The following is a 72,089-nucleotide window of genomic DNA, read 5'->3' as shown; positions in this document are numbered from 1 at the left end:
GTCGGGTCCGCTCTACTGCGCAGGCGCCGGAAACTTGCGCCTGCGCAGTAGAGCAGACCCGACAGCGATCAGGTATTTCCGCCTACTTCGGAGCCGTCAGCCGTCAGAGCGCCTGCGCAGGAGCCAGGAAGGTAAATATTACGTCACCGCTGCACGGAGGGCTGCAGCGAGACCCCTGACGGATGGAGGACGGCGTGGGAAGCCTCATTAGGATCCGGAGGCTTCCCCCACCCGAGGTGAGTACCCCCCAGGGGCCGTTTTGTCATTACAGTTCCTCTTTAAAGGACCTCTGTCGCGAAAATCTTAAAATTTAAAATACATGTAAACATATACAAATAAGAAGTATGTTTCTTCCAGAGTAAAATGAGCCATAAATTACTGTATATTCCAGCGTATAAGACAACTGGGCGTATAAGACGACCCCCCAACTTTTCCAGTTAAAATATAGACTTTGGGATATACTCGCCGTATAAGACTACCCCTCTTCCAACACACACCACATTAAAATAAAAAAAAAATCATGTACTGGTGCTGTGTATGAACAGATACTGGTGCTGTACTGTATGTGTTACCCAGTATATAACAGTATATAGTCAATTGACTTGTTGGATTGGTCAACTCTCCTTAAGTAGACTGGTCAGCTTTCCTGTTTATCAGAGCGGTATGGAAGAATAGATTGCGCTCCCTCAGCAGGGAGATCTGAGAGGCGGTAACAGGATAGGGCGTATCACCCGGCATCAATGACACCCGGCGTATAAGACGACCCCCAACTTTTCAGAAGATTTTCAAGGGTTAAAAAGTAGTCTTATACGCAGGAATATACAGTACTTTTCTCCTATGTTGCTGCCACTTACAGTAAGTAGTAGAAATCTGACAGATTTTGGATAACCCATTTTCTCATGAGGGGGTTTCTCAGGGTTTTCTTTATTTTTAAAAGCACTTAGTGAATGGCAGTTGCTCCGTCCAACTGCCAAAACAGTGTGCAGCGGGCAGGGAGGCTGGCCAGCATCTTTGTATAAATCTTTTTCAGGGAGTGCCTTTATAAAGAATAAAGGCCATGCTGAGAATCCCCCATGAAGAGATGGACTAACCCAAAACGTGTCGATAATGTCAGATTTCTACTACCTACTTTAAGTGACAGCAACATAGGAGAAAAGTAATTTATGACTCATTTTACTCTGGAAGAAATGTATGTAATGATTGGTGTCAGCAACACAGATTTCTCTGATTATTGGTGATCTGCAGTATCACCAATAATACAGATGCTATACCTGATTATGTAGTGATCTGCAGAATCACCAATAATACTAGTATAGCTTGACACAGGACACCTAGTGTGGTAGAGTGTTTGGTGCAACAGCAAAGAAAAGGTTATCTCCCGAGGAGTGGGAGATACAGACACCACTGCAGCCAAGGATTCCCTGAAGAGCAGGGAATCGGACTGCACTGCAGCCAGTGGACCCCTGAGGGGCAGGTGGCCACTGACTGTGCTGAAGCTGACCTCCTTAAGAGGAGGAGATACAGACTGTACTGCAGCCAAGGATTCCCTGATGGATTGGGAATCAGACTGTACTGCAGCCAAGGATTCCCTGATGGACTGGGAATCAGACTGTACTGCAGCCAGTGGACTCCTATGGGGTAGAGACCACTGACTGAACTGCAAGATGGTCTTCCTGAGGAGCAGGTGGCCCTTGCAGCTAATGGACACCTGGAGAGTTAGTGTCACGAGTAGTACAGTAAGGCTGATCACCCAAGGAATGAGTGACAGCCAGAAGGGTCAGACAGGCCAGGTCGGCAACATACGGGCAGACAAGGTACAGAGACAGAAGACTGATTCGATATCCGGGTACAGGCAAAGTCGGCAACAGGTAGACAGATAGGTAACGGTACCGAATCAGTAAGCAGGAGAGTGGTCAGGAAAGCCAGAGATCATAACAGGTAACAGTATCTCTCAATCCTAGTCTTAGGTGTGAGGTACTTGGTCTCAACACCTGGGAACTAGTCTAGTAGATGACAGTAGCAATACAGCAATCTCCTAGTCTTAGGTGTGAGGTCCTTGGTCTCAACACCTGGGAACTAGTCTATTACATACACAATACAATAATACAATAGAGGCTATCAACGGAATCTGACTAAGTGTGAATTCCCAGCTCCGACTGGTTCTAACACACTGTAAGATCTGACTGAGGTCTGAGTGCTCACACGTAAGTTTTCACAACAGCAGACAACTTGCAACTTACAGGCAAGTCCTATATATGCCTACAGCGCTCCGCAGCGCCGCCCCAGCCACTCAGCTAATCCGGAGCCTAGCTGGGATCAGCTGATCGGCCAGATCAGCTGATTCCCCTTCTGCTAGCATAAAGGTCCTGTTGCCTGGCGCGTAGCTCTCCATCTGTGTGCACTAGAAGGACCAGGCGAACCAGTGACATGCTGCTGCGTGGCAGAGGCCACCGGCTGGGACGCGGAGATAGCCGCCCTGCCGCTTGCCCGCGCGGCGGTATTTCCGCTATTCATTACAATGTACTTCTTATGTGTATGTGTTTTAAATGTTAAGATTTTTGTGACAGTTTCTCTTTAATTTCAAATGGTATAGGCCCAAGCCAGATCCAGGCATAAACTGTGTTCCATCAGGGAGACTAGGCCTTGATCTGCTCCAAATGTATCCCAAGTCATCTTGACCTACTTGGTCTTGCAAGCTGTGACAAACATGACAGCTTTATAATCAAACAGTTTGCTCTCATTTCTCCTCCTCTGCACTGCACAATAATCAATAACCAGGGCCGGATTTACAGCTCAGGAGCCTATAGGCACTGAAGTATTGGCGCCCTAAGCCCCACCCCTCACTACAGGCCACACCCCCAAGTCACATCATCTTTTCTTATAAAATAAAACCATGCAAGGTAATACAGATTTTACCAAAGACAAGTAGAGAATGCCAACATTATGCAGATATTGCCAATGACATGCTAAATTAACCAAATATAGACTGCAGTGTTCTCCCCAGAAATGTTTTCCAGCCGGGTGGCATGAAATAGTAGCCGGGTGGCATGAGAAAGTAGCCGGGTGGGGTGAGATGAGAATGCAGGGCCTGAGCTTCTGTGCCCAACTCTGCTTAGAGCATAGGAAGAGGAGAGCCGATGACAGCCGGGTGGTCACCAAAAGTAGCCGGGTGGAGCACCCGGCTAAAATAGCCTGGGGACAACACTGGACTGATAGTACCAACAAGTAGATAATACAAATCACACAAAAAATGATACTAATAACACAAAAATTGTGATAGTTTCTAATCACAGGGAGGCAATAATAGGTAGATTTTAGTGATCGGTAGATTCTAGTAAAAGGAAGATGGTGATAGGGAATATGGATGATTAGTGATTTGATGTAAATACGATTAGTCTGTAGATTGAAAGTGAACCCAATCAAAATCAGCTGCAATGGCATTTGATTGGTCCAATTTCAATCTGTTGTTGAAGGAGAGGTCTTAGCATTGGGCTACACCTGCACACACTAGTTTTTCACCTAACATCATCAACCAATGATCATTTCAACTAAGAAAAATCAAAACCACACAGTTTTAGCAGGGGCTGTACCACTACTTTGCACATGGCAAATCAGATTCAGTCAGCTTATACCTACTAACCTGACTTGAGTACCTTGGTTAATCAGCTATTCTAATGGCCAGCTGGTAGTGATCTGTTGAGTCTAGTGGCAAACAGGCAGACTCTAGTGGCAGGCAGGCAGGCAGGCAGTGATCAGTCAATTCTAGTGGAAGTTAAACAGTGATCAGTAGATTTTAATGCTAAGCAGGCAACAATCTCACCCCTGCCTCTATAAACTTTAGGGTAGTGTACAAAAGACCGGCCCAGCTGTCTGTCCTGAATGCAAGTATACAGGTAAACGCTGGCCTGCGCCCATTCTGGCCTGTCGCCCATGTTATTGAGTTCTCAGTAGAAATAGTTGGAAAGTGGGGAGAGGCAGAAGATCAGTAGGACTGGCATTGCTTAAAAAGATAGAAATATGGCAGCCTTCATATCACTCTCGCTTCAATTGTCTTTTAAGCTAAAAATAAAAATGATTTAAACTTACCTGGGACTTCTTTCAGCCCCTGGACTCATCCTGTGCACGCAACATCCTCCAGGTCCCCTCTGGCCAGCTGTGGTGAACTGTGCAAAGTTGGCTGGTTGCTAAGAGTCAGCGGCTACTGCGCAAGAGCAGGCACGAGCCGCGTACACCCTGACTGCGCTCCTGTGGCCGGGAGTATTCTGTGCATGTGCAGTACACCGAAACCACTACATGTGCAGAATGCTCCCGGGAGTATGATCAGGGTGCGTGCGGCTCGGGGCCACACATGTGCAGTAGCCACCGACTGTTGGCGACCAGCCAGCTTTGCGGTGTTTGCCGCAGCTAGCTGGAGGGGAGCAGGAGAACATTGTGGGCACAGGACGAGTCTAGGGGGTTGGAAGAAACCCCAGATAAGTTAAAATCATTTTTAATTTTTGCCTAGATATTCCTTTAACCACAGACCCCCCCCTCCCCCCCAATTAAAAAAAGCAATGAATACAACCACAGAGCACCTTCAAAACACACACTCACTGTACACACATACACACTCACTGTACACACACTCACTGTACACACACACTCTACACACATACACTCACTGTACACACATACACTCACTGTACACACACTCTACACACATACACTCACTGTACACACACTCACTGTACACACACACTCTACACACATACACTCACTGTACACACACACTCTACACACATACACTCACTGTACACACATACACTCACTGTACACACACTCTACACACATACACTCACTGTACACACACTCACTGTACACACACACTCTACACACATACACTCACTGTACACACATACACTCACTGTACACACATACACTCACTGTACACACATACACTCACTGTACACACACACACACACTCACTGTACACACATACACTCACTGTACACACACTCTACACACATACACTCACTGTACACACACACTCACTGTACACACACTCTACACACATACACTCATTGTACACACACTCACTGTACACACATACACTCACTGTACATACACTGTGCACATACACACTCATTCACTGTACACACACTCACTGTACACACACTCTACACACATACACTCACTGTACACACACACTCTACACACATACACTCACTGTACACACACTCACTGTACACACATACACTCACTGTACATACACTGTGCACATACACACTCATTCACTGTACACACACTCTACACACATACACTCACTGTACACACACACTCACTGTACATACACTCTACACACATACACTCACTGTACACACTCTACACACATACACTCACTGTACACACACACTCACTGTACACACGCTACACACATACACTCACTGTACACACACACTCACTGTACACACACTCTACACACATACACTCACTGTACACACACACTCACTGTACATACACTCTACACACATACACTCACTGTACACACACACTCTACACACATACACTCACTGTACACACACTCACTGTACACACACACACTCACTGTACACACACTTTACACACATACACTCACTGTACACACACTCACTGTACACACATACACTCACTGTACACACACACACACGTACACTCACTGTACACACACTCTACACATGTACACTTACTGTACACACACACTACACACATACACACACTGTACACACACACTCTACACACATACACTCACTGTACACACACACTCTACACACATACACTCACTGTACACACACTCTACACACATACACTCACTGTACACACACACACTGTAAACACACACACACTCACTGTACACACACACACTCACTGTACACACACACACACTCACTGTACACACACACTCACTGTACACACACACTCACTGTACATACACTCTACACACATACACTCACTGTACACACTCTACACACATACACTCACTGTACACACACACACTCACTGTACACACTCTACACACATAGGGCTTGATTCACAAAGCGGTGATAACCCAGTTATCACGCCTAAAAGACTTTAGGCGTGATAACCTTTGCACCACTGAGTTATCACCGATTTGTGCTGCTCTTCGCGCGAAGCTCCCGCGCGCAAAGTTTTGCGCGCGCAAACGCGCACGCGCAAATTCCCATAGGGCTCAATGGGCGCTGTGCGCGAAGCACGGTGCGCTGCGCGTGCAAAACTTTGCGCGCGGGAGATCGCGCGAGTTTCTTCTTATCACGCCTAAACTGAGTTTAGGCGTGATAAAGGGCTTTTCACAGGCGTGCAAACACTTTGCACCGCTTTGTGAATCAGGCCCATACACTCACTGTACACACACACTCACTGTACACACACACTCACTGTACACACACTCTACACACATACACTCACTGTACACACACACTCACTGTACATACACTCTACACACATACACTCACTGTACACACACACTCTACACACATACACTCACTGTACACACACTCACTGTACACACACACACTCACTGTACCCACACTCTACACACATACACTTACTGTACACACACTCACTGTACACACATACACTCACTGTACACACACACTTGTACACTCACTGTACACACACTCTACACATGTACACTCACTGTACACACACACTACACACATACACTCACTGTACACACACACTCTACACACATACACTCACTGTACACACACTCTACACACATACACTCACTGTACACACACACACTGTACACACACACACTCACTGTACACACACACTCACTGTACACACACACTCTACACACACACACTCACTGTACACACACTCACTGTACACACATACACTCACTGTACACACACACACTCACTGTTCACACACTCACTGTACACACATACACTCACTGTACACACACACACACTCACTGTACACACACACACTCACTGTACACACACACTCACTTTACACACACACTCACTGTACACACACACTCACTGTACACGCACTCTACACACACACACTCACTGTACACACACACTCACTGTACACACACACTCACTGTACACACACTCACTGTACACACACTCTCTCCCCCTCCCCCTAGCAGAGTGGCAAAATTAAATGCAAACTTTCTGCTCAGCCATCTAACGACCCCAACCCCCCCAAGGAGCAGGAAACTAAATCATGAAAGCACACAAGGCAGCCAAATCCTCCCCCCTCCTCCTTCCCACAGTAGCTATATTTACACACAATACAGTACTTAACAAAGCTCAGCCCGGTACAGCCAGTACATCGCGGTTCGCGGGTGGTGTGACTAAACATGCTGTCTCTGTGTGAGGACTGAGGAGTGGTCGCAGCATGAATGAAGCCCCCCTGTAGAGAAGCCAGCAACAGCAGCACATGTCTCAAGCCAGCAACACACAGGGGGCAGAGCTGTAGCATATACAGAGAGCAGGACTATCTCCCCAACAGGGCTGTTTCGTCCGCCCCCCTCCCCACCTGTCACTTCAATATACATCTTGTCTGGCTGATTTTCTGTATTGTACAGCAGGGGGGGGGGGGGACTTTTTGCCTACCTCTGCTCACTAGTTGTCTCTCTAGCACCCTCGTTTAGGGCTCTGAGCAGTGAGCACAGGCAGACAAGATGCTAAATTCACTGCCCACCTCCCCCTGGCCGCCCACGTGTTTTTTTTTTTTGAGTCCCGAGCCGGCAGCAGAAGCTGGCAAGCGCGCCGCCCCCTGCCTCCTATGCACGCAGCTCCTGCTCACTTGCAAGTTTCAGTGCTGTGTGCAGGCATAATTACGGCGGCCAGTGAGTGGGGAAAGCAGGATGGACCGACTGTGACTATGTGACTAGCCGCCCGCCCCCTCACTGTACTTGCGGCCGCTGCATCATGACGCTAGTGGGCGGGGCGAGCGGCGCTGTTATGGACGCTTGCCTTCTAAAGGTTTTTAATTGTGACGGGGACATTATTAAACCCCACCTTTGCCCAATCAGGCGCCTGTAGGCACGTGCCTAGTGTGCCTTATGGTAAATCCGGCCCTGTCAATAACAAAGCCCAACTTGTGAAGGGCGTTTCTCACAAAGCGGTCATCAAATTCAAAGCTATGAAACTTCACTCCTCCAACTATATAATAAGAGTTATTTAATACCACTATTAGTATCAGGTGGCCTCCGGGTCTCAGCAGCTTTGAGATTTTTTCCAGGTTCCTCATATAATCATCTTCATCTTTACAGATACCCTCCATTAGACACATACTGGTGATGCAGTCGGCGAGGGGAAGCACAACAGGATAAGTTATATTTTCATTGTCAAAGTCACAGGATATGATGCGACTGATGGCTGTCTTTAGTTGTTCGTCCTTGTCCTGAACTTCGTCGCTAAGGGGAAAAAAAGTATATAACAGGTTTTAAAATGATATTGCAAAACTGAAACTGTTCTGAAGTAAAATTGGCACTGTACCACATGCGGCTTGGACCTCACTTACTTAACCACTTCACATCCAGATCTTGTTTTCCCCTTATAGACCAGAGCAATTTTGACTAGGGATGCTCATTCGGATTCCGCGGAAATGCAATTTCCGAAATTCTGATCGGAAATTGCATTTCCGCATCGGAATGCGGAAATCGGTAATGCAAGTGCTGTAGGCGGATTTCCGCCGGATATCGCGAAAATTCCACCCGACTTTAACATCGATTTTCTCTTCTTTTTGAAAACTTTTTTTTGCATCTTGTTCACAAGATTTGGTTTAATAGACCCTGAAAAATTGGTGTTTCTAGGTCTTACGGGGGCTTTGCTATTAACCACTAATATAATGTAAAATGCAGAAAATCTGCATCTGCCTATTTTCTGCATTTACATTACAGTAAAAATCCGCCGACTTTAGCAGTTAATAGCAAAGCCTCTGTAAGTCCTAGAAACACCATATTTTCAGGGTTTATTAAACAGAATCTTCTGAACAAGATGCAAAAAAAAAAGTTTTCAAAAAGACCTCATAGTTTTTGAGAAAATCGATGTTAAATTTGGGCGGAATTTCCGCGATTTCTGGCGGAAATTCCGCATTGGAATGCGGGAATTGGTAGAGGAAAGCGGAATCGGTAATCGGTACATGCCGGAATGCGGATTTACCGCGGAATCGGAAATCGTCATTCCGACCATCCCTAATTTTGACACTTTAGCTATGTCCCTACTTAATCAGCAATAACTTTATCCCTACTTATGACACCTAAATGAAATATATATATATATATTTTTCAAGATAAACTAGACTATCATTGCATGGCATTTTTCCCTCAAACAATTTTTTAATGGTAAAAATCAATCTTATTGGCTCAAGGAACAAGTATTCCCTTTCACCAATGAATGCTGCAGCAGATAGTGCCGGAGGTGTACACAAGAGCCAGCCAAATCCTGCACAGCTATGCTTCTGCTACAGAACATATATCTACGTCCTTGTGGCTTAGATGAAGTCACAGAGGATGTAGATATACTGCAGTGGAGGATAAAGTGGTTAAAGAGGAACTTTAATCAAGGATTGAACTTCAAGCCAATCAGTAGCTGATACCACCTTTCCCACGAGAAATACACTCTTTCCCATGAGGGTCTGCATGGCTGATATTGTGGTGAAACCCCTCCCACAGTGGGATGTTATGATCGTGGTCCTGACAGTTTTGCTGTCTGTGAACCTTGTTGCATTGTGGGAAATAATTAATAACAGCTTTTCCAGCTGCCAAGCAAGCAATATCTCCCTCTGTGCATAGAACTCGTCTCTCAGTAATGAACATTCTGCACAAATTGCCTGGCATAACTAAGATTTCACTACCATTGATACATTTCAGAGTGTAAATCAGGGAGAGGAAAGATTCTACAATGGGCAAACACTGACTAAATCATGTATAAGTGAATATTGTAAAAATTAGCAATTTTATTCATGATGTTATTTTCACAATTCCTCTTTAACTCTGTCTTCCACCATCTAACATGCTACAGTTTAAAGAGAATCTGAAGTGAATATGAAAACAAATAACAGATACTCACCTAAGGAGAGGGAAAGCTCTGGGTCATACAGAGGCTTTCTGTTCCTCTCCGGATTCTCTTGTTCCCCTGCAGGATCCTCCATTTAAATCTCCCAAAGTGGGAGGCTTCTGAAGTTTTCGGGAGCCCGAATGCTCCCGAAGATGGGCGGCTCCATACTGAGCATGTGTGAGTGCCTGAGAGAGGGCCCTGGCATGTACGCAGTATGAAGCGGCCTGTCTTTGGGAGTCTCCTGAAGATTACCGTAGCCCACCTAGAGCGGAAGAGAGCCGTCTCCAATCCAGTGGTTGGAGACTGCTAATGAGAGCCAGGGCAGGAACAACGGGACAAGGAGAGGAATGGGAAGGCTCTATAGGAGTCAGAGCGTTCACGCTCCTTAGGTGAATATCTTTTTTTTTTTTTTTTTAATTTTAGCCTCAAACTCCTATTAAATGGAGGAAGTGGACATTAAGTCATTCATTCCTTTATGATTTGCATTTACCTCTTTTCCTCTAGCTTGGCGGCATGGGCTGATGAGTGATTCCAAGTAAAAGCTCCAGTGCGAGAGTCCTTCCATCTACTTGTCTCCATGTTACATCTCTCATTGAGCTTCAGTATAATTATGTCCTTGAAGACATCACAAGATAAGTAGAGATGATGAATCAGGGAACCAAAGCTGAGCTCAATCAAAACCTCTCCCTTCACAAAACCTGCGGGGTAGTTAAAGGAATACTATCGATGTATGCATTTATTTTTAAATGCTGTATGTTGTAGCACACATCAGGGCAAGTACTAGGAGCAATTTGATTCCTCACACAGCTGTTCCTCTCAGCTGTAAAATCCTCCGCCAGTTTTGGAGTCAGTGTTGGATACAAAATGTATCTAAATACTGGGCTCCCAGAGGGCTAGACCATGTCTCTGCAAAGGGGAGTTGCTATCAACTCCTCAGTTTATTGTTTAATTATCACCTTGCTGAAAGAATCTTGTTGATATGGTGGTAAGGGGTTAAAGATTCTAGCAATGTGTGTTTATTATCTTTGCTTCTCTTGACTGATAAAGATACTAATAATGCTAATTGTAGACAGTGGTCTGCCCCTCTCAGCAGCTTGTAAAGTGGATGCAGCCTGGAGTGAATCACCTCAAGCAGGCAGCCAGACTAGTGTTATAGCTAGTTATATTGCAGCAATATTCCAGCTCATTTAGTTACCTGTTACCACCTCAGATCAGCCTATTTCTCCTCATGTCTGCTGCATGCTGTGAGTGACACAGTGAAATATATTTGTGAGCTGTGTGACAGAGTAACCAAGCAGCTCAGGGTGACCCAAACTACTATGAGCTGTGTAAGAAATGAATTTTTAAGCAGGGATAGTGAGAGAGAGACCTGGGTGAATAAATAAAGTGCCCCTAGCACTAGTGGTAATGTGTACACTAATATAGAGTATTAAAAAAAAAAGTCGTTTCAATCGATAGTACTCCTTTAAAAAGGTCCTGTTATCATCATCATATTATGAAGTTGTTGTAGTAATATTAATGCATGTCTGTCTTGTGCTGAAATCAATAGCAGCATTTTTGTAAAAAAAAAAAAAAAAAACACAAAAAAAGCTCTTCTTGTGATCCTTCACACATGAAATTGGACCAACACACCTTAAAGTAAAGCATAAAAGCTCACGAACGTAATGCAGCCTGTTTCAATGATGGCAATGATGTATCACCCTTTTGTGACGGATACAAACTTTCAAATGAGGGAACAACAGAATGTAGGGAAGAACTACCACCTGCAGGCTTAAGCATCCCCCCCCCCCCCTCGTTCCCTTGCTCACCAAAATAAAGCTCTCAAGGATCAGTTAAAGTCCACCACCGGGGCTTCTTCGTATCAGACTCTGTAGGTAAACTCAGAGAGGACTAACATGCGTAAAACCTTTTTAATAAAAATAATCATGCTAAAATCAGTAATGCGCGTACATGTAAATGGTAGTAATACAGCTTTGTATATCACCATCTCCTGTCGGGTGGATTTCAGCGCCTCGCTCCCTCTCTCCTCGTGCTGGCTTAGCGTGTGTGACCCTGGCTCCGCCATACCGGTTTCGTCATCTAATGACTCATCAGGGGCTGAATGACATGGATGATCAAATGATCAAACCGGTGGACCTTCCCTACAATCTGTTGCTCCCTCACTTGAAAGCTTGTGAAAGCTTGTGTCTGTGATACATATAATGATTGAAACAGGCTGTACTAGGTTTGTGCTCTTTTATGTTTTACTTTGAGGTGTGTTTGTCCGATTTCATGTGTGATGGATCATAAGAAGCAGTTGGACAAAGAGCTACTGCATAAAAAGGAATATTTGAGCGTACATCAAAAAAGGGTGCCTGGAAAAAAGGGCACATGGTATAGCCAAAATTTAATAATATTCTCTATAACCATATTTTATTGAAGCTATTGAAAAGTCAGCGCAGATCATACGTTAATTCACTATTTCCCAGTCAGTAGCATGTCCTGCTGTTGGTTGCAGCTGAACTCCAACAAGGCAGTTCTGATTTCCTTGCTCAAATACTGCTGCAAAGTGTTGAAAGCATTCTGACTGTGAAATAGTGAATTAACGTATGATCTGCGCCGACTTTTCAATAGCTTCTATATGTGTGGACTTTTGGACTCTGTCCTTTCTCGGCAGCGATCGAACTATTGCTTTTTCCTTGGCGCTGATTTTTAGTCTTTTTAACCATATTCTATTGTTTCTTCTTTTAATAAAATCTGAAAATATTGTTTATAACACTGAAAATAATAATATATGTACAATCATAATAATGTTATATCATTATTAAGAAGTCAGTGCAGATCAAAGAGGAATAAATACAGTCAATAAAACTTCACCACGGTGATATTCCAACCTCACATGGTCTCGTGGCCAACTGTCACCAGAAGGGTTTACCAGCTGCCAACAACCCACATTATAAGGTTGTATGTCTCACATTCAGTGGTAATCCTAATGAACCTCGAGCAGATATGGATCCAAACTTCCACCACTCCATCACTCCGATATATGGTATGGTATCCAGGAATGGCAAATATATAAACACAACAAAAAAACGGCAACTCTAAGTGTAAACCATGTATTGTAAAAACAATCGGTATAGACCGTAAAACACAAGATAAAAGCAAAGACTTGCATACGGGGCCCAGGAACTGGGAACCCCTAATAAAATTTGCGTGTGTAAGCTGGTCCACAGCCAATAAGACATTAAAGGTGCCGCCTGTCTTCTTTCCTAAAACCGGAGTGCCCGGAGAAAACCCACGCAGACACAAAGAGAACATACAAACTCCTTGCAGATGTTGACCTGGCTGAGATTTGAACCGGAGATCCAGTGCTGCAAGGCAAGAGTGCTAACCACTAAGTCATTAATGGTGGCATGAATGGGGCATTAGCATATGGCACACCCTGTTACTTCTAAACCCATTGCAGTCCATTGCTCAGTATTTTGTGTTCTTCTACAAGAAAGAAAGTGTATCATGTAATGACTCTGGGTCAATTCCAACAGGTCTGCATCACTAACCATCTCTGACTGTAATTAAAATTCAGGCATCGGCTCAGGCTCAGATTTACATCACAGGAGCAAAGGTGTAGAAACCACCATGAAACTGCATTGTAAGTGTGCTGGCTGGCCCATCTATGACTTCTCCCTTTCCACTAAACGCAGTGCAATGCGGCTACACAGCTGCATTGCACCACGTCCGAACTGAAACAAAAGCACGTCAATGGAACAGTTTCTATTCAGTGCTGATTATCCGAAGCAGTGCAGAGTGTTCAGAGAATCTGCAGCATGCTGCAGATTCTCACACACCTGCATCCGACTGCATCCATTCCTATCTCCTCCATTCACTTCCGCATCGGGGGATGCAGAAATGACGCGAATGAGAGTGGAAGTGATGCGTAGCCGCATTGAATGCCTTTGGCTCCCATTTGCAAATGGAAATGGGCCCTTACTTCCCTTGCCCGTCATAGGTAAGTACAGGTGTGCCTTACTATTAGGTAGCCAAAAGTACTATCAATATTAAGTAGCTAGAGTTACCCCCAAGTATTAGGTAGCTAGAAGAACATCAGTAGTAAGTAGCTAGTGGTGCCCTCTACTGAAGGGAGGTCTGGTCAGAGGAATGCCGAGAGCTGGGAGAGTAACCTCTCATTTACACTCTGCTCAGGACTCTGCATAGAGAAGGAGGGAGGGAGTCACTAGGAGAGAGGAGTGAGCCGCTTTTTTATCATCAGGTGCCTGTAGGCATATTAGACAAATATATGCGCGCTGCATGTTACAATCAGCACTAAAGGATATGGCCTTGATTCATCAAGATTTATCGAATTGGTTAACGACAGTTCAGTAAAATACCGAATTCGTTAAGTTGATTTCAGGATTCATCAAAGTTATCTACAGCTGTTAGCGAGCATTCGGTAATCATTCGGTAATGATGCATTAAAACGGAAGAAAGTGCAATTCATGAAAATGGGCGTGGTTTAGTGTTACATTTAGGATTAGTTCTCTCCTTCACTGCTCTGTCGTTATTCCTGTCAGATCATTGCTGACAGAGAAGATGGAGCCATTTGAAGTGGTTATGTATCAGCTGAGAGTGATTCAAAGGCGCAGAAGGGCAAGAATAAGGTCTAGAACCATATCAATGTGCAAGAGAATAGATTTATTTGCTATAACAGGACATCTGCATTTCTCTTGAATCATCTTGTAAGAGAACACAGGCAGTGCCAGGGCTAACTAATTTGCTAGCTGCACTACATTTTTTTTAGAAAAGGCTCCTATCAAGCAGCAGCTGGCGAAATTGTGGGATTGTCCCGAACCACTTCCAGAATCCTGGTCCAGGTGTTAAGCCCTATTCAGAATGTTGCTACGTAGTGTTCAAAGGACTGCCTTTTACCCACAATTCCATGGGAATCGTATGGCCTTGTGTTAAATTACCGCTGTAAAATGGAAATATCGACACGTTACCGAATTGTTATGGATATTTTATCGAATTCAAACCGAATGCGGAAAAACCTTGATGAATACAACTAGAAATCGATATACTTTGAATTCGGTAATTTAACAAACTGGAAAAAGTTATCTCAAAGACAATGATGAATCGAGGCCCTTATGTCCAAAGTTTGGTGTAATTTGCCTTCTTAAAACAGAAGGAAACTTGCAATAATTCAGCTATAAGTTAACATTTGTGGTTAACCACAATGCAGCACTACTAAATATGCAAATTATCTATTTTTGCCCCTGTAAGCAAGGTAAGCATCCAGAACAGCTGGTGTATAGCAAGCCTATAGCTTTAAATTTTACACAACACACATATCAAACCCACATGTAGATAGCCTGTTATAGACTTTTGGTCCTCATCAGTACATGTTGATATGGCTGTATGAGATAGGGCTTGAACCAGTACAACAGAGTAACCAAGCAGCTCAGGGTGACCCAAACTACTAGGAATGTATAGGGGGATAAAGGGACCAAAAAGCCCTCCTACTAATAAGCAATGCTTGGTGCATTTTGCCTTCTTAAAACAGAAGGAAATTTGCAATAATACAACTGGTTACCCATAATGCACCACTACTAAATATGGCTTGCTATACACCAGCAGTTCTGGATGCTTGCCTTGCTTACAGGGGCGAAAAGAGATGATATGCATATTTAGTAGTGGTGCAGGTTTCCTTCTGTTAAGAAGGCAAATTACACCAAGCATTGCTTATTAGTAGGAGGGCTTTTCGGTCTCTTTTATCCCCCTATACATTCCTAGTGGTTTGGGTCACCCCGAGCTGCTTGGTTACTCTATGTCCAAAGTGAATTAGTTCTCCAATGCCAGTGTTAGACAATGAAAGGGGGAAAAGGTAGCATCCAGTGCAGCTCTCTCAGCGTTGTGATTTGACAAGTGTCTGTATCAGAAAAAGGAGAGAAAAAAGAATATTGAGCTTTCCTGGACTTCAGACCTACCACGTACCCTTGTTCATGTCCCCCGCTGGCTACAGTCGATGCCCGAGGAGTGGAACATTGAACATGTGATATGCTTGCAAATGTATGCAATCTTGTACGTGCATTTATTTTGCAAATTGAATTAAAGCTATTGCACCACAGAAGTGCTCTCTTCTCTCTCTTTTCCTGTAGGCATATACCTACAGTGCCTTATGGTAAATCCTGGCCTGCATCGGCTACACATATTTGCAGTCATATAAACCACTGAGATTCTGTCAAACTCCTGCATGACCCATAGTTCCAACTGTAGTGTCTCAAAGCAGAACATACATAACACCACGTAAACATGGCCGAGGCTTGGAGAACTCACAGGGTTGTCTAATTTGCTTATTTCTCCTATGAAGAAAATAAAATCTATTGCAAGGAGGCTGCCTTATATCTACCAAAAGGATAACAGACCCACCACATTTGTGACTGTAGAGGGCACATAAATGAACAAGCAACAGTTGTCTGCGAATGCTGGGAGAAAAGTGCCCCTAGAAAGACAATTAGGATATTACTATACTCTGGGTCATTCTAATCAGGGGCGCTTCTAGCCTTTTTGTCACTCCAGGCAAGAAAATGTGTGGCGCCCCCCCCCCCCGCCTGCCCATTGGGAGACAATCTATGGTGCCCCCCTATACATACATGCTCACACACACAATGCAGATAACATGCCCCTCACAGATCAAATGCAGGTAACTACAACAATAACAAAAAATAACATTTGAAAAGTGCTTTTCTCCCGTAGGACTCAAAGCGCAGACCAGTAATTTGATGATTGGTAATTAGTGGTACAGAGGAAGAATTCTATAAGTCTGGAAATGCCAGGCTAAACAGATGGCTTTTCAGTTTGGATTTGAATATCTCCAGGGAAGCGGCTGTCTTTACTGAGTGTGGTAGGGAGTTCTAAAGAGTAGGGGCAGCATGACAGAAGGCTCTGTCTCCAGAAGTTTTGAGGTGCACTCTGAGAGTGACCAAGTTTATAGAGCCTGCTGATCTGAGGTTGTGAGAGGTGTGGTGCAGCTTCAGCAAGTCCTTCATGTATCCAGGGCCCAAATTGTGCAGGGGTTTAAAGAGAGTCTGAAGCGAGAATAAATCTCGCTTCAGACCTCATAGATAGCAGGGGCATGTGTGCCCCTGCTAAAACGCTGCTATCCCGCGGCTTAACGGGGGTCCGTTCACCCCCAAATCCCCTCGGTGCAGCGGGGGATCTCTTCCTGGTTGGGGCAGGGGGCTAACCGCTGCAGCCCTGCCCCACGCGCGTCTGTCAGGCACGTATCTCCGCTTCTCCCCCGCCCCTCTCAGTCTTCCTTCACTGAGAGGGGCGGGGGAGAGGCGGCGATGCGCCGCTGATAGACACGACTGGAGGCAGGGCTGCAGCCGTTAGCCCTGCCTCCAGGAACGACCAAATTTGCGACCAAGGTTTGTGGGGGTGGGTTTGGGGGTGAAGGGACCCTCGTTAAGCCGCGGGATAGCGGCGGTTTAGCAGGTGCACACATGCCCCTGCTATATATGAGGTCTGAAGCGAGATTTATTCTCGCTTCAGAGTCTCTTTAAATGGAGTATTCTCCACTTTACAGGTAGCCAGTGCAGTGAGTGATGAAACGGTGTAATGTGACAGTGGCGAGGCTGGTTTGTTAGCAATCTGGCAGCAACATTCTGTACTAGTAGTTGCAGGCAGTGCCACACAAATCAAATGCATATATTATGCCCCGTCCGATAGATAATATGCAGACCAGGGGCGTAGCAATAGGGGTTGCAGAGGTAGCGACCGCATCGGGGCCCTTGGGCCAGAGGGGCCCCGAAGGGCCCTCCCTGAACTACAGTATTCGCTCTCTATTGGTCCTGTGCTCATAATAATCACTTCTATAGATACTTTGAATAGTGGTAATCATTAACAAACTGCTCCCTACTCCCTTCTTGCACCTCTGACACTATAGTTGCCATTGGCAGGTTTTGGTGCGCCGTATCAATTGTTATGTATAGAGTGCTAGGGGGTGCCCCATTGTAAAACTTGCATCTGGGCCCAAAGATCCTTAGCTACGCCACAGATGCAGACAACTTGTCTCCCACAGATCAAGAGGATATCATGCACATCATGATAACTAACAGTCTATACATTGGCAAAAAAAGGAGTTAAGGACACCACTTAAACCTTCCCAAAGTGCACAGTAGCCCCTGTTTGGAAGGGCTCACGTCCCTGGCACTGTTTTACTACCCCACCCATTCATGGCTCTGACTGAAGGTGAGTGAGTGTAGAATGCTCTGTGCACTCCACTCTCCCTGCATGTGAGCTCCTCCACCCACCTGTGCACAACAGTTGCTGCTGGAAGCATTCAGTGATGCTTTTGAAGTATGCATTACCAGAACGCTCCCAGTTGCAGCTGCAGTACACAGCCATGCTGGAGTGCCGACTGGAGCGTGGAGTGGATGGGACATGCCACACTCTCTCAGCTTCCATTCAATCGTTTTCAGTTCCATGAACAAGCGCTTGCTTTCGCTGTGTTCGCACAGTTCATAACTGCACCTGCACAGTTCTGTCATGCAGTGACACTGGGGAGGGACAGGGTACCCTGACAACAACAAGCAGTACCAGCACACTCAGGAGGCGGTTATCTAACGCCTAGGTTCTCAACATGTGGTACGCGTAACCCCAGGGGGTACTTCTGATGGTTGCAGGGGGTACTCGGGCTTGATATGCTTAGCCAAGAATAACATATTTAGAGTTTTAGAAAATGATAAATATTATCTAAACAACACAAATTTAGTATTTTAGCTAATTATAAGCAATAGTAAATACTTGGAAATTGTTTAGAATCAATTGTCATGTACTACGATTAAATATACTGTATATTTGTCAAGGGGTACTTGTGATAATGTTTCCTATGCTAAGGGGTACTTGGTGAGTACAGGGTTTTAAAAGGGGTACATACCAATAAAATGTTGAGAAACATTGATCTAGCCCACCATGGGCATCATTCATTTGTCAGGTGTCTCAGTTAAAAGCACTCTGAAGCGACATTAAAAATCGTTTTACCTTATAATCAACATGGGCATTTCTGCCCCTGCTAAAACGTCGCTATCCCGCTGCAGAACGAGGGGTCTTTACCCCCCAAATCCCCTCCGTGGTGTCCGGGGAGCGCATCCTGTTGAGGCAGGGCTAATGGCTGTGGCTCTGCCTCCATGCGCCTCTTTCAGCGGCAGATCGCTGCCTTTCCCCTGCCCCTCTCAGTCTTCCTTCACTGAGAGGGGCGGGGGAGAGGCGGAGATCCGCCGCTGATAGACACGCATGGAGGCAGCGCTGCAGCCATTAGCCCTGCCTCCATGAGCAGCAAAACCCATGACCAAGTTGATCGTGGGTTTTGCAGGAGGGGATTTGGGGGGTAAAGACCCCTCGTTCTGCAGCGGGACAGCAGCGTTTTAGCAGGGGCAGAAATGCTCATGTTGATTATAAGGTAAAAAGCGATTTTTAATGTCAATTGAGAGTCTCTTTAAGGGGTACTTCAATATTTTAACGTGTGGATAAGGTAAGGTGGTGTACACTGGGGCAACATGTCAACCACTGCTGGGGGAGGGGTCAGAGGGAATTATGATTTAGCCCCACCAGTTAACAAATCAAATTCACATAAATAAAATACATATAAAAAGCCAGAGCTTTGCATGCTCTGCCCAATAATTCCCAATACCTCAGTAGCAGCAACTACAGCAAGGTGCATAGTGAGATACCTCCCTGCAGGATGGATAGCTAGGGAGGGAGGGGGCAGAGCCATGTCATCAGCAGAGTCTGCATGTGCTGCTCTCTGTGACAGGAAGAGCTGGAATCTGTAGGTGACGAGAGGGGGGAGGGAAGTGGGGGACGACATCAGCGGTGAGAGAAGCCTCAGACTGGAGCTGGGAACAGCATCAGAAAATCAATACTGTGCGTGTGCCACTCTGCTACATACAGCTGCTGCTGCTGCTTCTGTCTCCTCTCCTCTCCTCATTGCCTTTCCTGCAGCCTGTATCTAACGATATTCTGCACCTGATTTCTCCTCTCCAGGGCAGACTGGACGGCTGATCTTCAGGCAGCACTTTTCAAGTTCTATGAGCGCTGGATCCCCCGAACTCACACTTTCCACACAGGCAGGGCGAGTTTACCAGGGCTGCACTGCGGATCATGTCCTGAGCCCATTCTTCTGCTTGCTAATTCAATAAGGGGGCAAGCCAGGCAGCAAAAAGCAGGTCAGGTCATAGCCTTGCTCAGCACCTAGTACTACCCCGAACTTCTGGGTGTTCGGGGGGGCGGAGCAACAACAGATAGTTTTCGATTGGCCCAGAGGGAAGGGGTAGGAGGGGCAGAGCAAATTTGCTCTGTATCTATTGGTGGGGGGAGAAGGCGCTGCTATGACAGCGTTTTAAAACTAATGGATGCCGACATTATATTAGTGTGTGTCAGGCGCTGCGGTGCACTACAAGATCCAGCGGCCACCGCGCCCTGACAGTGAACGGCGCTCCAGGCAACGGGTTGTACTGTCTTTGCCTACGGGCGCCCCTGATTCTAATTGTCATTAAAGATTACAGTCACTAGTTACATGTTTGCAGGTAATGCACACTAAATCTAGAGTCCCTGTTGGAAGATGTGGATTGCAATAGATAAACCTGCCTAAACCTGCCAAAAACCTGAGCGAAGCATGGCATTTATTCCCACATGCCCTTCTGCAGCACTTGAAAGTCCATGAAAAGATATGGAGATGCTTCAACAATGATGTGTAAGCGTGTAAGCCATTGTTCCTCCTCTGGATATGCAGACAATATAGCCTATATAATAAAACCCCTATGTCCCTCCATCCTCCTGTGTGTCCCTGTGTCTGTGCATTTAGCCTAAAGCGCATGCGTGGCACGCGGACAGTCTTGGGACAGCAGGAGGATGGGTGCAGGGGGCGGGCATGTGTGCTTTCACGTGGAATTGGTTGCGGCAGAGCCCTAGTGTTTGTTTTTGAACAGGCGGGCTTATGGCTAATATATATATATATATATATATATATACATATACACATATACATATTTACAGTCCCCTACTGACAAATATGTTTGTAGGTTGAATTAATTTGCAAGTTAAATCTTGAATTAAATACATACAAAAAATGGGACACTGTAAGGCTTGGCGGTGTATTCTCCACAGTCAGCATGCAACGCATGAGCTGGCGTGGAGGAGGTACACACACCAGCACAAGGAAACAGGCTATCCCTAGTATAGTGGAGGGGAGGACTGACTCCAATAGGAGATTGTGGCGCACAGAGCCGGTGCAGATCTGACAGCCACAAACAATGCTTTCGTTATAACGTCTCAGCGCAAAGTAGCGCTGAGCGCATAAACCAGAACTGAGGAGATCAGGACAGGTAGACAGAATGAACGCTTGCTAGCTAGCGGCTACTTAGCGACAGCAAGCGTCCAAAACAAGACAGACTGGAATGAGGCAGCCAATGCGATTGCAGCGATGGCGTGCCTCACAAAGACAGGACAGGATAGTCAGGAAATAGCAGGATCAAGATAGATGAACGTAACACAGACAAATATACAATAAGTATGTTTTCCTAGCGTATTACAATTACAGCTATCAATGAAACTATTTGTAACGTCTGACTAACATATGTATATATCGGCAATGAACCGATATATGACATAAGCAGGAACGCTGACTAGGACTGGAGTAATACAGGGAACAGGACTCAGAAGGATTCGTTATCTCTTCGCAGAGATGAACGCAATCCACAAACGGTAACAGGACAGGATTCAGAAGGATTCGTTATCTCCTCGCAGAGATGAACGCAATCCACGAACAGGACCAGGAGCAGGATACTAGCTCAGCACGGGTGCTCACGATATGCGCAAACTACCAAAACGTGCTGGAAAGCTGACTAACTGCACACAGGATATAAACAGTTCGTGTACGTATACATCAGCGACACTGATGTATCAACGTAACACGAATACAAAGAAAATAATAAACGTGCTGGTATGCATACATATGGGCAATGAACCAATATATAATGCAAAACCAGCAAAGTATCTTTTAGAACAAGAAACACGATCGGGGGCTGAAGCGACAGCAAGACAGGCTTAAACTGAAGCTATGAAAACCCGAGGAGTCCTGCAGGAAGCAGATCTTTATACTGAGGTCATCCAATGGGAGCAGACATGCAGATTCCCACACAGGTGAATGATAATCAGTCACAAGCTGACAGCAGGGAAAGGCAGACAAAGCTATGCAGCTTGCATGGAAAGAGATCAGAACTGCCTGAGCTGCAGCACTACTACTTCCAGCAACACCTGCTGCAGCAGCGATCATTACAGTACCCCCGCCCTTAAAAGCGGATTCCAGACGCTTTTCAAAACTGAAATTCCCAACAAAACAGTCTGACTGATAATTCATGATGACCGGGATAGCCCGGCAAGACCGAATTCCAGCATCAGTCCCCACAAGACTGGACCCATCAGAACCAGAACCTACAGAACCATGCCCATCAGTACTACAAGGCCCAGTGTGACACCCATCAGAACCATGATTTGCAGAAGAAAGCCCTCCGAAACTCCCTGAGCGATACCCACCGCCTTCCAGGAACCGTTCAAAAACGCCAAAGCCTTTGCAATGCCCACCGGGACTGTCTTTACCAACACAAAACCCACTGTTGAACCAGTCCAAGGCACCAGGACAAGTTTTCTCAGAGACCTCCCAGAACACCTTGAAGCTCCAAAGAGATCCCCATAGGTCAGAACGCCCCTTAGGCTCACATGGAGAACTATCAAGAACCCCTATGGAACCTAGGGCAATTCCCGAGTCAGGGCCACAAGGACAAACATCAAGATCAGGGCTTTCAGGGACCAGAACCATCTCTGGGCATGCAGGCAGACTGGCAACATCAGAACATGTTCCCACTAAGGAAGCATCAGAGCATGCTAACACCTTAGACACACTTGGGCATTCTGGCACACAAAGAACATCTGGGCACACTGGCACAAGAGAAACCTCTGGGCATGTCAAGGAACTGTGAGCCTCAGGGTCAGCCAAGACAGGACCAAAACCAGGACTGGCCAAAAAAAAATCATCATGACTAGACTTCGCAACTACTGGACTTTTACACGAGAATGCAGGATCAGACTTAGATGTCGCTGATTCCAGCAAAGTCAGTAACAAATCAGATTCAGGGGCACTAACAAGACAGGACAAATCTTCTGATGTATGCACTGAACCAGATAGGGACTCCACAACTACATCTGGACTGGACAGAGACTCATCTAATACACTGGATTGGAGCTCATGAGGCGCTGCAAAACAAATCAATATTACAGCATCCCCCACTGAACTGGGCAAATCTGAGGAATTCCCTGGACAGGAAGGGAACTCCGGAATCTCTGCCACACCGGCCAGAGAATCAGAATTTTCCAAAATACAAGGCAGGGTTTCAGGAACACTCATCAGACCGGACTGAAATTCTGAGATTTCTATTATTTTGACCAGAGAATCAGAATTATCCATGTTACAGGGCAAGACTTCTGAAACATTCAGAGGACAGGGCTGGAGTTCCTCGGCCGTTACAACACTGGAGAGGGACTCAACAACATTGGTTAAATCAGACTGTGTACAGGGCAAGGTATCTAACACACTTGCTGACGAGGACAATATTTCAATGGCTTCTGCTTTGCTGGGCAGAAATTTATCAAGTTTTATTAGAGCAGACTGTAATTCCAAAACAGCTGCTAGACAAGTGAATATTACTGCAACACCAACTGAGGTAAGCAGTGCCTCAGACTCCTCTGCTAGAGGGTTTGAAGTATCCAAAGTACTGGGTGAAGCATAAGACTCTGCGACCACAGCTTCACTGGACAGGATCACTGAACAGTCCATATTGCAGGGCAAAACCATGGAAGCACCTGCTGGACAGCATAATGATTCTGTGACCTGAGTTTCATTGGAGAGATCTACTGCACAATTCATGGTACAGGGCAAATTTACTGGAACATTTTCTGAACAAGGTAATAATTCTGCGATTTCAGGTTCACATAGCAGATGCTCTGAGCTATTCACGAAACTAGAGCGAGGTGTAGAAACAGGAAGATCAAGACACAATGTTTGCGCATCTGAATCACCATTCATTTGTAAAATTGGAAAATTCAGATGCTGGGGTTCTGAGGTTTCTAGACAGGATTGCTGGGACTCGAAAACTGATGTAGTGCATCTATTGGCATCTGCTGGATCAGACAGGAGTTGAACTTTATTAACACAGGTAATTTCTGCAGAAGTGTTTGCAGAGGCAGGCAAGATTTTTCTGGTGTCTGTTTCACTGAACAAAGAGTCATGAGTACTGGCTAGGCTGGACTCGGAAGTCAGCAGGACCTCTGGATTCTCTGCTGAGAAATTTGCGCAGGGCAAGGTTAAGAATGTATCAGTGGCTTCTGTTTTACTGGTAAGTAACACTGAGTTATCCATGGTACAGGGTGGAATTGCAGGAACTTCAATTTCACACAAAAAGAGCTCCGAATCACCTGCTGAATCAGCCAAAGGTGCTGAAGCAGGCGGGTCAGAACGCCAAATTTGCGAATTCGGAGTCACATAAAAATCATCCAAAATCAGTTCCCACACATCAATCAATGGAGCCACAAAGTCATACCCACACACACCAGTTTTTATTAGGTTATAGGCAGACTTAATGCATGCATTCAATACTAATTCACTTTTTGCACTGTAAAATTGACAAAATGAACTTGAATCATTCTTCCATTCATTGACCAGAGCTTCCATCTCTCCTTTCTCAAATGGAGGATTCCAAGCATACTTAACAGGCAGATCATGGTTTGCAGATATGATTGTAGCAGGGACATATATTGGGTTAATTAGCAGGTGATTGGCAGATTCCTTATTCCTAAGAATCTCCAATACCTGTAGCAAGTGCTGAACTGTAGTGTATGCAAACTTTCCTTGCTTCACAAATAAGTTGATTTGTTCAATACTCTGTAATATCTCCTCATAATCATACTCAGATAATTCTTTTAAACAAAAATCTTTATTTTCCCTAGCCAGGGAGGAAAGTTCATTAGTAGTTTCATAAGTCCATTTAACTCCCCTGAAAGACAATTGCATTTCATTATCTGTTAATGGCAGAATCGCATTATAGGTCTCAGTCGCTAAGGATAACGACTCTGCAGATCGGACACGTTTCTTAGAACGTTTGCGTTTTGCCTTAGACACTGCTGTTTTTGGTGATTTATTCAAGGCTGCAGGAAAATTATCAGTAACACTTTCTGCTTGCTGAACATTTTTGCAAGCAATTGAAGGAGAAGCTGATTGGCCTGCTGCCAGGAGTTCATTAAGAGGAAAAGGCAATGGATCTATGCGCAACCAGTTATGGATCACAAACGCTAGAAATTCCAGCGGTCTCTCTTTTAAATCGGAATGATTGAGAACATCAAATGCCCACTGGAATAATTCCCCTTTAAACAAAATATAACTTAGTTGGAGTGCCCAGGTTGAAACAGGAGTCGCTTGGAGATCGGGATTGGCCAGGAACCTGGCACATTCAGAGAAAAACTCATTTTCTGTTTCAGAGTTAAGTTCTTCAAATTTCTTAAAGGAACAGGAACCATAATTAACAGTGTCATACTTTCTGGGAATCCCCCCCACAATGGGGATTGGTAATGGGGTTTTCATAATGTAAGGCTTGGTGGTGTATTCTCCACAGTCAGCATGCAACGCATGAGCTGGCGTGGAGGAGGTACACACACTAGCACAAGGAAACAGGCTATCCCTAGTATAGTGGAGGGGAGGACTGACTCCAATAGGAGATTGTGGCGCACAGAGCCGGTGCAGATCTGACAGCCACAAACAATGCTTTCGTTATAACGTCTCAGCGCAAAGTAGCGCTGAGCGCATAAACCAGAACTGAGGAGATCAGGACAGGTAGACAGAATGAACGCTTGCTAGCTAGCGGCTACTTAGCGACAGCAAGCGTCCAAAACAAGACAGACTGGAATGAGGCAGCCAATGCGATTGCAGCGATGGCGTGCCTCACAAAGACAGGACAGGATAGTCAGGAAATAGCAGGATCAAGATAGATGAATGTAACACAGACAAATATACAATAAGTATGTTTTCCTAGCGTATTACAATTACAGCTATCAATGAAACTATTTGTAACGTCTGACTAACATATGTATATATCGGCAATGAACCGATATATGACATAAGCAGAAACGCTGACTAGGACTGGAGTAATACAGGGAACAGGACTCAGAAGGATTCGCTATCTCTTCGCAGAGATGAACGCAATCCACAAACGGTAACAGAACAGGATTCAGAAGGATTCGTTATCTCTTCGCAGGGATGAACGCAATCCACAAACGGTAACAGGACAGGATTCAGAAGGATTTGTTATCTCCTCGCAGAGATGAACGCAATCCACGAACAGGACCAGGGGCAGGATACTAGCTCAGCACGGGTGCTCACGATACGTGCAAACTACCAAAACGTGCTGGAAAGCTGACTAACTGCACACAGGATATAAACAGTTCGTGTACGTATACATCAGCGACACTGATGTGTCAACGTAACACTAATACAAAGAAAATAATAAACGTGCTGGTATGCATATATATGAGCAATGAACCAATATATGATGCAAAACCAGCAAAGTATCTTTTAGAACAAGAAACACGATCGGGGGCTGAAGCGACAGCAAGACAGGCTTAAACTGAAGCTATGAAAGCCCGAGGAGTCCTGCAGGAAGCAGATCTTTATACTGAGGTCATCCAATGGGAGCAGACATGCAGATTCCCACACAGGTGAATGATAATCAGTCACAAGCTGACAGCAGGGAAAGGCAGACAAAGCTATGCAGCTTGCATGGAAAGACATCAGAACTGCCTGAGCTGCAGCACTACTACTTCCAGCAACACCTGCTGCAGCAGCGATCATTACAGACACTGAGAGCCCAATATAGTGTAGTAGGTAGTGATTAGGGATGGTCGGAAATGACAATTTCTGATTCCGCGGTAATTCCGCATTCCGCCATTGCCAATTACCAATTCTGCTACCAATTTCCGCATTCCAATGTGGAATTTCCACCGGAAATTGCGGAAATTCCGCCCGACATTAACATCTATTTCCTCAAAAACTATAAGGTCTTTTTGAAAAAATTTTTGCATCTTGTTCAGAAGATTCAGTTTAATAAACCCTGAAAATTTGGTGTTTCTAGGACTTACGGAAGCTTTGCTATTAACCGCTAAAGTTGGCAGATTTTTACTGTAATCTAAAATGCAGAAAATAGGCAGATGCAGATTTTCTGCATTTTACATTACAGTTAAAATCCGCCGACTTTAGCGGTTAATAGCAAAGCCCCTGTAAGTCCTAGAAATACCAAATTTTCAGGGTTTATTAAAAAGAATCTTCTGAACCAGACCTTATAGTTTTTGAGAAAATCGATATTAAAGTCGGGTGGAATTTCCGCGATTTCTGGCGGAAATTTCCACGATTTCTGGCGGAAATCCGCCTACCGCACTTGCATTACCGATTTCCACATTCCGATGCGGAAATGCAATTTCCGATCGGAATTTCGGAAATTGCATTTCCACGGAATCCGAATGAGCATCCCTAGTAGTGATACCAAGATTGGCATTAATCAATGTATATATAGATATACTCACAAACCAGGGTTACCATCCAGGCAACCACTGTGATGGACGGTGGGAAGATTAGACCTGACACGCACTCATGTTAAGAAGTCGCTCTCTGCAGATAGGAAAAAGGGTCATACCCCTCCACCGAGGGTGGACTAGGCATTATACTGAAATATGTAATTGAGGTACCAGTAGAAGATAAGATTTGTTAAAATCCTTTTAAAGAACTAGTCACACAGGCTAACCTAGAAATAAAAACACATATAAAAGTAGATAAATACTAGTTCTACTTACATAACAGATGTATTGCACTGTCCACGTTATGATTCCTATGAATTTTATAAAGGAAAAGCAGAGAATCCTATTCTAGGCAGTTTCCATCTTTGTTACCTTTGACCTCCTATCACGCTGGTGCGTGACGAGGTAACACACTGGAGATTACACAACAGGTATAAAGAGTAACCTAACAGTAAGAACTTGTGCAAGAGTTATAGGTATCGAGGTACAAAGTCATTCAGCTAAATCGTAGTCAAATTTGAGAAGGGTCATACACATGTATCAGATGTCAGTCGCATTGCAAGGATAAGACAGTAACAGAGTCAGGGACAGGCCGAGTCAGTAAAGTAAATCAGATGGCAGCGGTACAGAAGGACTAGACTAGAGCGAGGTCAGGAAACAAGCAAGAGGTCGGTACACAGGTAAATAAACAGTAATATGTTACTTCAATAATATCAGGAGGATATTATAAATTAATTGCAATAATAATAATAATAAAATACGAAAATAACAAATGACTGACTAACTGGAGTACATATATATTGTGAGTCTACACAATATATTAATGTAGCTCAAAGTAGCTAGATAGGCCAAGAACCAGCGAACTGATTAGTATCAAGGCCAGTGAGAAACTGAGAACACTGGCCTTATATACAGATTAAGATTCCCCAGAAAACCACCTCCATAGTGATGTCATTTAGTGACATCACTGCTGACCTCGGCTAGATCCTCCTTCTAAGCCTATAAGGGCGCACTGCGCGTGCGCACCTCTGAACTCACCGCCGGAGGGAAGCCGGGGACGCCGCAAGAGGATGTCGGCGTAGAAGTCCCACCGCTCGTCCAAACCACGCCGGAGATGCCGCGGGACCTGCCACTGTTGCTAATTGTGTATTTGTTACTCGCTCTCCTCCCAGAGTCTTCAGACACTCCCACTGAGGTCTATACTAAGGAAGTGCACTAGTCTTACATCATTAGAAGAGCAGGGACATAAAGGAAAGAGAAGGAATATATTATAGATAAAAAGATCCCTCAGCATGCAACTGTCTGGCAATGGCAATTAAAGGGCAAGTGCTCCTAAGGTATGTGATAACTCCAAACCATAACTGCAGAAAAAGTTTTGAATACAGGATTAGCATCTTTATCACTTATTACACTTAGACCAATTGCTGTTGAAATTTGATTTTTATGGTGACAATCCCACTTTAAAGTGGATCTGAGATAAACGTTTACTCACTGCATAATTTTGTTCCTTTCATACTGTTTATAGGGCATTCCTCAAGCCAAATACTTTTTTGTTTTGTTTTAATACTCCAATTCCCTATAAACTAAACAAGCCTCACTCACAGCTTTTCAGGGAGCCAAGGCACTGTAGCAAGGGCTTATGGGAGCTCAGTCTGGGCAGGAGGAGGGGGAGGTATAACTAGCCAGAGATTTCAGGGGCAGAGGAGAGGAGGGAGATGGGAGTGGACTTTTAACAGGCTGAGGGCTGGAGATGCTATCAGCTTGCATGTGTGTAAAGTGACAAACAAAACATGGCTGCCCTCATTGTGTCACAGGAAAAAATAATCATAAACTGTTCAAGCTGTTTGCAGCTAGATTTGCTGTGTAAACTTTCAAAATTTTAGATAAGATATATAGGCAGGTTACTTGTTATAGTTAGTTTTTCATCTCAGATCTGCTTTAAGAAGAGGAGATAGCGGTGGACTTACCTCCTCCAAGTAGACACAAAACAGTTGATTAACACTTCTCTACCTCAGGTTTTTTTTCCCCTTTAAAAGATCTGCCCATTCATTCAGTAATAACTTTATCGCTAAATATCACACTGAAATGATCTATACATTATTTTTTTGCGGGACAAACTAGGCTTTCTTTGGTCAGTGCTTTATACTAAGAATTATATTATTTTATATGCATTTGACAGGGAAGAAGAAGAAAAAAAATCACCATTTCTCAGCTTTCAGCCATTGTAGTTTAAAAATCAAATGTGCTATTGTAGATAAAACAGATACATTGTATTTGCCCATTTGTCCTGGTTATTACAATGTTTAAATTGTGTCCCTAGTACAATGCATGCGATAATATTTTATTTTGGGTTAGGGGTGAATGAGTTAAAAAAATAATGAAAATGTATTTAATCTTTCTACTGCAAGTGTATAATGGTGTATTTGGAAGTAGTTTTACTTTTTGGCCACAAGATGGTGCAATACTAAGTCAGTTTTCTAAAAATAGAAAACAGAACCAAGTGTTTACATGTGTTTATAGGTGTTTATAAACAAGGGTGCAGAAAAGTGTGGCAGAAGTTGCTAAGTGGTTAATGATCAGCAATAATAAATTATATTGTTGATCATTCATCAACGGTTTTGTGTCTACTTAGAGGAGGTAAGTCCACCACTATCTCCTCTTTTTAAACAGATTTTAACAAATTTTACATATCTCATTATATTGTGTTATACATAATGAGACATGGCTAAGTTTCTTTTCTGGAAACTCTGAATTTGGACATATAATGTGAGCATTTTTTTTTAAATTAGTCACGACAGTTTATACAATACTATAACATGTAACAGCAAAAATATGTAACAACAAAAATATGTATCAACAAAAACAGTACAGTACATTTTGTACATGAAGACAGCTTTGTGTGTAGGTTTGTATGGAATGTTGTCATTGAGTCATTTGTAATTAAAATAATTTTTACTTTATTGCAAAAGAATAGCTATAGGCTACAGGCAGACATAGGAAATCAGGATATTTCCAGTATAAACTAAAAGAGAAAATCCTAAAGTTAACAGATGTTTCATTTCTATGAATAATATATACAGTATAATATTATTTAACGAGTGTTGAATATAAGCTGTGATATACTGTACATACCGGAACTGAAAACGTAATGAAAATTCATCAAAGGAAATGTCAAAGAATCATCTGCAAACTCCATGTCTGGCTTATCTGAGAAAAATGTATCAAGGTGGTCTCTGGCATCAAAGTCATGCTTATGGTAGAACTTCTTTGGTCCACCATCCATCCTCTCCACTTTGGTTTCCTACTCTCTACTCTGCTTACCTGACTTCTGTGTTGCCTTTATAGTCATACAGCACCAGGTAAGTACACCTATTACCGCGTGCTTCAATATTTTCCCATAACCATTTCTCACACACTCACATATCCATCACAGGGTTTCAGCTGACTGAGATGTGCTTACTAACTGTTGAAAGAAAATGATTGATAATCTACTTCACTTCTAAAAAATAGTTTATCCTTCGTGTTTTTGCTAGGTTATAGTTTTAACGTTAACCTCCCTGGCGGTGCATTTCTGTCTGGAATTATGAGTCTAAAAGCGGTACTTTTGAATTTTAGGCCTCCAATTCTTAACAGGACTCCGAGCAGTGCAGAAACTATGGAAAGATGCATATCATTTTAAAGCTCTCTTTCTCCTCTTTCCAATGATATTTAAACCACCGCTCTTCGCCTTTTAGCTTTCGCTATTTTCAAAATCGAAATTGCCACGGCTGCAAATTCGATTGCGAGAATTGAGAAAACTAAAAGGCGTAGGACGACGATTTAGGTGTCGTCAGAAAGAGGAGAAAGAGAGCTTTAAAATGATATGCATCTTTCCATAGTTTCTGCACTGCTCAGAGTCCCTTTAAGAATTGGAGGCCTAAAATTCAAAAGTACCGCTTTTAGACTCATAATTCCAGACAGAAATGCACCGCCAGGGAGGTTAACGTTAACCACCGCCCTTTGCCTTTTAGCTTTCGCTATTTTCAAAATCGAAATTGCCACGGCTGCAAATTCGATTGCGAGAATAGAGAAAACTAAAAGGCGTAGGATGACGATTTAGGTGTCGTCAGAAAGAGGAGAAAGAGAGCTTTAAAATGATATCCATCTTTCCATAGTTACATTGTATTACACAGGGCGGCTTTTTCTGCTGAATGGAACTGCTGACTTTAGGAAAAAGTCGCCCTGAGTAATACAATGTAATTATGGAAAGATGGATATCATTTTAAAGCTCTCTTTCTCCTCTTTCTGACGACACCTAAATCGTCGCCCTACGCCTTTTAGTTTTCTCTATTTTCGCAATCAAAGTCGCGGCTGTGGCAATTTCGATTGCGAAAATGGCGAAAACTAAAAGGCGTAGGGCGGTGGTTTATATATCATTGGAAAGAGGAGAAAGAGAGCTTTAAAATTATATGCATCCTTCCATAGTTTCTGCACTGCTCGGAGTCCCTTTAAGACATAAATATGTGAGAATAAAAGCCTGGTAGACATTCTATATATAGATAAAAGACTAGAACACAAATTTGTTGAATTAATTAAGTTTATGATTTAACTTAAAACATTGTGAAACTGTGCAAATAAGGTAGACAGAGAGTAGAACCATTAGATGGTTTAATAGATAATTTCCAACATGTCCGATCTCCCTTTCAATTTCTTTGCCACTCGATTTCTGATAGAAGTGAATGGAAAAAGATAAGAAAAACAAGCAGGAGATAAGAGAATCGACTGCAGAATCCAGCGGCAAAAACGATCGAGAGGAGAAACGCACGGCAGAAACAAACCACTTATTCCCAACATTAGGATAGGGGAAAATAAACTTCTTCCCCGTGGGGCCCACTGCAGCTCCTGGGCCCCACTGCAGCTGCATCCCTTGCAAGGTCTATTGTTACGACCCTGTACGCAGGTCCAGAATAGCATAGCAAGCAGGCTACAAATGGCTGCCCACTAACCATGGCTTGTGGGATACAGAATACCTCTCAAAGGACAAAATGAAAGTTTACTATAACAGTTCTATTATATCAGAGTTTACTATACCAAGTGTAACTCCCACATACTTATAATGGTGCTTAGCCGGGACCTGGACATTTAGTTTACTATACCCAAATGTTTACTTTACTAGTCCTGTTTAGTGATGGGCCGAACCTCCGATTTTAGGTTTGCGAACCGGGTTCGCGAACTTCCACGGAAGGGTCAGTTTGCGAAAAAGTTTGCGAACTGCTATAGACTTCAATGGGGAGGCGAACTTTGAAAAATAGAAAAAATTATGCTGGCCACAAAACTGATGAAAAAGATGTTTCAAGGGGTCTAACACCTGGAGGGGGGCATGGCGGAGTGGTATAGATGCCAAATGTCCTGGAGAAAAATCTAGATTTCTCCTACCGGAGGGAGGAGGGTCTCATCTGCCAGGGAATTCATAGTATTTCAAAATCCAGCTTACATACAGTGGCTGGGAATTGAACACAGATCTCAGTGTGCGGTAGCTAAGTAACATAACCATTATACCACCAACACTACTAGCTGAAGCTAGCCTAGCATGTACCATTTATGCTTAATCCAAGAGAAAAATTAGACAAGACAAATAACATTTATATCACGCTTTTCTCCTGGCGGACTCACAGTGCCAGAGCTGCAGCCACTAGGGCACACTCTATAGGCAGCAGCAGTGTTAGGAAGACTTGCCTAAGGTCTCCTACTGAATAGGTTCTGGCTTACTGAACAGACAGAGCCGAGATTAAACCCTGGTCTCCTGTGTCAGAGGCAGAGCCCTTAACCATTATACCGTCCAGCCACTGCTTAAGGATTTGTAGCCAGGCATGGCCTTGCCTTTTGTGTTCAACAGTTGTCCAAAGAGAACCCCAGATAGCCAGGTAGATTCATCTCTCTCTCTCTCTCTCTCTCTCTTTCAGTGTGTGGTAGGTAACTAACTTAACCACTGTACCACCACCACTACATGCTGAAGCCAGCCTAGCATGTACCATTTATGCTCAATCCATTTGTGCTCGAAAATACAATTCCGCGGAAAGCGGTGACCATCCCTACTAGAGAGAGGGAGAGAGAGAGATGAATGGTTAAGGGCTCTGCCTCTGACACAGGAGACCAGGGTTTGAATCTCGGCTCTGTCTGTTCAGTAAGCCAGCGCCTATTCAGTAGGAGACCTTAGGCAAGTCTTCCTAACACTGCTACTGCCTATAGAGTGTGCCCTAGTAGTTGCAGCTCTGGCGCTTTGAGTCCGCCAGGAGGAAAGCGTGATATAAATGTTATTCGTCTAATTTTTCTCTTGGATTAAGCATAAATGGTACATGCTAGGCTAGCTTCAGCTAGCTTCAGCTAGCTTCAGCTAGTAGTGTTGGTGGTATAATGGTTATGTTACTTAGCTACCACACACTGAGACCTGGGTTCAAATCCCAGCCACGGTATGTAAGCTGGATTTTGAAATACTATGAATTCCCTGGCAGATGAGACCCTCCGGTAGGAAGGAGGAGAGAATAGGTGGGTAAGAGGGTGGATAAGGAACAAGCCTACAAGAGCCTAACTAAACTCTCCCTAGCAGAGTCTGTCAGCAGCTGTCCCTTAACTAATTAGTGTAGGCAGACGAGTGAGTAAAGCTGCTCAAGGGCCTTGCCTTTTATAAGGGGGGATGGGGCTCCAGCAGTGAGTGCTGACTGTGATGTAGAGGGTCAAAGTTCTGCTCAATAGAGCATTATGGGGCGAATCGAACTTCCGGGAAAGTTCGCCTTCGCAGGTGAACGCGAGCCACCCGAAGTTCGCCGGCGAACTGTTCAGCGCATCTCTAGTCCTGTTACCTTGTTTTGTTTGTTTTCAGGCTATTTCCTATTAATCATAGCACTTTATAGTGATTGATCACTCTACTTGTTTCCTGATCCATAAACAATGCCTAAATAATGTTGATTATTCATGACACTTTACTTGGCAATGGTCCCTGTAAACTTTAGTCATTTTGTAGAGCTATGCGGTTGATAATTATCCCTAGTATCATTAGGGTCTGTGGGAATTTACTTTCTTTCACTCAACATAATTGTTTTATTGTCTTTATAATACAAGCTGTACAATGTATCATTAAACTGAAAACGACTTCAATAAAACATGAGCAAAAAAAAAAACAATAACTCTTCTATCAATCCTCTTTTGTTATATACAGTATTATAGCACAACCCTGTATTTCCCTCCTGCCTGACTAAATTAATAAAAGTGGTGGGGTGTAGCTAGTAATGAGCAAAATGACCTAATTACGATTACACAACATTTTGCATAATTCGCAAAATTACGTTTACGGCTGTAATCATAAATTCGTAATTTTGAGGAATTGTGTGAAATGTTGCGTTTTACACAGAATTTCATAATTCTGATTGTTTTTCATAATTACAAATGTTTTCATAATAGAAACGAATCAGAATTTCGTGTTTAACACGGAAATTCGTCCGTTCTCGAAATTGTGTTTCAGTCCAGAGCCTCCTTATACATTTAAAATGACAGCACATGCAGGGACCTTTGCATTATCAGATATTGCAAGGCTCAGAACTAAGTTTCTCATCATGCATAACCACTAAGTGCACCTTGACAAAGAGTACCTGTCTTAGAAGTGGCTGCAGGTAGAGCCTCCTGATACATTTAAAGTGACAGCAAGTGCAGGGGCCTTTGCGTTATCAGTAATTGCAATCAAATGAGTGACTTTCCTGAGTTTAGGAAATTACATACATTTCTATAATTACTATTAGAAATGAAGTTACGTCCATTTTTGCTAATTAAAATAACTTTGTTTCTATAGAAAACACAAAATTACATGTTAGATGCAAATTTGCGGCAAAACGCAAAATGATGCAATGCAAATTACGCTTACAGAATTTTGAATTACGGTTTGTATGGCAATTACGAAATTACATAAATTTGTGTCGTAGTGGTAACATTTGCATCTGTAATTAGGGAAATGCGCAATTATGCAAGTTTCGGCTCAGCACTAGTGTACCAGTGTAAGCCCCAGAAGTGGTCTTACAAGCACACAAAATAAGTCCTTGTGACACCTTTCATTTTGGCTTAACAACCTTAATTTGTTTAGTGAGCTTAACATATACTTCACATGTTGTCTGTGGTGTAAGATATGTGCCATGCGTAAGCTATATAGGTTTTTTTTTTTAATTATTACCTTTTTTTTGCTAACATTTTTACCATCAGTTTCCAACACTCCAGTGGCTGTGAATCAGCACTCTCTTTATTATTGAAGGACTCCTGTGTGTGCCAAGCCAGAATCCCCTGCTACCGTATGGGGTATGTGCAGCAAAGAATACAACAGCATCACATAAATATAAGGGTCAACACACACCATACAATCTTGGTTGTTCAATCTTACCACTTTCATGTAGTATAAGAGCTTATCCAATCAATCATTCAAGGTATTTTCAATCTGTTGGCCCTTATACTACATAGATTTGGTAAATCTGTACAACCAAGATTGTATGGTGTGTGTTGAGCTTTACTCTCAGTTGTTGCAATTAGGACTCATCAGTGACTTTTACACTGTCGCTGGTGATTTTTATATTGCACCAATAAAGAGCTATAATTACATGGTGCTGACAGATTTGTAGATTCTCAGTGCTAGGACTGTGTTGGGTTCAAGACGACTCTTGGAAAGAGGTGCTGAGAGCAGCAAATCCAGTAGCTAGAACTTAAAGAGAATATAAATCAGATTACAAATGTAATAAAAATATATTACCATAATATATTCAAACGCTCTGCTTTTCGCTGTTCTATGCCTCTCCTGCCACCCCCTGCAAATAATCATGAGCACAAATTTCACATAGAAGTAATTTTGCATCGAAATTTGCAATAACAATGTGAAATTGTAATGCGAAATTTCGGTAAAAATTATAATTAATTTTGTCTGAAATTGTAATCGTTTGTAATTTCGCGTACATTTTTGTGTAATTTTCGTGTAATTTTGTGCCCACTTTAGTGGTTAATAGCAAAGCCCACACACATGCTATCATCACCCAAATTGCTACATATGTTAGGGAGATTAGTGGGTGCAAGTAACAAAATAAATAAAATCAAAAGGACCTTGTAGTGTTTAAGAAAATTGATTTTAAAAATGCAAAGGAAAAAATGGTTTTGAAACTGTCATTTTGTCTGAGTTTAAAAAACATTTTTCTTTGCATTTTAAAAATCAATTTTCTCAAAAACTATAGGGTTTTTTTATTGAAAAATTATTATTTTTTGACTTGTACCCACCATTCTCCCTAACGTATGAAGCCATTTTGGCAACAATAGCATGTATGGGGGCGTTGCTATTCACTGGCTATTAATGGGGCTGGAGGAAGCCCCAGGTAAGTATAAATACCCCCCTTATCCCCGTCTCAGGTTCTCTTTAACCTCTGCCAGATTGACTTGCAGAACAAGGTCAGACACACAGTCCTTTCACTGTATAGAGAGGACATAAGAGCTTGGCTGTGACAGGTAGGGAGGACTGAATACAAGTGTGTCACTGGGCACTGTGTGTTGTCATCATATGCTTCACTGTAGTTCCACAACACGGTCATCCCCAACTTTACACTCCCTCCCCCTCCTAATATGAACTGTATGCAAAATACAATAATTACCTGTGCCCTGTATGTGGTCACATCACATTCCATCCTGTTTATGGAGGCTGGACTCAGGGGGTGACAGCAGAGGCGGCCTTAGAGTATGCGGGGCCTGGGGCGAGTGTCATATGCGGGGCCTAGAGCCATAAGTGTAGGCCATATACCATACCACCACGCTCACGGGCTTGTCCACCTCTAATGCAATATGCCTTATTATTGTTTAAAAACTTGTTAAAGGCCACTAAGCTAACCAATATAGGAACAATTACAATATGCAATGTAAACAAATGGCCAATGGTACTACCGTTCGCCGTTTGATTACATTACGTATTGTAATTATTGATATGTTGATTTAGTGGCCTTTAACCAACTGATGGGTTCTAGGCTGGCCTGGCATGGGTGCTAGGCTAAATGGGAATTCCAAATTTTATATTTCTATCCACACACGCTTCCCAGCCAGCCTAGCACTCATCCCCAGCTCCTCAACCAGCCTTGTACCCATCCCTAGCTCCTCAGCCAGCTTGGAACCCATTCCTTGCTGTCCAACCAGCCTAGCACCAATCCCCAGCTCTCCAAGACAGCCTATCACCCATCCCCATCTCCTCAGCCAGCCTAGTACCCATCCCCAGCCAGACTAGTACCCATCCCCAGCTCTCCAGCAAGCCTAGCACCCATCCCCAGCTCTCCAGCCAGCCTAGCACCAATCCCCAGCTCCCCAGCCAGCCTAGAACCCATCTCCAGCGCAGCCTAGCACCCATCCCCACCTCATCAGCCAGCCTAGTATCCATCCCCAGCCAGCCAAGCACCCATCTTCAGCTCTCCAGCCAGACTAGCACCCATTCCCAGCTCCCCAGCCAGCCTAGCACCCATCCCCAGCTAACCAGCCAGACTAGCACCCATCCCCAGCTCCTCAGCCAGCCTAGTACCCATCCCCAGCTCTCCAGCCAGCCTAGCACCCATCCCCAGATCTCCAGACAGCCTAGTACCTATCCCGATCTCCCCAGCCAGCGGAGTACACATCTCCAGCTCTTCAGCCAGCTTAGAACACATCCCTTGCTTCCCAGCCATCCTAGCAACAATCTCCAGCTCCCCAGCCAGCCTACTACCCATCCACAGTTCCCCATCCAGCCTAACACCCATCCTTAGCCAGTCTGGCACACACCCTAAGCTCCCCAGCCAGCCTGAACCTATCCTTAGCTCCCCAACCAGCCTCTACCTATCCCTAGCTCCCCATCAAACCTAGCATCAATCCCCAGCCAGTCTGGAGGCTCCAACCTGAGCCAACTCCGGCTCCAGTCCATGCTTGACTGACCTAAATTCCCCTGGGGCCATCAGGCTGAGGGTCTTGCACGTTACCTTAATTTGACATTTGCAAGCTTCTTGTCAGTGCAGAAATTCATTACAAAAATGTAAACGGCATAGTACAGTAAAGCATGCTTAGGACAAAAACCTAAGCAATAAAAGGGAGGTTGGTGCAAAATATAAGGTGCGTAAAGCAAAATAGGAAGATCTGAGTATTCGTAAATGACACACTGCTCAGAACACAAACAGCTAGACTTCTGTAGACCTTTCCTTCACCATCACCAAAATGAGTATGGTATGGCGGGCATGACATGCGGGGCCCTCTTCAGGTGTGGGGTCTGGGGCGATTGCCCCACTTGCCCCCCCCCCCCCCCCCCCACCAAAGGCTGCCTCTGGGTGACAGGTTGTGGAGGGTGTATAATGAAATTTTTATTTGGAGGAAATGCTGCCAGAATATGTATTGGGTAAATGCTGCCAGATTATGTGTATATGAGGTGGATAACAATAAAGTGTATTTTGAAAGGAAAGCATTGCCAGATTACAGGTATTTTATGGGAAAACACTACGGCAGCACTCAAACTTCCTCAGCACTTACACCACTGCTAAGGTCATGTGTATTTGGCCCCACCCATGACCACGCCAATGTTCTGGTGTGTGCCCATGCCCATTTTTGGCATGCTGCGCTCGGGCATGCATGTCAGTAATAGGGGATGGGAGGGGAGGGGTGACAGTCGGATTACATGTGTTTGGTGGTGAAACACTGCGGCGGTGCTGATTACATGTATTTTTGGTATAATGCTGTTAGATTACATGTATCTTTTTTTTTGGGGGGGGGGGGGGATGCTACAGCGGCACTCAAACTTTCTCGGCAGGCCCACTTATACCACCACTAAAGGTCATGTATGTTTGGCCCCACCCATGACCACGCCCATGTTCTGTGGTGTGACCACACCCATTTTTCGGTGCGGCTCTCAAAATAAATTTTTATTGTCGTAATGCTGGTATTTTGCTCTTTTGACGAATACGTTTGCAGACCTCTGCACTAGTCGATTGACTTTCGATCAACCATACTGAAGTAGATTCCTTAATAAAGTTGATTGCTTTGTTGATTGAATCAGAATCGCTACATGTATGTTTACCATTCCCGGGCCGAGGCAGAGGCGAGAGAGGCTCCAACTTCAGTGTAGTCATCTATCATTCCCCTACTGTGTTTGAAGCAGAGAGAAATAACAAAGGGGATAAATGGCAGTGACAAACCAAGTGACTAGAGATTAAGGTGTTTGGGGAGGGGAGAGGAGGGGCCTTGGAACACCTCTTAGTCTAATAACAATCAGTGTGTGACAGCTGGGGGGGTGGGAGGGAAGAAGGGGCGCACTTTGGTGCCTTAGCCTTGGGTGCTGGAGGACCTTGTCCCGCCTCTGGTGGTTTTAACTACATACATAGACATACCTCATTTTATTAAAAAAACAAACAACAAAAAAACAAACTCAGAGTCAATTCATTGTCTTCTTTATTACATATTTTGAAGTTTGGTATTTGCACACCAGCCCATGTTTAGGGATAGGCTGCCAGCTGTCTTAAAGTAAACCCAAGGTGAAAATAAACTGATCAGATAAACATCAGGATCTGATAACTCTCACAAAGTTGCTGGAGTTTTGCAAAGCGATTTTCCTGCAATTTTTTACTGCATGGGAAAGCGATTTTGGAGTGATTGCATTTTACAATCTTTTAACATTGAAATGCTGCATGTACCACTTTTGCGATTTCATCAAAATCACAAAGCTGGCAATTGCTAGAGTCAGAACCCTGTCAACACTTTACATTGCAGTAGCGCTTTTTAACCACTTTACCCCCAGCGGTACGAATTTCTCCGTCCCTTTTTTCCCTCCTAAAAAACCAGGGACGGAGAAATCCGTACCTTCCGCGCTCCCGCCGCTGTCCGCGCTACCGCCGCTCGTGCGCGCGCACCCGCCGCTCGTGCACGCCGCCGCCCGCTTGCCCGGAGATCAATGAACGGGAAAATCCATTCCCGTTCGTTGATCTAAGCCCCTGCAATGATCTGCTGCTTCTTTCAGAAACAGCGCGATCATTGTGATTCTCCCAGCCTCCTACTGCTTCCTGTAAGCGTCCTTCCAGTCGCTTACAGGTCGCATGTAAACATACTCACTGTGGCCATCTTGTGTCCAAATAGTAAACTACACCCTAATGCATTTTACACATACAAATAAATTGTTTTACATAATAAATTAACTCATTACCTCCCACACTCCCCAATTTATTTTTTTTTGTAATTTAAAAAAAAAAAAATATATACAATAAAAAAAAAACCATAAATAGTTACCTTAGGGACTGAACTTTTTAAATATTTATGTCAAGAGGGTATAACACTGTTACTTTATAAACTACGGGCTTGTAATTAGGGATGGACGCAAAACTGAAAAAAATGCACCTTTATTTCCAAATAAAATATTGGGGCCAAACATTGTGATAGGGACATAATTTAAATGGTTTTATAATCGGGAATAATGGGCAAATAAATTTCATGGGTTTTAATTACAGTAGCATGCATTATTTAAAAACTATAATGGCCGAAAACTGAAAATAATAATTTTTTCCCACATTTTTTTCCTATTTTCCCCATTAAAACACATTTAGAATAAAATAATTATTGGCATAATGTCCCACCTAAAGAAAGCCTAATTGGTGGTGGAAAAAACAAGATATAGTTCATTTTATTGCGATAAGTAATAATAAAGTTATAGACGAATGAATGGACGGAGCGCTGAAAGCAGTGCTGATCGTAATGGAAAAAGCTACGCTTACGGATCATTACGCGTAATTTTACGCTATTACGCATTACGAAATTACGCTTACGGCATAGACATTCAATTTCGGTACATGTCTGTAATTACGCATTGCCCTTACGCAATTACGCGTAAGAATACCGTAATTCAAGTTGTTACGTTATAGGCTTACGCGTAAATTCCTACTAGCAATTAATGCGTAAGGTCATGCTGCCAAGCGGAAAAGTTGACGCATGGATCAATGTTAGGTAGCCGCCGACTTTAAGGGTTAATAGCAAAGCCCCCTTAAGTGCTAAGAGCCTCAAATTTGGAGAATATATTAAGGAGATCAGAAGGAATAAGAGGGAAAATTTTTTTTTCAAAAAGACCTTATAGTTTTTGAGAAAATCGATGTTAAAGTTTCAAAGGAAAAATAGATACATTTAAAAACCCGCCGACTTTAACGGTTAATAGCAAAGCCTGCTTAAAATTTAGAACCACCAAATTTACAGGGTATATTAAGGGGATCAGTGGGAATAAGAGGAAAAAATTTTTTTTCAAAAAGACCTTATAGTTTTTGAGAAAATCGATTTTTAAGTTTCAAGGGCAAAAATGTCTTTTAAATGCGGAAAATGTCAGTTTTTTTTGCACAGGTAACAATAGTGTTTTATTTTCATAGATTCCCCCAAGTGGGAAGAGTTTTACTTACTTCGTTCTGAGTGTGGGAAATATTAAAAAAAAAAACGACGTGGGGTCCCCCCTCCCAGACCTCTTTAACCCCTTGTCCCCCATGCAGACTGGGATAGCCAGAATGCGGAGCACCGGCCGCGTGGGGCTCCGCACCCTGACTATACCAGCCCGCATGGTCCATGGATTGGGGGGTCTCGGAAGGGGAGGGGCAGCCAAGCTTTCCCCTCCCCCTCCGAGCCCTTGTCCAATCCAAGGACAAGGGGCTCTTCTCCACCTCCGATGGGCGGTGGAGGTGGAGGCCGCGATTTCCTGGGGGGGAGGTTCATGGTGGCATCTGGGAGTCCCCTTTAAAAAGGGGTCCCCCAGATGCCCACCCCCCCTCCCAGGAGAAATGAGTATAGAGGTACTTGTACCCCTTACCCATTTCCTTTAAGAGTTAAAAGTAAATAAACACACAGACACTTTGAAAAAGTATTTTAATTGAACAAAAAACATAACCACGAAAAAAGTCCTTTAATATTCTTAATTAACCATTAATACTTACCTGTCCCTTTAAAAGCCAGTTCCCACGCAATATCCTCGGAAATATACTAATCAGTTACAATGTAACAAAGCTATTACAATGTAACAACTTTGTTACTTTGTAACACCACCGCACCCGACGTCACTCGCCGCCACCGCCGCGTCTGCGCTGACCCGACAGAGCTCTGAGCTATATAGCTCAGAGCTCCCTAAGCATCTTTGTATTTGGGCTCCAAGGAGCCCCATTGGTCCTTAGCAGACCAATGGGGTTCCTTTAAATCAGAAGGAACCCCATTGGTCTGCTAAGGACCAATGGGGCTCCTTGGAGCCCAAATACAAAGATGCTAAGAGAGCTCTGAGCTATATAGCTCAGAGCTCTGTCGGGTCAGTGCGGGACGCTAAGTCCCCGCCGCCTCCCGCTGTCTGCCCCGCCCACATCTGTCACCCTCATGTCACCCACATGTGGGTGACATGTGGGTGACATGTGGAAGAGGCGGGGAGGACAGCGGGAGGCGGCGGGGACTTAGCGTCCCGCTGTCAGCCCCGCCCACATCTGTCACCCTCATGTCACCCACATGTGGGTGACATGTGGGTGACATGTGGAAGAGGCGGGGAGGACAGCGGGAGGCGGTGGGGACTTAGCGTCCCGCACGGACCCGACAGAGCTCTGAGCTATATAGCTCAGAGCTCTCTTAGCATCTTTGTATTTGGGCTCCAAGGAGCCCCATTGGTCCTTAGCAGACCAATGGGGTTCCTTCTGATTTAAAGGAACCCCATTGGTCTGCTAAGGACCAATGGGGCTCCTTGGAGCCCAAATACAAAGATGCTTAGGGAGCTCTGAGCTATATAGCTCAGAGCTCTGTCGGGTCAGCGCAGACGCGGCGGTGGCGGCGAGTGACGTCGGGTGCGGTGGTGTTACAAAGTAACAAAGTTGTTACATTGTAATAGCTTTGTTACATTGTAACTGATTAGTATATTTCCGAGGATATTGCGTGGGAACTGGCTTTTAAAGGGACAGGTAAGTATTAATGGTTAATTAAGAATATTAAAGGACTTTTTTCGTGGTTATGTTTTTTGTTCAATTAAAATACTTTTTCAAAGTGTCTGTGTGTTTATTTACTTTTAACTCTTAAAGGAAATGGGTAAGGGGTACAAGTACCTCTATACTCATTTCTCCTGGGAGGGGGGGTGGGCATCTGGGGGACCCCTTTTTAAAGGGGACTCCCAGATGCCACCATGAACCTCCCCCCCAGGAAATCGCGGCCTCCACCTCCACCGCCCATCGGAGGTGGAGAAGAGCCCCTTGTCCTTGGATTGGACAAGGGCTCGGAGGGGGAGGGGAAAGCTTGGCTGCCCCTCCCCTTCCGAGACCCCCCAATCCATGGACCATGCGGGCTGGTATAGTCAGGGTGCGGAGCCCCACGCGGCCGGTGCTCCGCATTCTGGCTATCCTAGTCTGCATGGGGGACAAGGGGTTAAAGAGGTCTGGGAGGGGGGACCCCACGTCGTTTTTTTTTTAATATTTCCCACACTCAGAACGAAGTAAGTAAAACTCTTCCCACTTGGGGGAATCTATGAAAATAAAACACTATTGTTACCTGTGCAAAAAAAACTGACATTTTCCGCATTTAAAAGACATTTTTGCCCTTGAAACTTAAAAATCGATTTTCTCAAAAACTATAAGGTCTTTTTGAAAAAAATTTTTTTCCTCTTATTCCCACTGATCCCCTTAATATACCCTGTAAATTTGGTGTTTCTAAATTTTAAGCAGGCTTTGCTATTAACCGTTAAAGTCGGCGGGTTTTTAAATGTATCTATTTTTCCTTTGAAACTTTAACATCGATTTTCTCAAAAACTATAAAGTCTTTTTGAAAAAATTTTTTTTCCTCTTATTCCTTCTGATCTCCTTAATATATTCTCCAAATTTGAGGCTCTTAGCACTTAAGGGGGCTTTGCTATTAACCCTTAAAGTCGGCGGCTTTTTTATATTATACGGGAGCGTAATATTACGCGATTACGGCAGACTGTGTAATTTCAATAGGAGTTTACTGTCTTACGCGTAATTTGTTACGCGTAAAACGTAACCCACGGTCTACGCGTAATTAATTACGCGTAATACCGTAACCTTACACGTAACGCTTACGGTGCATTTGTAGTGAATTACGATGCGTAATTACGCTAATGCGTAATTTCGGCCCAGCACTGGCTGAAAGGTGAAAATTGCTCTGGTGGTCAGGGGGTAAAACCCCTCAGTGGTGAAGTGGTTAAGATGCGAGTGATCGCCATTGATTGAAAGCGCTGCTGAAATCGCTAGGTTAATTCTGAAGTGTAAAAAAGGCCTAAAAAATACTTTTTTTTAGATATCCCATGGTGGCTTTTTATGTATAAACATTTACAAAGTAGATTTAATATTTTATTTCCTCTGCTCAATGGTAGTCTATTAAGTGAACCAGAGTTAAAATCCATGAACTATTGACCTTTTTATCTATCCCTTACAGTCAGAAGTTGTATTCTACAGGTAAAAAAACTTTTATGGCTGTTATTCCTTATCAGTGAGGGATATGCTACAATCTGGACAAGGTTCAACAAGAGAGAAGCTGTCACTTGCATGCCTGAAGATTAACTCTTTCAAGCTGGAAAAGAAAAAAATAAACACAGCCTAGTTATTAACCACTTAAGGACAAGTGGACGCATTTAAACCTCCTGTTTGCCCCTGTTAGTGGCAACAGGATATTTAAATACATTGCTCACCTTGGCCGAGGCCGTTCATGCACGCACTTCTGCCAAGTGGTCCCACAAAGACTGACACATCTGTGATTGGTGAACGGGTACATGTGTTCCCTAAGCCAATCAATTTTCCTGTTAGGGAGTGATAATGGCTTCAATAAGAAGCCAATGATCATTTCTGTTACAACACTGCCTGTGTGCTCTGAACTCAGAGAACACAAACGTATGTGTGTGGGAACATCTAGTGGTAAAAAATACATTCAAAATAAACAATTTACACTAAATTTTACATTATATAAATTAAATAAAAAATAAATTAAACCCTCCTTTCTCCCTTCCTTGCCCCCCACAGTTAACAAAATAAAACACTTAGGCTGGTTTCACAGTGGGACGTTACAGGCGCACGTTAGAGCAGCCTGTAACGCACCCCACCGCACAGCAATGAAAAATAAATGGGCTGTTCACAGTGCCCACGTTGCGTTACTTAGTAACGCTGCGCCACAAGACAACGTACTGCATGCAGTACTTTGTAAGCGGCAGAGCCGCGTTACACTGTTTGCACATGCTCAGTAACGTTGGGGATGAGCGGAATGCGGCCAGGCACATGGCTAATTAATATTTACTGCACTCAGTGACGTGCAGTGTTTACTTCCTGGAGCGGCCGCTCTGTGCGGCGATTGGCCGGGCGGGACCACGTGATGCCGCAAGAGTACGCATCACGGCATCACGGACGCCATAGTGAGCTGCACAACGCGGCTCACTCTGACGTCCAAAGCAGGGAGCACCAGGCGTTGCGTTAGGGGCACGTTATGCGACCATAACGTCCCCTAAAACGCAACGTCCTGGTGTGAAACCAGCCTTAAAAAAGAAAAGTGACAGCATTTTTTAAAAAGTACATACATAGTTAAGTTAGGGACACAGCTTTTTTTTTTCTTACTATGTATTATATGAAGGTATATTACTGTTATTTTTGTTAAGAATTGCTTATAATTAGAGATCAGGTACAAAAACACAAGACAGAAAAAAATATACTTGTATTTCAAAATAATATACTGTCACTACAAATTGTACTAGGGATATTGGTTAAATGTTGTAATAATAATAATAATAATAATAATAATAATGACATTTGTATAGCGCTTTTCTCCTGTCGGACTCAAAGCGCTCAAGAGCTGCAGCCACTGGGACGCGCTCAGGAGGCCACCCTGCGGTGTTAGGGAGTCTTGCCTTGAACTCCTTACTGAATAGGAACTGACCCTAGCAAGGATAACCAATACAAATGGGAAAATAACATGTGTGGGCTTTATCTACAATAGCATTGTTTATTTTAAAATGATAGGGGATGGAATTAGAGAAATAATGTTTTTTTTTTCCTTCATTTTTTCCTTTGTTTTCCTTTAAAATGCATAGAAATTAATTACTGAAAACACATATCAGCCCCCAAAAGCCTAAGTTGTGGCAAACAAACAAGATATAGATCATTTATGTGTGATAAGTAGTGCTAAATTCATTGGCGAATGAATGGGAGGAGCGCTGACAGGTGAAATTTGCTCTGATCCGTAAAGGTAAAAACCCTTTAGTGATGAAGTGGTTAACTTGTTTAGCACAGTACATACACATGTTTATCTCATCGTGTCACATGTCACCTTGGGTACACATTAACCTACTTGGCCTTGCAAGCTGCAATAAACATAACAGCTTTATAATTAATAAGTTTGCTGTCATTCTTCCTTCTCTGCACTGCACAATAATCAATAACAAAGCCCAGCTTGCTGAGGGCATTTTTCACAAAGCTTTCATCAAATCCAAATCCATGAAACTTCTCTCCTCCAACTATAAAATAGGATGAATTTAACACCGCAATCAGTATCAGGTGGCCTCCGGGTCTCAGCAGCTTTGACATTTTCCCCAGGATCTTCATATAATCTTCTTCATCTTTGCAGATACTCTCCATTAGAAATACACTGGTGATGCAGTCAGCGAGTGGAAGCACAACAGGATGGGTAATGTTTTCATTTTCAAAGTCACATGATATCACGTGACTGATGGCTGCCTTTAGCTGCTCATCCTTGTCCTGGACTTGGGCACTGAGGGAGAAAAATATAACAGAGGCTTAAAGGAATACTATCGATTGAAACAACCTTTTTTTTAATACTCTATATTAGTGTACACATTACCACTAGTGCTAGGGGCACTTTATTTATTCACTCAGGTCTCTCTCTCGCTATCCCTGCTTAAAAATTCATTTCTCACACAGCTCATAGTAGTTTGGGTCACCCTGAGCTGCTTGGTTACTCTGTCACACAGCTCACAAATATATTTCACTGTGTCACTCACAGCATGCAGCAGACATGAGGAGAAATAGGCTGAGGTGGTAACAGGTAACTAAATGAGCTGTTATATTGCTGGAATATAACTAGCTATAACACTAGTGTGTGTTTACACTCAGACTGCTTGCCTGGCTGCCTGCTTGTGGTGATTCACTCCAGGCTGCATCCACTTTAGCTGCTGAGAGGGGCTGACCACTGTCTACAATTAGCATTATTAGTATCTTTATCAGTCAAGAAAAGCAAAGATAATAAACACACATTGCTAGAATCTTTAACCCCTTACCACCATATCAACAAGATTCTTTCAGCAAGGTGATAATTAAGCTATAAACTGAGGAGTTGATAGCAACTCCCCTGTGCAAAGACATGGTCTAGCCCTCTGGGAGCTCAGTATTAGATACATTTTGTATCCAACACTGATGCCAAAACTGACTGAGGATTTTACAGCTGAGAGGAACAGCTGTGTGAGGAATCAAATTGCTCCTAGTACTTGTCCTAATGTGTGCTACAACATACAGCATTTAAAATAAACGCATAGATCGATAGTATTCCTTTAACATGATTTTCCAAAACTAAGGCAGTAAGTGTTGAATTGAAATCATAATTTTACTGTATTGTCACATTATGCCTGAACCTTACTTACTTAAAGGGCGAATTAATTGAGAAGAATATGGAGGTTGCCATATTTATTTCCTTTTAAAGTGGACCTGAACTCAGAACTCCTTTCTGCTCTAAAAGACACACAGTCAGCAGCATAATAACCTTTAAACAAAAAACATTTCTTTGTTACATCTGATACAAATCCTAAAATAAACCTGCACAGTTTCTACTTCCTGATCCATGGAAGCAGACATATTGTTTACAGCCTGTACTTTCAAATGGGCTAATCTGCTTATCTGCCATAGGCAGTCATGTGACACAGGGGGAGATCAAATTACAACTAGTGATTAGACACAAATGAGGGGGAATTACACAGGCTAAACTCTTTAAATACATACAGGTTGCATTTCTGTTATGTTTTCCTTGTGTCCTGTGCAAGAGTTCAGGTCCACTTTAACCAATACTAGGTGCCTGGCAGCCCTGCTGATCTATTTGGCTGCAGTAGTGTCAGATCTGACAATGTCAGAAACACCTGATCTGCTGCATGCTTGTTCAGGGGCTATGGAAAAAAGTATTAGAGGCAGAGGATAAGCAGGGCTGCCAGGCAACTGGTATTGATTAAAAGGAAATAAATATGGCTGCCTTCATATACCTCTTGCTTCAGTTGACCTTTAACTCCTTACTCTGTTCCTTCCGCAGCAGTGGCATAACAACAATACATGGGGCCCTCTAGGGAAACTTTGATGCCCCCCCCCCCAATGTGCCCTTGCCTGACCTTGATGCCCTTCACTGTTTTGTAGCCCATCTCACAAGGGTCATAAAACAGGTGTGACCATTGAGATCTTCACACCCATAACAAGTGTAGCCACAACAACACCTGATCTGAAGTATCATCTCCTGTATGGTAGGAAGGGTAGGTTAGTAGATTTGAACCCCCCCCCCCCCTTTCAACAGCTTTGGGTCAGTTCCACCATCTAACTCTCCTTAAATAACAAAAAATAGAAGAAAAAAAAACATAAAATGGCTTGAAGCCCCTTCATCCCTTCAGAGACTGCATGTACAATACCTGTCCTCACCTCTTTCCTTCTAGCTTGGCGGCATGGGCTGATGTGTGCGTCCAATCATAAGCTCCGGTTCGAGTGTCCTTCCATCTGCTTGTCTCCATGGTACACCTCTCATTGAGCTTCAGTATAATTATGTCCTTGAATATATCACAGGCTGAATAGAGATGATGAACGAGGGGACCAAGGCTGACATCAATCAAAACATCTCCCTTCACAAAACCTGAAGAATTGTTAAAAACTCCTGTTAAGCAAATCTATCTATGTACAGCAAGTAGATGGGTCTGAAAAACAATGTGAACATACTGATCATGCTGATGGACAAGGGAGAAAAATTGCGTCTTTAATGACCAAGATTACAGAGAAGGAATGCTTGAATTACTTTCTGATCCTACAGGATACAGTAGTATTGATGACATCCTTGCACTAAAAATTCTAGAGCAATAGAGATGGTCCGAACTGTGCACATGCAAACCTATTCGCGCAAACACTGGTGGTTCGCGTTCGAATGCAAACGTTATACGAGTTCAACCCGCCCCCTATACTACATCATTGGGCTAAACTTTGACCCTCTACATCACAGTCAGTAGACACATGGCAGCCAATCAGGCTGCACTCCCACCTGGAGCCCCCCCCTTTATAAAAAGTAGAAGCGTCGGCCATGTTCTCACTCTGTGTGCTGCGTAGTTAGTGAGAGAAGGGAGAGAGGTTGCTTCAGAGATTAGGGGAAGCTTAGTTAGGCTGTTAGCAGTGGTGCTCGAATGTACCCAAATTTGATTCGAGTACATTAGAATCCGGGTCCGGGTCAAATCCGGATTCGGCCATGATCACGACCATGGAATTCGATTCAAATTTGAATTTGAGCCGTGATCACGAATTGAATTCGGCGTGATCACGAATTCGAATGGCCTTAACGCATCTTCTTTTTTTTTTTAAAGGGAAACCACATATATGTGGAGGTGTAATTAAAAAAAAATTGATGGAAAACTTTTTTTTCTGTATTTTTTTTTGATTATTCTTCTTCACTGTCTTTACCTTCTTCTTTTTCTTCTCTTCATCTTTTTCTTTACCGTTTTCTTTTTCACCATCTTCTTTCTCACCAACCATCATCTTCATCATCTTCTTCTTCACTGGCACCTGGTTGCTCTTCTTCTTCTTCTTCACTTGGTTTTTCATCTTCTTCTTCACCTGGTTCTTCTTCTTCATCATCATCTGGTTCTTCTTCTTCTTCTTCTTCACCATCTTCTTCTTCTTAATTTTTTTGTTCATATTCTTCCTTCTTCTTCATCATCTGGTTCTTCTTCTTCTTCACCATCCTCTTCTTCTTAATTTTTTTGTTCATATTCTTCCTTTTGTACCCAACTTAATGTTTCTTCCTTAACAGAATTGTTTTAAAAAATGTTCTTCAACAGCATAGCTATATTTGTGGAGTAATAACTAGTGGCCCATGGCAGCAGCACATAATTCTGTGGACCCTGGCGGTGGGAGCACAGACAGCAGGAGGTTAAAGCAGCAGCAGCAGGAGGAGGAGTAGGAGTGACGTGTGGCAGGCAGCAGGCAATGTAACAGGCCATGGTACCTAGCGTTGGTACCACGGCTGTAATAAACATGAACAGCAGGAGGTTCAAGACAGCAGTCATGCAGCCCACATTTTGTCCAATACACAACTGGGACAGCACAGTTTTCAACCCAGACACCTCTGAAATGTTTTAATTTTTTTTAACCACAAAAGTAAGCTATTGTAGTTGCGTAATAGCTAGTGGCGCATAATTCTGTGGGCCCTGGCGGTGGGAGCACAGACAGCATGAGGTTAAAGCAGCAGCAGCAGGAGGAGGAGGAGTAGTGACGTGTGGCAGCAGGCAAAGTAACAGGCCATGGCACCTAGCATTGGTACCACAGCACAAATAAAATAACAACCGTGAGTTTCCAGGAAGTGGTCGTACAGCCACGGTTCTCCCCACAACTCGGACAGCACAGTTTGCATCCCAGACACCTCAATTTTTTTTTTACACAAGAACAGTACTAATAATACTAGTAGCTATTTTGAGGGTGTGTAAAATAGCTAGTGCATAACGGAGTGGACCCTGGTGGTGGTGGTGGTGAGAACACAGACAGGAGGTAATGCAGCAGCAGTCCGAAGGACATAAATGGCAGCAGACAGCCTAGGCCATGGCACCTAGTGGTGGTACCACAGCACCTAAAGAAAAAACAGGCCAAATTAGCAGGGGACTGAAAGTTGATGTTATGAAAAAATAATTTCCAGGCACCTCATGTCCTCCACTCGCCGAGAACAGGTGCCTGGAACATGCCTTCAATCCAGGCCTGGTTGATCTTCAAAAATGTGAGTCTGTCCATGGACTCTGGGGACAGACGAGAGCTCTTCTCCGTGACCACGCCACCGGCCACACTGTAGCACCTCTTGGACAGCATGCTGGAAGGGGGGCAAGACAGGACTTCCAGGGCGTACTGCGCCAGCTCACTCCACAGGGGTCCACAGGCTCCTCACCGGTGTCAAGCCCGCTGAAGGACCCCATGTAGTTGGCCACCATCCGGGTCAGGTGTTGGCTGTGACTTTGAGAGGAGAATGCTGCTGCATGCTCTCTCGGCTTCTCTACTGTCATGTATAGTGCCTTATTCAAGGACACCAGGTCTCCTGGGCACCTGATGCTGCTGCTGCTGCAGACTGCAGGCACCGGCTGCTGTGCTGGCTGGACAGGGACAGAGGGGGTGGAAGACTGGGGGAAGGCTTCCCCCAATCGCTGAACAAGGATCTGCTGCAACTCCCTTGTTCGCTGCTCAGTGTCTCCAGCAGGCAGGAACTGACCCACCTTCCCCTTCAGCCGTGGGTCCAGGATCATGCTGATGCAGGCGTCCTCCTGAGCTTGCACCTGCTTCACCCTGGGGTCTGTGCGCAGGCACGCAGCATGTACGCTGCCATGGGGAACAGGGCAGCAGAGACATCAGGGTCAGTGGCTACAACGCTGTCCTCCTCCTCCGGCCCCCAAGCCTCTTCCTCCTTTCTCCACCCTCGCACCACTGCAGCTGCCCTCCGCTGTTCCCCCTCCACAGCAATGTCCAGGACCTCCAACTCCTCCACCTACTCCAACAACTCAAAATCCTGCGCAGAAGTGGACTGCGTAGGCGGCTGCTGTTCCAGCTGGATCAGGGCCTCCTCTCCAACATCCATCAAATCACACAGGGCCCTGTCCAGCAGACCAACAAAGGGGACCCACTGGCAGAGGGATGCCCATCCCTCGCTCACCATTGGTTCCCTGCAGGAAGGGAGTCAACTCCAAGCAGACCTGCTGCATTTGCCCCCACTGTGCGTTGGAGAGGAGCTGGAGTTTGGTGGTGCCGGCGAGAGTGCCCTCAACAATGTGGCGGTTAACAGCCCTCCTCTGCTCAACCAGCCGCTCCAACATCTCCAGGGTGGAGTTCCAGCAAGATGGCACTTAGATGACTAGCCGGTGTCGTGGCTGGGCTAATACAAATTGGAATAGGCTTTGGACTGCCTTGCCGGAGGGAATCTTTGAATTGTCTACCCAGAGCTCTGTGGTCAATCCCAATATATGTAATTGCTTCCTCATTGGATGTATGGTATGGATGTATGTATGTGAAGCGTGTGTGGGATGCAGGGGCTGCCAGATCAATCCTCAAGTTCTAAGTGTTTTTAATGTTTTTATTAGAGTCTTTTGATACAGGTTGTGCTTGTTTTTCAAATAAAGTTTTTGATATGTGACATAGCGAGGCCAGGGTTTAACTTTGTGGTTGGAGGTTCTTTTGCAGGCCCTTGCACTGCTGCATGTCGGCTACGTTTGCTGTGGCAGCGGTGGAAATTGTGCACATTTTTCCGAGCTGCTTCCAACAGATTGTCCATCCCCTGATAGGTGCACAGGAACTTCTGCACCACCAGGTTCAGGACATGGGCCAAGCAGGGAACGTGGATCAAGTGTCCCCTGGTGATGGCAGCAAGCAGGTTGGCCGCATTGTCGGGCAGACAGTGACAATCAAAGTCTGTCACACATGGACGCAGTCAATAGAATCAGGCAGATGCAGTCACAGATCACAACAGATGCTGGCCTGTAAAGTAACTAACACACTACTGCTGCTGTGTCACTAAATAAACTCACAGACTAGTAGTACAAATTAAGTAAACTAGTAGTACACAACAACTAACTATAATCCCTAACCTACCTAAGCTAATAGGCTAAGGCTACCTAGGCTAGCAGGCCCTAGCCTGCACACAGACCTAACACTAGCCTAGCACAGTATACAGTATATACACTACAGTAGCTAAACTGAACTATAACAATCAAATCACTATCTATCTATAAATCAATGCAATCAATCCTACTAATATAATAAATGGGAAAGTTCGGATGTTCGGATGTTTGGATGTTTGTTACTCGATCACGCAAAAACGGCTGAACGGATTTGAATGAAATTTGGCACACACATAGTACATTACCTGGAATAAAGTATAGGATACTTTTTATTCCCATAACCAAAAAGAGACAAATACAAATTTCACTGGAAAATGTAAACTGCAGCCATTCTTACACTGTTACACTGGAGGTGTGTTTAGCTTCTAAGGGTACAATGGTTAATTTGCATATATTCAGCAGTGATGCACTGGGAGACATCTCAAGCTCACTCCAACCTGAATTATCTCAAATTCTTTCTGTTTTAAGAAAGCAAACTTTTGTTTTTCTTAACATCTTAGTAAGGGGGCTTTTAGGACCATTGTAGTCCCTTACACACTCCAATGAGTTCTGGGTCACCATGAGCTTGCTGGTTAGTCTGTACCTCTCGGTGTTACAAGCCCTACTGCATAGAGCCAAATTAATCCATGCCATGCACTGATGAGGATCAAACAATCCGAAACAGTATACTTGGTCTTGGTACGAGAGGTATTCTAAGGGTCCTCCTTGTGGGGGCCCTGGATAAACGAGGGGAGGATGGCAGCTGCGTCGAGTGGAGGAGGTGGAGGAGGTGGAGGAGGCATGCCAAAACTTCGGAACTCAGTTCGCTTTGTAGTAAAGACGGATTGGAGGAAGCATGGACCAAAGGCGTTCATCGATAAGGTACTGGTGGAGGGGTTGAAGCTGAATAAGAGCAAGATGTTCGCAATACAAGATTTTCCAGGACAAGGGGCCTATGATGTTACTATGCATAATGAGGAAGATGCGCTAAAAGTGCTGGCAGATTATAGAGAGAGCAGGGAAGATTATGTTAATTGGTTGGAGTCGGTCACGCCATTATTTAACGAAAAGGCGAGACAGATTTATGTACATATGTACAATCCATTCGTGGAGCCAGATGTGGTCAGGCTGTTTATGCTCAGATATTTTGAGGATGTAAGTTATGCTGAAAAAATATATAACCATATTGGTGTTTACAGAAGCAAAATGAAGTTTTTTGTGAAGTTCAAGAGACAGGAGGGTTGCTGGCATGATGTAGTTCACCCGCCCCCTGTTTTCTCTATTGCTGGGGAGAGAGGTTATGTCACGTATCCTGGGCAGCCTCTCTACTGCCGGAGGTGCTATATGTTCGGGCATGGAGCCGGAAGTTGTGTTTCTGAGGAGCGGTGCAGACATTGCAAGGAGCCAGTGCACCCTGGCTCCAGCTGTAAGAAGGTGAAAGTTTGTGACCTCTGTGGGATAAGTGGCCACTTGGCCAAAGATTGTGAAAAGCGTGGCAAAACAAGGATTTACACGTATGCTGCTGCAGCTGGTTCATACAGCAGGGGAAGGAGGAGGTCACTGGCTCCCCATGTGGAGCCCCGGGACCCTGAGGCTGTTACTGAGCCTCCCTTTGCTGATGCAGCTGGAGAGGGCACCAGTGTGTGTCATTCGGGCCCAACCGCTGCAGAGACCCCCCCTGTCCCCCCTGTGGATGATGTGACTGATTCCCAGATGCTGCAGGCAGAGGAGGTGCAAAAGCCGCAGCGAGTTAAAAAAAGGAAACTTGCCGAGGATGTGAATGAAAATGATGATGTGGGGAGTGGGGGTGAAGAGGACGCCGTGCCTCTGTCTGCAGAGTTTCCCTGTGATGTGCAGAATGTTGCCGGTCCTGCCTGCAAGAAGGCTGCGGCTGCCGTGTCTGCAGCGAGTAGGACTGGAGAAGCTGATTTATGTGCTGTGACTGAGGTTGCCCCGAGTCCCCCCGCTGTGGAGAGTCAGGCTGGGGCTGTGCAGAGAGATTTTGTGGAGGAAACCCCCCCAGAGCAGCTCCCCGAAGATGTGCCCGGCTCTCAAGCAGAGCGGGATTCCCCCGATGCCAGTGACGTCACCAGCTCAGCTGTTGCTGAGCGGGACCCGCAGCGTGAGCCTGGAGAGCATGCTGAGGCTTCCCTGACCCCTGCCACCAGTACCGAAGCCTCCCCCGTGCTTCTCATCAGCCAGGCAGAGGTGCCTGATGTCTGCACAGACTCCCAGCGGCCTGCCATGGACGCTAGTAGCCGCAGGTCCGCTGGGAGCAGTAGTGCCACAGTCCCTGGAGCCGGCTCAGCCGGCGAGAACGAGAGGAATGCAGGTGGGGAAACAGCTGTACAGTCAGCTGATCCCCTGCACAATCCTGACTCCACCCCTTCTTCTGCTCTCTCGCAGAAGACTCTGCCAGCACATTCCAGCCCTGTGAAAAGCGCAGGGAAAAAGATAAAGGCTGACACTGCTGTGGGGAGATCCCAGCAGGGGACTCCCTCTTTTCCCTCCAAAAAAAACGGCTCCCCAAATTCAAATAAAGGAGGGAAATCGGCCAGCATGATGTCAGAGGAGGTGGGAGGAGGTTATGCAAATGAGGAGGAGGAGAGTGAGATGGACATAACTGACCCTGGGAAAGTGGAAGGGGAGAAAGAGGTGGTGATAGAAGAGAGTGACAGCGATTATCCACCACCTTATCAGGAAAGAAAAGAGCCTGTGACGGAATCAGAGAGTGATGACACCCATGTGTCAAAAATGCGTATTGTCAGTGACATTTCTGAGGGAGAGTTAAAAGTTGATATGACGCAGTCTCCTGTACCCCCTAGCTGGAAAAACACCAAACCAGCTAGGAGGATTAACCCAGAGGTGCCTGGGCCGAGTGCTGCTGGAGATTCTGGTCCAGAGGACTGGAATATGGCGGAGTCAAAGAAACAAAAAAGGAAGAGAAATAGAAAAGGAAAGCAGGAGCCCGCTACAGTGGGCTTAAGGAAGAGTCCCAGGGCATCCAAGAAGTGATGATGGCTGAGTGTAGGGTGCATAACACGTGGTGTCTTTTGGTGATGGTCCTGTCCCTGCTGTCAGTAAATGTGAGGGGGATTGGCTCCTCATACCGCCGGGCTGCAGTCCTGCAGGACCTCGCAAATTTTAGGGCGGATATTTTTTGTCTGCAGGAGTGTATATTGAAGACGGTACCAGGCTCTGGGGAATGGACAGGGGGCAATGCCATCTGGTCCCCTGCCTGCCAGAGTAGGAATGAGGGCATTGGCGTGCTGTTTAATAACCCAGGCATAAAGGTTTTGTCACATGCTGTCATCATTCCGGGAAGGATGATGGTTGTGAATTTTGATTTCTTTGGTTCCCAGTACCGTCTTTTTAACTGTTACGCTCCTGCAGACAAGAAAGAGAGGGCGGAGTTTTTGGAGGTGCTCAAGTTCAATCTGCCAGGCCGCATTAAGACCATTGTGGCCGGCGATCTGAACTGTATAAGATCGGTTGGGGATCGAGTGGGGTCAGGAGAGACCAAGCTGGACTCCACCAGTAGGATCCTCAACCAGATTGTGACAGATTTTGGACTGCAGGATGCAGCTTTGGCGGCAGGCAGTAGGGACAGGGAATATACTTACTTTTCAGATACGGGCACGGTTAAGTCACGCATAGATTACTTTTTACTTTCTAGGTATGTGTTGGTTTCTGCTGTCTCTTATCACCAGGTCACTTTTTCTGATCACAGAGCCATTCTTTGTTCCTTGGAAGCGTCGGAGAGAGTGGTGTTTGGGAAGGGAGTCTGGAAGTTGAATGTGGAGTTGTTGGAGGATGTGGATGTACTTGAAAGATTTAGGGTGGAATATGCAGGATGGGTGCGCAGGAAGAGAGGTTTTGTGGATTTGTTGGAATGGTGGGATTGGGTGAAGAGGAGGATTTCTGGCTTTTTCAGGAATCTGGCGTATGAGAAGAGGTGTTTGCAGAGAGAGGAGGAAGAAAGGTGGAAAGTGAGATTGCAGTATCTGGTGAAGATGAAGGTATGGGGGTATGAGGTGGAGGAAGAGTTGGAGGAGGCAAGACAGCGAATGAAGAGAATGTTGATGGAACGTGGGAAGAGGATTGTGTATCAGGCGAAAGTGAGAGATTTGGAAGAGGGGGAGTCTTGCTCCCGTTTCTTCTTTAAGAAGGTGGTGTCCAGTAGGGAAGTGTTAGAGTCAGTGGTGGTGGATGAGAAAGAAGTGGTTGGTTCTGAGGTGGTGGAAGAGGTGCAGAAGTTTTATGTGGATTTGTATGGAGGAGGAAATGTTGTGTCGGATGTGGAGATGGAAGAGTATTGTGAAGAGGTGTTGGAGGAGTGTTTGGATCCGTTGGAGGTGCAGCAGTTGAAAGAGTCGGTGGCCACGGAGGAGGTATGGGCGGCAGTGGGTGCCATGCAAACAGGCAAGACTCCAGGCAAGGATGGGCTCCCAGTGGAGTTTTTTAGGTGGGCCTGGCCTATCATTGGTGGGGAAGTGGTGGAGGTGGTCCAGGAGGTTTTTTCTTCTGGACGGTTGTCCCCATCAATGCGGGAGGGAGTCATCACCCTGATTTATAAGAAAGGAGACAATAAATTGATAAAAAATTGGAGGCCGATTTCGCTGTTGAATGTGGACTACAAGATAGTGGCGAAATTGGTCGCAAACAGGTTAAGGAGTGTGATAGCATCTATGATTGGAGAGGGGCAGACCTGTGCGGTCCCCGGTCGAAGAAGCGTCGATAACCTGGTTTTGTTAAGGGACATGATAAATTTTTCACAGGAAAATAAAGTGCCGATGGTCATTGAGGGTATCGATTTGGAAAAGGCATTTGATAGAGTATCACACTCCTTCCTGTTCGGGGTGATGGCAAAATTAGGGGTCCCTGATTGTCTCCTAAAAGTTATTAGAAGTTTTTACACTGGAATTTCGAGCCAAGTCTTGGTAAATGGGGTTTTGTCCAGGTCATTCCCCGTTTTGTCCGGAGTCAGGCAGGGGTGTCCGCTGTCGCCTATGGCTTTTATTTGTGTGGTGGAGCCTTTGCTGAGGTATGTCCAGCGGGATAAAGTGGTGAAAGGGTTTGTTGTGCCAGGTGGTGGTGGAGAGCAGGTGAAGTATTTGGCTTATATGGATGATGTGTCATTTGTGGGCGGGTCTCAGGCTGATATTGACAGGGTGAATTTGCATGTGAAGGTGTTTTGTGGAATGTCTGGAATGGCTGTGAATTGGGAGAAGTCCCAACTGGTTTCCTTTGGGAGGCCTGTACCTTTGAAAGTGGAGAAAGTGCCGGTGAGTCAGGAGATCAAGGTGTTGGGTGTGGTGTTTGATGCAGAGATGAAAGGTAGAAAGACTTTGGATGAGGTGAAAGGAAAAGTGGTAAGAAAGTTGAATTTGTGGAGGTTGCGGAAGTTGTCCTTTTCAGGGAAAGTGTTGGTGGTGAAAGCTGTGATATTGCCGTTGTTGTTGTATTTTTGTTTGGTCTTGCCTCCTGGCAAAAGGTGGATGCAAGAGGTGCAGAGAATGTTGTTTGTCTTCTTCTGGGGTTCAAAGATGGAGAGGGTGGCACGGGTGACGGTTCACAAGGGTGTGTCTCTGGGTGGTTGGGACTTCCCTGATGTTGCTTCCTTTTTGTCTCTGCACTATCTGGTGTCTGTCCGTAGAGTGTTGGAGTCAGAGGGGAGGGTGAAGGATTTTGTGAGGTACTTGGGAGGATGGTTGTGGAACAGGTTGGGATGGGTCGCTAAGGATTTGAGCAAGCCTGTTGCATACACTACTACATCATGCTACCAAAAAGTTAAAGGAATTCTGGACAATTTCAATATGGCAGGAGCAGCCTTAACAGACATAAACAAGCAGAATATAAAAAAATGGATCACAAGAAATGATATAATATGTTATATAAAAGGAATGACAAGTGCACAAGCGGAGACAGTATGGAAAAGAATGAGTATTAAAGGAATAACAAACAGGCAAAAAGATGTTGTCTGGATGGCTCTGGTGTCAGCGCTCCCTACTAGGGTTTTTTGCAAATTGAGGGGTATGACTCCCTCAGGAAGGTGTCCAAGAGAAGGGTGTGGAGGGGAAGAGGATGTGGACCACGTGTTTTGGGATTGTGATTTTGCAAAGGGTTTTCGGAGGAAGTTGAGGAAATTTTTAGAGGTGGTGGTGGAGGTTAGGGTCACATCTCTTTCAATGGTGATGGGTGGAGTGTCACTGGGTGCAAAGGAGAAGGATAGGAAGGGGTGGATTGTGTTCTCCGTACTTAAGGAAGTTTTGTGGGATGTAAGAAACTTAATAGTATTCCAGAAGGAGGAGTTGTCACTTGAAGCAGTGTGCAATATTTTCTTAGCAAGATTGTATGTGGTGTACCTGGCGGAAAAAAAAGGTGTTGGAGAGGAGAAGGCACAAGAATTGTGGAAGCAAAAGGAGTGGAGCTCATTGCTCTAAAATGTTTTGTTTTCTTTTTATTGATAAAGAACAGACTTAATAAAAGCCGGCATGATGATTGAACAGTGAAGGAAGGGCAAGATCGCTGCCAACCTGATGGAGAGATCCGTGTGAGGGCTGGTTTTTAAGTGATTTTAATCTGAAAGGCTTTAAAAAGAAAAAAAAAAAAAAAAAAAAAAAACAGTCTGTATGCATGTTGGATTATTATGGCTCTGTACAAATTAACAAGCTGACACATCATTGCATTCCAGCGGTTCTGGAGGTGTGTTTAGCTTCTAAGGGTAATAATGGTTAATTTGCATATATTCAGCAGTGATGCACTGGGAGACATCTCAAGCTCACTCCAACCTGAATTATCACAAATTCTTTCTGTTTTAAGAAAGCAAACTTTTGTTTTTCTTAACATCTTAGTAAGGGGGCTTTTAGGACCATTGTAGTCCCTTACACACTCCAATAAATTCTGGGACACCATGAGCTTGCTGGTTAGTCTGTACCTCTCGGTGTTACAAGCCCTACTGCATAAAGCCAAATTAATCCATGCCATGCACTGATGAGGATCAAGCAATTCAAAACATTCTGTATGCATGTTGGATTATTATGGCTCTGTACAAATTAACAAGCTGACACATCATTGCATTCCAGCAGTTCTGGAGGTGTGTTTAGCTTCTAAGGGTAATAATGGATAATTTGCATATATTCAGCAGTGTTGCACTGGGAGACATCTCAAGCTCACTCCAACCTGAATTATCGCAAATTCTTTCTGTTTTAAGAAAGCAAACTTTTGTTTTTCTTACACTGTTAATGGCAGGGTTCTAAAACTTTGCACATATGGTTACTGGGTGACTGGGATTAATATTCAGAAAAGTGGTTGGAGCCTATAAAAGCCAATCAAAATTCACCTATTGATTTTCAAGGGGAATATTTACATTTCTGCCATTTTTGCACTGTTAATGGCACAAGCCTCAAACCTGGTACAGTTGATCATTGGGTGACTGGGGTTAAATATTTAGAAAAGGGGTGGGGCCACAAACAGCGAATCAGATGTGTTTCATTTCAATGATAATTATTTATGCCAAAGACCACAAATCTCACAAACGTGGTTATTGACTATTGACAATTGTGTGTTAGGGTTAGAAAAAGTGGCCACAGCCAACAGCAGCCAAATACATACCCGGGAAACATTAGGACATCAGTGGGTGGAGAAAAATACAAACTTAACTACCAGAATGTAAACTGCAGCCATTCTTACACTGTCTGTCAATGGCAGGGTTCTTAAACTTTGCACAGTTGTTCACTAGGTGACTGGGATTAATATTCAGAAAAGTGGGTGGAGCCTACAAAAGCTAATCAAAATTCACCTATTGATTTTCAAAGGAGAGGAGCCACAGCCAATTAGATTTATTTAATTTCAATGCCAATTATTGATGCCAAAGACCGCAAAGCTCACAAACTAGGTCATCATTGAGTAATTGTGTGTTAGGATTAGAAAAAGTGGACAGAGCTAACACTAGCCAATTGCATACCCGGGCAATGCTCCATCTAGTGTGTAATAAAGGTGGTTAGAATGCAAAACGCTGGGTTTAACAATTGGAAAGCACTTGCTAAGACACACAGCAACACTGGAGATGCTCTCAGTACCGCAGAGTCACAAGCAAGGACGGGCTCCTTAAGATGGCTGCTGCTTTATATAGAGGAGGGGAGGGCCCAGGGCTGGACTTAGGCCAAGGCCGCCTAGGCCGCTGGCAGCTGGTGACAGTGGCCTAGGGCGGTAAAGAGTACAAATCCGGCCCTGGAAGGGCCAGGCTCCTCTCCTCTGATTGGTTGCTAGGGCCTCAGCTGGGGGCCTTCTGATTGGCCCAATGATGTTATCCCTTGGGTACGGCAATCCGGATTTGTGATCACTGTGATCACGGCCAAATTCAGCTGAATTCGAGCGTCACTCTCCAGATACATTCGAATTCGGGATCGGTATCGATCTTCGAATTCGAGTCTGGATTCATGAAAAACAACCCGTGACGGGTAAATTCTAATTCGCGAATAGTGATGAGCAACCCTGGTTATTAGGCTTGTTAGCTGATACTTATTGCTAAAAAGCACCCCAAAACAGCTCTTTTGAGAGCTAATGTTCTTGTGATATGTTGTTTTGTGTGTGGCCCACTGACACTTGCACATACAGCCCTGTCAGTCGCAGCTGGCCCTTGCTAATTGCTATACTGTGCTACCTTTCCACTGCACCTGTGACAGCTGCACATTTGTAATACCAGTCTGTGCATACCTGTTCATGTTCACTGTACCTGTACTATATACCAGTCACTGCATACCTGTTCAGTGTACCTGTGTGTGTGACAGCTGCACATTTGTAATACTAGTCCGTGCATACCTGTTCACGGTACCTGTGTGTGTGTGACAGCTGCACATTAAATTGATACCAGTCCGTGCATACCTGTTCACTGCACCTGTGTGACAGCATGCAGTTTTATATACCAGTCACTGCAAAACTGTTCACTGTACCTGTGTGACTGCACATTGTATTAGTCAAGTCAGTGCATACCTTTCACTACATTCCCCCCAATATGGACAAAACAGGCAGAGGCAGAGCCAAAGGCAGGCCACCCGGCAGATCTGTTTGGGGTCAAGCTGTGGTGATTTTGTGCGGCCCTGGACCAAAGTACAGTGTTCAGAAGGCACTTGTCATCAACCCCCAAGATTGTCAGGATGTAGTTGACTATTTAACACAGAACACCTCATCTTCCTCAGCTTCCGCACGGAACCAAGACATATCTTCTGCCTCCTGCTCTGATTCTGGCACCCCACTTAACACTCAGCCGGCCGCCACCACCAAAGTGCCATCATCCCAGGGCTCAGCAGTGTGGAATTTTTTTTGTGTGTCTGCCTCAGATGAGAGGAATGCCATCTGTACTCTCTGCCACAGAGCCGTGGAAAGACCAAGACCCGAGTAGGGACAACTTCCTTACGAAGGTACATGATGAAAAAGCAGAAACTGCAATGGGATGACCACATAAGGAAAAGTAGCACACAAAAGCAAAGCCACACACCGCAGTGGAAGATACCAGGCGGCAACTATTTCTCAAAAAAAGCGATACCCAAACTGTACCGTGATGTTGAAAGGCAAATGGTGTCATCTCTGGCCCACAGCGTTGGGTCAAGGGTCCATCTGACCACGGATGCCTGGTCTGCAAAGCACGGTCAGGCCTGCCCGAAGACTAAGTCAGTCCCCGCACACAGCATCTCTGAAAACCGCCATCTCCTGCACTCTTTCCATGGTGCGCACCAGTCCAGCACGGCTGTAACTACACAAACAGCTGTGTGCGGTGCGTTACACAGTGAGTTTGGTCTGTCAGTGTGAAGCAGTACACTAATTAAACTACGTGATTGATGTATACACATGCAAGATGTTTTAAAGCACTTTATGCCTCCAATTTAGCATTGCAATGTGATTTCTGCCCTTAAAGAGTAACTGTTAGCCCCCAAATTGAAATTTAAATCTGTATTGCAATGTTTTATTTAGTATTTCAGTGAACCAAAAAGCCAATGCAGAACTTTAAAATCAATCTAATTTTTTTACAATGTAACCTTTTTCCCCGCTCTGGACGCAAAGCCGCATATCTGATACTGCTTAGCATGCAGAGCATGCCTATGTCTGCCCGACCCCCCTCTCCCCACCAGGACCAGGTGCCAATATATTCTCCCCAACAAACAGCTGACCGCTCTGACATGGAGACAGAGCGGCAGCACTTCCAGCGCCGTCACCGCAGAGCAGCCGCCGCCGAGTCACATGTGAGAGAATCACATGTGAGAGATGCACGGCGGCGGCTGCTCTGCGGTGACGGCGCAGCCACTTACATACCAGCCAGTCAGCCACTTACATACCATGATATTTAACTCTTTCAGGCAGAGAGAGAAAAAAAAGAACACAGCATAGTTATCTGTGTGCTAGGCACTGTACATACACATGTCTATCTCATTATGTCACATTTCAGTTGGGGTATCCTTTAACTTTCATTGAACTACCTCAGCCCAACCATAGGGGCTTGAAAACTGTGATTGCCTGCACTCCCAGGAATGTGCGCACAAGCACGATGGCCACTACACACCACTACACAAAGACTGCCGAGAGGACTAACATTTATGTCCTGGAGATGTCAACTAGTAAAAACAATGTTTTGCTCACTTGAAGTTATCACTAAAGTTCTTTGTGGTTGTTTGCAGTGGGTTAAACATGGCGTTTCATCTGTCATTGTGAACCAGGCTTAACCCTTACACTACCTTATCGCCGTGTACGCACGCTGGACGTTTTAAAGCACTTAATTCCACAAATTTAGGAATGTACTGTGATTTCTGCCCTTTAGAGATAAAAAAATGACTCTTTGTCAACTACGTCATTTTTGGTGGGATTTTTTAAAATTAACCTCCTCATAAAGGGGGTTCATAATAAAGTGTGCCATTTGGGGAACCTGGGTTGGGGTAAGCCTCACTACTTATCTACAGCGTACTGCTTCGCTGGCCTCCCTCCCATAAGGGATACACCATTTTCTCCATAGATTGACTTTATCTGCCACGGTGTCGGCTACGGGAGTGCGGCCGCATGCGCAGAGGCAGCTGCTACAGAGAGGGCCCCGGTAGGCTGCCTGAGAGGGCACTTTTTCTAAAATTACACCCCTATAGGTACAATGCTACTGTAGAGAAAACTCACACATTTTATTTGTCCATTTGTCCTGGCTATCACAATAAAGATGTGATTTTCAGTTTTGTGTGTTTTGTGCCCTATCAATAATTACAAGCCCTATTTGCTACAATAACAGTAAAGAGAATCTGTAACGTCAAAACGTCCCCTGGGGGGTACTCACCTCGGGTGGGGGAAGCCTCAGAATCCTAATGAGGCTTCCCACGCCGTCCTCCATCCCTCAGGGGTCTCGCTGCGGCCCTCCGTACAGGATGACGTCATTATTTACCTTCCCGGCTCCTGCGCAGGCGCTCTGACAGCTGTCGGCTCCGAAGTAGGCGGAAATACCCGATCGCCGTCGGGTCTGCTCTACTGCGCAGGCGCAAGTTTCCGGTGCCTGCGCAGTAGAGCGGACCCAACTGAGATCGGGTATTTCCATCTACTTCGGAGCCGAAAGCAGCCACAGCGCCCCCGCTGGAGCCAGCAAAGGTAAATATTGAATTGACAGTCGGGTCTGTCGCCGGCTGTTCGGAGGGCTGCAGCGAGACCCCCGTGGGACAGAGGATGGCGTGGGAAGCCTCATTAGGATCCAGAGGCTTCCCCCACCCAAGGTGAGTACCCCCCAGGGGATGTTTTTGATGTTACAGAGTCGCTTAATATACACTTTTGGCATACATATTAAAAATTGGAGTCCCTAAGGTAACTATTTATATATTTAAAATAATATATATTTAAAAAAATGCTGTTTCTTTTTTAACTAGTGTTTTATTATAGTAACTATAGGGGGCTCCAGCAGGCACTCGCGCGCCCTTCCTCATCGCTGCCGTTAGTAGACCGACCAGTGAATGGGAACACAGTTTCCCTTCACCAACCTAAGTGACCATGACCAATGCCACTGGCATCATTGAGATGCTTTGGCCATTGATAAAATGAATGTTACATACGCGTGTTACGTCCTGTTAGCATACTAACACTACGCGCAGGAAGAAAAACTGTGGGGACGTCCATTTTGTGGCCAAAGAGTAAAATTACACCTACTGTACATACATTTCTTTTAATAAATATACATACATTACCATTAAAATTAACCCCTTTACCTCCCCCACCCTCCCATAGTTACCCAAATAAAAAAATGCATATATTAAAAAAAAATGACCTTTAAAAAAATACATCAATAGTTACCTTAGGGACTGAACTGACTGAACAATATGTATGTCATGAGGGTATATTACTGTTATTTTCGCAAATATGGGCTTGTAATTAGTGATGGTAGCAAAACGGAAAAAAAATGCACCTTTATTTCCAAATAAAATATTGTCGTTATACAATATTATATTATATTATAGAGACATAATGTAAACATTGTATTAACCGGGACAAATGCCAAAACAAAATGTGTGGCTTTTATCCACAGAAGCACGTTATATTTAAAAACTATAATGGCTTAAAACTGAGAAATAATTATTTTTTTTGTATTATTCCTGATAAATTGCATTTAGAAAAAAAAATATTCTTAGCATATTGTACAACCCCAAGAAAGCCTAATTGGTGCCCCCCCCAAAAAAGCTGTAAGCTACATGCAGAAAAAGAAATCAGCATATTTACAATTAGGGATGCTCATTTGGATTCCAGGGAATGGACATTTCTGTTTTTCCAATCGCAAATTTGTAAAAAGAAACAGAAAATAGAATTTCACAGACATCTAATTTACAGCAACTCAGTAATTTTAGGCCCGGGTCACATTAGCGTTCCCTGTCCGGATTTGCCAGGCCGGATCCGGACCGTATACTAGAGATGGGAAGTTCGGATCTTTTCAATGATCCGGATGATTCGAATCGGATCATTGAAAAGATCCGGATCTTTGATCCGAATCTCTGATCATTTTACTACCAAAGCATTTGGGGGTGAAATGAATAGCAGGACAGGAGAAGGGGAGGGGGGGTGGACACACAGAGAAGGGGAGAAGATGGACAGAGGGCAGGGAGTGGACAGAGGAGGGACGAGCAGAGAGCAGAATTGATTGCACACAATACCCACATGCTGCAATCATATGCTTTACATGTATTTCACCTATATGCTCATCTGTGTACTTTGAAAGAAAAGGTCGCACAGTGAAAGAAAGCATTCCCAGAATTAAAGTGCAGCTGTTTAGTGCCGAGTGCAGGAGGATCATATTGCCCTGCAATCACAGTGCCTGCAAAGTTACTGAGCTGTGCTGAGCTGAGCCAAAAACTTCCAATGTGTTCACTGTGCACAACTACGGAACAGCCAGCCTGTAATCAGCAGCACGTTATAGCCAGTATGTGTGCTCTACACATATCTGGCAGTGGCACCCATGTCCCCTCTCTCTCATCTACCTGTCCCTGCAAGGCTGGCTCTCATCCAACAGAGCGATCCATCTCAGCTCTGCTTCCAGGACGCCGCTGCCCCGCTGAGAGGGGGCGTGTCGCTCCTGGCCCCGCCCCTTTTGCGATCCGAATCACTCATTTTGATGATTCGGATGATTCGACTCACAAAATAGATTCGGATCAAAGACCCGAACGTTCATGATCCGTACAACACTACCGTATACTGTACAAACGGAACGTACGTTCCGCATAGCAATGCAAAGGCTATGCGGACGTTCACACGTATCCGTTCCGTACAGTACGGAGCCGGACCGGATCAGGACTCCGGAGGCTTTTCCAACATGCGCTATTTTTTGGGTTCGGATCATCCGGCCCACGCACCCGGACCGGATCCTGACTGCACCATCCGGATATAGAAACCTATGGGGAACGGAAAGCACAGAACACACAGGATACAAACACCTGACATTCTCACCCCACTTCCTATGCAGATTCTAGCGGCCATTTCGGATGGGGACACATGGGCAGCAGTGGAGCAGCAGTGACTTACGTGCTGGAGCTGTTTGGCAGTATGTTGAAGGTGGAGGTGAGGCCTACAGCGGAGGACCTGATTCTACAGGTGCACCAGGTGCACCTTCTGCAGACCCCAAGGTAATTTTGTTATTTTTTTTGTTTTTAAACCCCACGGATCCAGATGCATGCCTGATGCATGCCTGATGCAAACGGACCGGATCCGGATCGGAACCGTATGGTTCCAATCTGGATCAGGTCCTGATACGATCCGGATCCGGTCTGTTTGCAAGCCAAAACGCAAGTGTGAATGGGGCCTTAGCCCAATCATAGAACACAGAAGCATTCGACCAATCAGAGAACGCAGATTTTTTTTTTTTTTTTTGCAAAATTTTAGACCAATCGCAAAACTGATTTTCTGTTTTTCTGATTTCATTTTTTCTGATTTCTGTTTTATTTTTTATTTTTTTTCATTTACTGCATTCACTGATGCAACAATGACTAATAAAATGCCCCTAGGAAATCGGAAATTGGAAAATCTGAAACCAGAAAAAACGGAAAATCAGAAATCAGAATTTCTGTGGAATCCAAAATAGCCATTCCTGACCATCCCTATTTAAAGGGGGAATCTGGCTCAGAAACAGATGTTTTTTAACCACTTGAGGACTGCGGTGTTAACCCCCCCTAGTGACCAGGCCATTTTTACTTAATTGGGCCACTGCAGCTTTAAGGCCAAGCTGCAGGGCCGCACAACTCAGCTCACAAATGATTCCCCCCTCCTTTTCTCCCCACCAACAGAGCTCTCTGATCGCCCCCACATTGTTTTTTTTTTAATAAATATTTGTCTTTTATTTTTAAATACATTTTACAAATTTTTTTTTTACTTTACCCTCCCTCCCTCCCTCTCCTCTGCCAGCCAATCACGTGATCAGCTGTCATAGGCTTCAGCTGTCATGATCGCTTTCTTGTCCCCCAGGGGGACAACCGTGTCACACGGCTGTCCCCAGTACAGTGCTGCTGTAGATCGCAGCGCTGTACAAAGTAGTTAGACGGAGAAACCGTTGTCTAACGGTCTGAAGGCGGGGCAGAGCTCCGCCCCCAAGCAGGAGATGCGCGCGCACCCTGCGCGCAATCTCCTGCTAGCCCCATAGAAAACTGTTCATGCCAATCGGCATGGAGCGGTCCTGGGGCTGCCGCACTGCTCACGCCAATTGGTGTGGAGCAATCGGCAAGTAGTTAATATGTATATATATATATCAGCATTTACTGTGTATTGGATATTTGCTGTGATATACATACCGGAGCTAAACACGTAGTGAAAATTCATCATAGGAAATTTCAAAGCATCATCTCCAAACACCATGTCAAGTTTGTCCGAGAAATACGTATCAAGGAAAGTCCTGCTATCAAAGTCATGCTTGTGGTAGAATTTCTTTGCTCCACAATCCATAGTGTAATGATCCTCTCTACTCTGGTTTCTCACTTTGCCTGTACTTACCTGCCTTCTGCGTTTCCTTTATAGCATACAGCAGCAGGTAGCTACACCTATTACTGCGTGATCCAGTGTTTTCCCATGACTGTGTCTTACCCTCATAAGTCAGTCATGGGGTTTCAGCTGACTGAGCTGTGATTACCAACCTGTCTCTTGTCAGGAGGTAACTGATGGATTATTCGCTTCACTTCTAAAAAGATACTTTATGTCTTTTTATGTGACTTTTTATCACTTTATGCAAATTTTGTTTCAATATTACTTTTTTTTGAAAAAAAAACAACATTTCACCAGGTGCTAATTTAAATTATGAAAGAAAACATGACATGACTATTTTTATCTTATTGTATAACACACAATTGGCTTGATTCACAAAGCTGTGCTAGCTCAGCGCATGGTCGCGCTAGCATCTTGCGCGCGTTATAACGCGTGTAATGGTTTTCATGCGCAATCACACATTTTTTGCACGCTACCGTGCATTTTTGCATAAAAATCTGCATGTTTTTGTGCGAAAATTTGTGATTGCGCGCGAAAACCGTTACGCACCTTATAACGCGCGCAAAACACTAGCGCTATGAGTTAGCACGGCTTTGGGAATCAAGTCCAATAAGTGAGATGCAGATCATAGTTATTCAATTAGTATATTAGAAGGTAGGTACTATTATAGAAGCAGTTTGTGAATTAGTACCTTCAATGCTTAACAGCATAATATTAATTTTTAAAGAACAATCCTGAAAATATTATCATATGGGAAGCGAAGTTGACTACAGATTTTCTTAAAGTGGAACTCCAGCCTAAACAAACATAATGTCATTAAGTTACATTAGTTATGTTAATTAAAATAGATAGGTAATATAATCTCTTACCCACCCTGTTTTAACCTCCTTGCCGGTTATCCCGAGCTCAGCTCGGGGTAACCTGCGCAGGAGGATTTCTCAGGCCCCGCTGGGCCGATTTGCATAATTTTTTTTCCTACACGCAGCTAGCACTTTGCTAGCTGCGTGTAGTACGCGATCGCCGCCGCTCGCCGCCGATTCACCGCTACCCGCCGAGCGGCCCTCCCCCCCCCCCGCCTCAGACCCCTGCGCAGCCTGGCCAATCAGTGCCAGGCAGCGCTGAGGGGCGGTTCGGGATTCCCTGTGACGGTCCGACGTCCATGACGTCGGTGATGTCACCCCACCATGGCGACCGGGGAAGCCCTGCAGGAAATCCCGTTCTCAACGGGATTTCCTGCATAGTCTGATCGCCAAAGGCGATCGGAGTGGGTGGGGGGATGCCGCCACTCAGCGGCTATCATGTAGCGAGCCCTGGGCTCGCTACATGATTTAAAAAAATAAAAAATAAAAAAAAAGTGCGGCGCTGCCTCCTTGCCGGATTTTTTAGACCGGCAAGGAGGTTAAAAGAACAGGGAAATGTTTGATTTCATGAGGATAGCCATTTTTTTGGTTGAAAGGAAGTGATAGGGAGCATGAGACACAGTTCCAACTGTCCTGTGTGCAGATCACCCCTCCCAGTTGCTAGGCAATGTGAATAACAACATAGGAAATCCCATCATGCTCTGCACAGCATCAAGTAAAAAAAGCCTGGGAAGCTTTTCTTTGATGGGTGGAGCTTAGGCAAAAATGCAGCTAAAAATGATGCTTTGGTATGAAAAACAAAGCTCTGATGCTGTGAAACTGTTAAAGAAACACCAAGCCTTTTGAGTTCTGCTGAGTAGATTTTTAGTCCGGAGGTTCACTTTAAGGAAATATGAAAAAGATAGAATATAATCAGAGAAAGAAGAAAGAAGTACAACAGAGTAACCAAGCAGCTTGGGGTGACCTAGAACCACTAGGGAAGTATAGGGGACTGAAAGAGACTGAAAAGCCATCCTACCGAAAAGCAATGCTTAGTGTGGTTTGACTTCTTAAAACATAAGGTAGCTTCTGTTTTAAAGAGACTCTGAAGTCTCTTTTTTTTCCCTTATTTTCTCATATCAGCTTGTTAAAGAGACTCTGAAGTGAATGAACTATCATGTGATTACTATAAAGCACCTTACATAGTGCTAAACCACCGCTATTCCGCGGCAAAAAGAGGGGTTTTTACCCCCCAAATCCCCCCTACAAAATCCACAACTTTCTTGGTCGTGGATTTTGCTGCTCATGGAGACAGAGCTATGAGCTGCAGCTTTGCCTCCATGCGCGTCATTCGCCGCATGGATCTCCGCCTCTCCCCGCCACTCTCACTGAAGGAAGATTGAGAGGGGCGGGGGAGAGGCAGCTATCGGCCGGGATTGACGCGCTGAGAGGCAGAGCTGCAGCTCTGCCTCTTCAGTAAGCGCTCCCTAGGCACCATGGAGAGGATTTGGGGGGTAAAAACCCCTCGTTTTGCCGCAGGATAGTGGAGGTTTAGCACTATGTAAGGTGCTTTATAGTAATCACATGCTAGTTCATTCACTTCAATCTCTCTTTAAGAGTTAATGCCTAAGTGAAATCGCCGCATCCCCACGGCAGATGACAGATTTATTGCTAAGGATTAGCCCTGCAAAGCTTCCGGGCTCGCAGGGCTTTACTTCCTCAATGAGGCAGAGCTTTAGGCTGTAGCGCTGCCTCCTCCGCAGTCAATCTCTGTGGATCACCACATCTCCTCGCCCTTCTCATTCTTCTTTCATTGAGAGGGGCGGAGAGGAGGCGGAGACCCGCAAATATCGATTGCGGAGAGGCAGAGCTACAGCTCAAAGCTCTGCCTCTCCAGAGCAGCAAGATCTGCGACCTGCAAAATTGTAGAACATTGCAGGTCACTTTCTGTGTAATAAATCAGAAATCTGCCACGGGGATGCGGGGATTTCACTTCGGCATTAACTCTTAACAGGCTGATATGAGAAAATCAGTGAAAAAAAAGAGACTTTAGTGTCTCTTTATGAAGGCAAATCACATCAAGAAAGGAGTAAGAAGGAAAAGAATAAGAGAGGAGTGGGGTGGTAGGGGGTCGGGGTGGCAGAGCAAGAAGAGCCCCATATAAGAGTTTAAAGAAAATCTGTGATGAAAAAATTCCCCTAGGGGGTACTCACCTCGGGTGGGGGAAGC

The 72,089-nt window shown here is 44.6% G+C and overlaps 2 protein-coding genes across 2 annotated transcripts; both read right to left on the bottom strand.

The window, feature by feature from the left end:
• Positions 1 to 8,025: 8,025 nt before the first annotated feature.
• On the bottom strand, positions 8,026 to 30,987 carry LOC137525948 (indolethylamine N-methyltransferase-like). Its single transcript, XM_068247157.1, has 3 exons — positions 30,837 to 30,987; positions 10,549 to 10,756; positions 8,026 to 8,413 (listed from the first exon to the last, which is right to left on the bottom strand). The coding sequence occupies exons 1-3, from the start codon at positions 30,985 to 30,987 to the stop codon at positions 8,026 to 8,028; spliced, it is 747 nt and encodes a 248-aa protein (XP_068103258.1).
• Positions 30,988 to 44,603: 13,616 nt separating this feature from the next.
• LOC137524168 (indolethylamine N-methyltransferase-like) lies at positions 44,604 to 69,011 on the bottom strand. Its single transcript, XM_068243742.1, has 3 exons — positions 68,835 to 69,011; positions 49,364 to 49,571; positions 44,604 to 47,444 (listed from the first exon to the last, which is right to left on the bottom strand). The coding sequence occupies exons 1-3, from the start codon at positions 68,983 to 68,985 to the stop codon at positions 47,021 to 47,023; spliced, it is 783 nt and encodes a 260-aa protein (XP_068099843.1). The 5' UTR covers positions 68,986 to 69,011; the 3' UTR covers positions 44,604 to 47,020.
• Between the last annotated feature and the right edge of the window lie 3,078 nt (positions 69,012 to 72,089).

The sequence above is a fragment of the Hyperolius riggenbachi genome, chromosome 7 (genome assembly GCF_040937935.1).
Source record: "Hyperolius riggenbachi isolate aHypRig1 chromosome 7, aHypRig1.pri, whole genome shotgun sequence".
In the NCBI taxonomy this organism is placed as follows: domain Eukaryota; kingdom Metazoa; phylum Chordata; class Amphibia; order Anura; family Hyperoliidae; genus Hyperolius; species Hyperolius riggenbachi.
Note: the sequence above shows the minus strand (reverse complement) of the source record. Positions and strands in the feature narration are given on the sequence as shown.

Coding starts and splice junctions, on each gene's coding strand:
- LOC137524168 (XM_068243742.1), bottom strand. CDS start 68,985: ATGGATTGTGGAGCAAAGAAATTCTACCACAAGCATGACTTTGATAGC. Junction 49,572..68,834: donor TCACTACGTGTTTAGCTCCG/GTATGTATATCA, acceptor ACAATTCTTCAG/GTTTTGTGAAGGGAGATGTT. Junction 47,445..49,363: donor GCCAAGCTAGAAGGAAAGAG/GTGAGGACAGGT, acceptor TTTCTCCCTCAG/TGCCCAAGTCCAGGACAAGG.
- LOC137525948 (XM_068247157.1), bottom strand. CDS start 30,987: ATGGATGGTGGACCAAAGAAGTTCTACCATAAGCATGACTTTGATGCC. Junction 10,757..30,836: donor TCATTACGTTTTCAGTTCCG/GTATGTACAGTA, acceptor ACTACCCCGCAG/GTTTTGTGAAGGGAGAGGTT. Junction 8,414..10,548: donor GCCAAGCTAGAGGAAAAGAG/GTAAATGCAAAT, acceptor TTTTCCCCTTAG/CGACGAAGTTCAGGACAAGG.